This window comes from Mytilus trossulus, chromosome 9 (genome assembly GCF_036588685.1).
Source record: "Mytilus trossulus isolate FHL-02 chromosome 9, PNRI_Mtr1.1.1.hap1, whole genome shotgun sequence".
Lineage (NCBI taxonomy): Eukaryota > Metazoa > Mollusca > Bivalvia > Mytilida > Mytilidae > Mytilus > Mytilus trossulus.
Window position 1 is genome coordinate 63,705,123 of NC_086381.1, and position 72,089 is coordinate 63,777,211.

General features: G+C 32.4%; 2 protein-coding genes across 5 annotated transcripts; one reads left to right on the forward strand and one right to left on the reverse strand.

The window, feature by feature from the left end:
• Nucleotides 1-4,455: 4,455 nt before the first annotated feature.
• Nucleotides 4,456-60,153, forward strand: LOC134684121 (uncharacterized). 3 transcript variants are annotated; one of them, XM_063543403.1, is made up of 5 exons: nt 4,456-4,632; nt 53,600-53,694; nt 57,105-57,215; nt 58,253-58,397; nt 59,733-60,153. In XM_063543403.1, the coding sequence occupies exons 2-5, from the start codon at nt 53,603-53,605 to the stop codon at nt 59,769-59,771; spliced, it is 387 nt and encodes a 128-aa protein (XP_063399473.1). In that variant the 5' UTR covers nt 4,456-4,632; nt 53,600-53,602; the 3' UTR covers nt 59,772-60,153. The 3 variants fall into 3 exon arrangements, with proteins under 3 accessions (XP_063399473.1, XP_063399471.1, XP_063399472.1); XM_063543401.1 differs by lacking the exon at nt 4,456-4,632 and adding an exon at nt 4,654-4,769; XM_063543402.1 differs by lacking the exon at nt 4,456-4,632 and adding an exon at nt 47,777-47,872.
• LOC134684120 (uncharacterized) lies at nt 35,970-37,530 on the reverse strand. 2 transcript variants are annotated; one of them, XM_063543400.1, is made up of 3 exons: nt 37,062-37,530; nt 36,496-36,766; nt 35,970-36,345 (listed from the first exon to the last, which is right to left on the reverse strand). In XM_063543400.1, the coding sequence occupies exons 2-3, from the start codon at nt 36,740-36,742 to the stop codon at nt 36,110-36,112; spliced, it is 483 nt and encodes a 160-aa protein (XP_063399470.1). In that variant the 5' UTR covers nt 36,743-36,766; nt 37,062-37,530; the 3' UTR covers nt 35,970-36,109. The 2 variants fall into 2 exon arrangements, with proteins under 2 accessions (XP_063399470.1, XP_063399469.1); XM_063543399.1 differs by lacking the exon at nt 37,062-37,530 and having other exon boundaries at nt 36,496-36,954.
• Nucleotides 60,154-72,089: the final 11,936 nt, after the last annotated feature.

Below are 72,089 nucleotides of genomic sequence, written 5' to 3' on the forward strand. Positions count from 1 at the left end.
CCCCCCCCTCTGGATCCGCCACTGAAATCCTTCCTCGTATAACCCCGATAAGACTAAATAAGTAATGTGTATCTGACGTGGCATTGATCAATTCGGAACTCGGAAGTTTTCAACCCGCTTCCGAGCTTAAAAAATTAAGTACTACCAAAGAAATTTACGCTTACAGGCCCGCAACACATAACTAGTATGCCTTTTTAGTTTCAAAAAAGGTAAGGAACCTTGGCCGTTTCTGTTTAATTAAGAATTGAATGCTTATTTTTGTCACTTTAAAAGCGTTAACCGAAGTACATTGTGTTTGTATTTGCGCTTCATTCTAAAAATGTGCACACGGTCAACGCTTTTACAACCCTTTGAAGTTACAAAACGAAGCATTTAATACTTATAATTACATTTTAGAGCCATGATCGTGAAAACACGAATTTTATATTTTTTTATTCAATTCATCTGTGCACTTTAGTGTGGGACCACGTGTTATCATGAATGATAAACTTTATTGAGTGATGCAATAAATATTATTGTTTAAGGAATAATAAAGTTAGCCAATCAGAATAAAGTATTATAATGAAACATACATCTAATGTAATTATTTAACTCCCAAAGTTTATAATCAAACTACAGTAAAAAATTTGAAGCTTAGCGTTTGATTGAACTAAAGCAAGATTGTTCGTGTGTGTTTGTCGTTTGTTGTTTCTATTAGATTGATCGTTATGCAAATTTTGACCGAGTCAAGGACATAAAGTTCATACGCTTGATCCTAAAAATTTACATAAAATAGGGTGAAGACTGACAAATCGGTGCAAAGGTCAAAAACGTTTGTAATTCACATTCCTCTAATGGATTATGTTTTAATATACGACAGACAGGCACCGATCGGTCATATGTAGTAAGGGAGTGGATTTTATTTTTGATGAATTGATTTTAATTTTCTAAAAACAGATAATTTGCTTTTGTTGAAAATTGGTAAAAAGCAGTTTATTTCATTTAGGGTACAGACCATGAAATTCTTCACGATCCTTTAGATTCTGTATTGGCAAGTTGTCTGATTTTTCTATCTAAAAAAAGGATAAACAAAAACATAACATATGGAGAATGGACCAGTCTTCTTTATTTCACTATCCCATCCTCATTTAAAAACTATGGGGTGGTGTGCGTTAAAGAATCTTTCAGAAGGTAATCAAAAATTGTTCTATTGAAATAAGGTAAAATAATACATTAAAAAAATTAATTTATCGTGTCTGTATGTTGTTGGGAAAAAATAGAGTTTGTCTATGAATGAAGTCGAAAAAGATGTGTGTGCCAATAAAATAAAACTGAACATTGTATTACAAAAAATGATTATTGATTTATATGATTTAAAACATATGGACAGTTTTATCAATAACATTTTGTTCATAAACGCCGCTTGCCGGGCAATATGGGCATTTTAAAAAAATGGATGTAGTTGTTATCATATGTGTCAAATAAAACATGTTTATCAATTTTAACTTTCAGGTATTTCCCTCTTAATACCTGACAAAAACTTTCCAATTTATTATTTCGAACTAAACCATTTCATAAATACACCACGTGTATGCCATTTGTCATATAGAGAGATTGTTTGGAATAAATCTCGATCTCCAATTTGATTTTTGATACAAAAAAAAAATGCATATTATTTTCAAATTCATTATATATCTGATCTACATTGAACCCACACATATACAATGACAGTATTACATTTATATACAAACATCTATATCATTGAATGTGAAATTAATCATAGTATACATAAACAGAAAAAAATATTTGTCTAGACAACAATGAAAGCAAAATCACAAAAAGATTGAACTCTGCAGAAAAGTCGCTAATCAAAATTTAATGGCAACTCTAAAGCTCAAACACATACATCAAATGCATGGATTAAAACTGTCATATTCCTTACTTGGTACATGTACAGGCATTTTCTTATGTAGAAAATTGTGGATTGAACCTGGTTGTCTAGGTAGCTTAACATCTCACTTGCATGACAGTCGCACCAAAAACCATTATATTAAATTGACAAGATGCGTGAACATAACAAACAGAAAAGAGTCTGGCGAATATATATATATATATATAATTATGGTGCAGACTACTGCTAACAAGAGAGTTTGCTTCATTTGGTACTTCGTTGGAAAGTCTTTTCGTCCTTAGTTAATGCAATAAATTCGAAAGACATGATTGGTGTGAGCCAATGATCCGAGCGGAAGGCTGAGGTTGAAGGCCGTACTTTGACTTATCATTGTTAGAACTTTTTAAACAATGTAACTTTGATAGAGAGTTGTCTCATTGGTACTCTTACCACATCGTCTTATTTATATTGGTTATAGTTTTGCGTTGTACCCTAGCTATGACATACAGGAAAAAATAAAATATGTTACATTGTAGGTTCATACAAACTCCAAAACAGTGTTGGAAGGTGTTGTTTTATGGACACTGTTTCGAAAATCAACGTTCCATACTAGTCTGAAAAGGGACTGCTAAAAATTGTAAAATTATCTTTATTTCATAGAATAGTGCGATCCAGGAAAGGATAGCCAATTGTGTCTTGTGTCTTCAATAATTTCCTACTTGACAGCAAAACTATATAACACAGAGATGTTTAACGGATGTCTTTCGATGTTGTTATGTTACACTTTTGTTTAGGGTGAAGATTGGCACGAAAAAGTAAAAACCTGATGCATTTGCTTGCACCTGTCCTAGACCAGGAACCTGATGTTCAGTAGTTGTCGTTGTTTGTGTGGTTCATAAGTTTTTCTAATTTCTCTTTCTTTTATGAAAAATTGACCGTTGTTCTTCGTATTTGAATGGTTTTACACTAGTCATTTTTGGGGGCCCTTTGTAGCTTGTCTTTCAGTGTTAGCCGAAGCTGTTTTCCGTACTTTGACCTTAAATGGAGACCTTAAATAGATAAAGGAAGATGTGGTGTGAGTGCCGATGAGACAACCCTCCATCCAAATAACAATTTATAAAAGTAAAGGTTTACTTTTACAAATTATGACTTAGTGGAGAGTTGTTTCTTTGCACTTATACATGAATCACATCTTCTTACATGCATATCAATAAAACAAGTCCTCTATAATGTTTTCAACATTTCAGACAGTTGCCTTTATCTTTAATATAACGGATAGGCACATCTTCCTCCGCCTCATTTCAATTGTAAATTTTTGAAGTATCTCTTTAGCTTGTCACAACATTTAGAATGTACGAACACCTATGGATTGTGGGTAATTGTATGATACAATTACCCACAATCCATTATTCTTTATAATCCGAAACGACGATTTTTAGTACAACAATTACGCACAATAATATCGCATTTATTATTTTATTTGAAAGAGTTTCTTTAAATTGATTTTCTGAAAATAAGACCACCAAGTTTCCAAAAATCTATACATGTATTTTAAATAAGACTAGTAACGAAACATTCAAAACATTTATTTTTTTCCAATTTAACTGGTACATTCATCATCGAATTGCTTATTTATATTCTAAAACTTTTACCAATTGTACAATCCATCACTGTTTTACATTGACATTGCAATATAAAGTTTGACGTGGTCGCATTTTAAATCTTCTTCTAAGCGCAGCAACCGAAGTTATAGTGTAGGACGGCAATATTTGATATCGGTAGGTTTACAACTGAGGGTCTAATTGTAGGATCCTTTATTGCTGTAGTTTTTATTATTCTAGTTAATTTTTTTCTATTCTTTATTTGTTAGAACCACACTGACCTCTATTTTTTTCATTTGTCTCTTTTATTTATATTCTCCCTCTGTAATCTCCTTTTAGTAAACCCCCGTTCACGAAAAAAACCCATATGATATTTACCGCAAGTGTTGCCTTTTAAACATAAATTATAACCATTCCTGGACTTTCTATGTTCCGGTATTAAAATCTTTGTGTATACAAGAAAATATCAGCGTGGAAATAACTTTAATAAGAATGAAATTAAAGTTGTTGCTATTTTATTTAATAAATTTGAAAATTTAAAAAAAATCTTCAAGACAAATTCTCTCCGAGCGGAGCTGAGTATAAAATCCATACTGAAACTATTAAAGGCCATCTTCCACTTTATATAAAAAACAAAAGAACAACACTAACACACGGAGAGATTTAGTTGTAGTTTTCTGATAAAACAGAACACTTCCCATTTAATTAAATACGGAGATAGAAAAATCATGACATTGAAAAAGTCAGTACCAAATAAAAAAAAAATCGTGCTAGAATTTAATTCTTCTATTCGTCCCTTCCATTTACATTTCAAGAATGTCTTTCATTGTGCACACTTCATAGAGCGACACCTGCTGAGAAAAAATTACTTCGAAGTGAACAAAATGAAGAAAATATCGAATCGTATTGGATTTCAACAATAGAAAAACCCACCACGAAGACATCCAATGTAAAGCCAATGCGTCGATAGCCAAGATACTACGTACAACGGCACGCTAAAAAGTTAGATATAGTTAATCGATCTAAAGACAGGAATCGAAGACTGTGTAGAATCCGGACAAAACAAACTATGTTATGCTTTACTCCTACTGATTGTAAAAAGGTTAAATAGTCCAAGCTTATCGTTTTGATATCAGGAATTTCTCTCTTTCTGTACACCAGGTAAGTGTGTTTCATTGTAAAGCTTATATATATTGAATTAACTGGTGTCTTGTGTTAAACAAAATGTAAAGGTTGAGTATTACGTAGTTGTTCTTTTCTGTGACTGGAGATCAGTTATTTAAATGTTTGCTTTTCATGTAAGTATTTCTTAATTTTATTTTTTAATATAGTTTTATTTTCAGGTTATTTACTCTGAATCTATACTTTTATATTCAGGTGGATTTTGTTTGTTTGTATACTTTTAAAATATTCCTTAGTTATCTATTTACTTTGAAAAATATGAGTTTATCAAATTGTGTTTATAATTTCAATCTTAAAGTATGACACCTATACTTGTAAATGCCGAATACGTAATGATATCTTTATGTATGAAAGTTGCATTTGAAAATTGAAATTATTTTCATTTTTTTGTATGATTCATTGAAAATCGTCGAATTTATTTAATAGAGTAAGTGCATAAAGTTTATTTCAAATTATTATTTTAAGTTAAATATATGATCACTGTATACTAAGATTACCTACTGTTGTAATATATCATTTTCGTTACCTAAATTTGCTATCATTATCTATAAAGATTAATTGAAGTAGTAAATAAAACTGCAATGAAGATAACACAGAAATTTATAACATTCAAAAATTAAAAGTATTTTCTTTGAAGCCAAAAAGTACGACGCGTTCCCTATGTCTCTTTTTCGTCGAATATTATTGTAAAACAAAGCGCTGTGTAAAGAAAACAATAGGTATTTGATATGTTTAATCACAATAATTTCATTGATGTTCTCAAAGTGAATTGAACGAACAATAAAGTCAATCTAAGTTGTCTCATAGTTTTGAGATTATAAACCAACTAAGTCGTGACGTCATTAGATAACTTTGAAAAATACTAAGTCTTATAAATTATATATGTGCTTGTCCAAAGTTAAGAGTTGCTGTTTGTAATATATGTTTTCCGTTTATTATATTGTGAAAACTAAGGTCAGTTGTGTTTTTTATTTGAATTGTTTCACATTTTGTTAGGAGGGGTTGGTTCCTTTTCCAGATGACTTTACGGTAATGTTTATTCCCTTCTTTTTGTTAAAGCTTTTGCGGTTTTACTATTGGTACTTAAATACACTTCATTTCGTACTCATTTGGATAGTAATCTCGTTGAAAACTATACCACAACTTATGTTACAATTTAACTGTTGCCAAATCGATGCCTTCAATATATACATCTCCGGATGCAGTGTTTTCTCTCTGTGTTGAACATCCATTTCGTTTGAATTGTTTAACTTTGTCTTATGGGTGCCTTTTAAAGCCGACTATGCGGTATGGGATTTGCTCATTGTTGAAGGCCGTACGGTGACCTATAGTTGTTAATGTCTGTGTCATTTTGGTCTTCTGTGGATAGTTGTCTCATTGGCAATCATACCACATCTTCTTTTTTTATATTGGTGGCATCAAGCCATTTGTCTGCTATATATTTATAATTTTGAAAATTGAAAACTAGAATAAATTTTGCAACTTAACTAGGTGTTTTAGCACTCTTCATGTTCTTTACGTCAAGTTGCAAGTCTTCTCACCGAATAAGAAATATCATGTTGTGTTTACCTTGATTTCACAAAGACCTTCAAGTTTTATATTGAAATAAGAGAAAACAATAGGCTTTCATCATATCAAATTTTAACGATAACGCAAAATTGTATAAAATTGAAAATCTGGTTCGAAGAGTAACTGTTTCAATACAGTTTTCCTCGTTTATATTTCGTACTACATATAAATATGTATATAAACATGGACCAATTCATCACAATCTAACGGACATCGGGCTTTGTTTTTAAATTTCAATATATATAATAAGTAAAATCGTTAATTTAATTTTGCAAAATGAAAAATTATACCAATTTCTGTTAGCAATTACTATATTTGTAAGCAAGAACATAAGAAAAATAAAACAAGTTTGTCAGTTAAAAAACGAGCGAGAACATAGCTTTGAAATAGACTGTAATCTTCAAAAGCAAAAAAATAATTAAGCGATTATTTATTTTCAATCTATTATAAGACATCGTCTTGAATACACTCATCATATATATCAGGATTACATTTTTTTACGTCAGACATGAGTTTAGTCTTCAAAAGACTCATCAGCTACGCAAAGTTAAAGGACGACTAAAATAAAACCCGAAAGGTTTTGCCAAATACAGCTAAGTACAAAAATGTAGGTAGCCGACTACACCTTGGGTAAAAAATCCGAGAATTTTCAACAAATCAAAGTGTTGTAAAAAGTTAATTTATAATTATAAACATATAAATGAAATTTCATGTCAACACAGAAGCGCTGAATTTATATACATAAAGGTATTCTGTAGTATGGAACATATAAGTATTGGTCAATTGCGGCTGCGCTGTCTGTGTATCGATCTGAGCTGAGAGAAGTCGAGTGGTCGTATTGGTTTGTATACCGGAAATCCATTACCATAAAATGTTAGGTTGGGAAACTTTTAAACAATAATTTGAGACTGGGCCTAAACATATGACAATTACCGTTAAAATTGCATTAAAATATCTGTGTTTGTGTATATCTGAACACATATACTAATACCATTCATATCTTTCGGTAGTTGTAACAACGAAATATCAATGAATATAGATTAAAAGGTCAAGGCTACTAAAAGGTCAGAATGGAATACTTCCTATAGCCGATTGTAAAAGATATACCCATTGCTACTAATAACAAAGATATTTAAAAAAACACAATAATTAGTATTTCGAACACGTGCATCCAGTTAAAGGTCACTGAATAAGAGAGGTAACACTTTTAGAGTGTACTAAGTCTTAACCTTATGCATAAAAGAAGTTAACGATTGTAGACAGTACCTGGTTTGGTTTGTATAAAATCTATTTGAGCAGGGATTCAGTCAGAGTATCTTCCCGGTGATAATTAGGCTTTCGTGAAGCTATAGTTACATGCATGAAATATATGTTTCACAAGAATACTTTAGTTGAATTGGCTCACAGCAACCGCTCGTCATTCAAAAAATAAGCACCATGTCCACATTAAATGTTTCATTCGAGATGACATGTGCCTCCAAGAAAAATTGCTCATGAAAATTTAAGAAAAAGTTGATAAAAAAAGATGTTCATGGTCTAATAAGCATTGAAATGTATAACTATTAGAAATGAAAGCTTTTTTTTGTAATTTCATAAGGGTGTAAAAGAGCAAATTGTTTAGAATGAAGCACAAAAAGTTATCAAAGGTACCAGGATTATAATTTAGTACGCCAGACGCAAAAATTGTGCTTCAGTAAAGACTTTTACAACGCAATAAAATTACAACAAGAACCATAATTCAATATCAATTACTACACGTGCAAAACGTGACAATAGTAAAACCGTGCATAAGCACATATCTTGATTTAACCTGTAACGTCATAGTTGTAAAATGCAAATGTAGTTTTGTAAAAATGTTGAAAGTACGTACATTTGGAATATAAAGCGCTCCATACGAAATAACTATAAGCAAACGCTTTAAGGTAACACGATACCGAATGGCATATCTCCCGATTTCCAAACTTTTTGAGCACACGTGTTCTTTGAATCGAGTTACATCGGAATATGTAATAAAAAATGGGGGTCACCTGTTTTTCTTAATTGTTGTTATATCTTGTCGTAATTTCACATGCGGGCCTCAGTGGCCTTAGCTCTTGTGGTCTAAGCGGTGACCAATAGTTGTTAATGTCTGTGTCATTTGGTTTGTTGTGGAGAGTTGTCTCTTTGACAATCATATTCCATCTTCTTTTTTTATAAGTAATCGAACGACTGTCTCACTGACCTGTCCACACTGAGATTTTGAGTTTGAATCGTGTACATGACAGGTGCGCTCGTCTCCAATCTTAATAGACTATTTGTCTAGGATTTTCCAGCTTTATCTAAAACGAAGAACCCTATGACAATTCATAAATCGTTTAAAGCAAAAAATCTAAGATTTTTTTAGTACAACTAAGATTTATGCGAAATGACTTTTCATTAGCGGTTCTTTTTTTAGTCAAATGATTAGTAAAAGTTAAATTTATCAATTCAACAACTTAAAAATAATAGAGGAATCAGACACGTAGTACAAGGTTATTTATAGGAACTTCCTGTTTACGATTTATCAATGTGATGTCAATAGACGCTTTCGAACATTTTCTTGGTAAAACTTCATAAAGAATAATCAACTTCCTCTTAACTTTGATTTTGCACGGACATAGCTCGGAATAAGTAATTAAAAATACTAGTTTGGAAATATTTTAAAATGCAAAACAATATGTAGCCAATCTCGGTATACCTGTATGCATATTGATAAAATTGACTTGTCTGGCCCAAACTTGTTTTGAATTGAATTGATGATGGAAGTGTTTAATGGCAGTAACTGGCTCTACAACCCTCGCACTGTAGCTATTCCATTCAATTGTTTCACATTAATGCCTTTTTATAACCGAATATACGGTATGGGTTTGTCTCATTGGTAAAGGCTGTACGGTTGATTATGATTTCTTACGTCAACTTCATTTGAACTTTGTTGGATAGTTATTTCATTGACAAACTTAGTTTTATGTTGTTTAGTCAGGTTTTGAAACACCCAAATGTCTGCTCAAAATTAACATTTGCACATGTTATGATCCCCATCCATTTGTACATGCATGTCATGTTAGATGACCATAACTCTATATCTAATGTTGAACAACGGTCTTTAACAATGCAAAAGTAACATGTTTGAAAAGGTTAAATAAAATCAACTGTCTGTTTAGTTTTATATTTTGGAAATTGTATATAAAAAATGTTTGAAACTCTTTCAATTGCCGTTTTAGCAATATCTACTTGATTGAGTCAGCCATCTTTTCATTGGTGGAGGAAACCGGATTGCCAAACCTTCAATAGAGATTAGAAATCGAAGGCATCTGCTACGTAAGGGTTCTGACCCACGACCCTAGTGTTGACTGGCTAGTGATATCGTAGATTTACAACTTAGACCACGTGCAAGGGTAGGGTTTAAACGGGCAGAACTTGTGCATTGCACTAACGGAAGCCAAGCATATAATATTGCGATTTCCACCGATCGTTCAGTTTCAACTAAAACTGTACTCGCATTAGGGTTTCGACTTTTCAATCGTTTAAAATAGCAATTGATTTTCAAATGTTCACGTTTTTCACAAAGCCATGGCGATATACTGGTTTTTTTTCTTAAATGTTGTTCAAATTAGTTTCCTCTGTTATTTTGTCATTATGTCAGTCTTTTGATATTGATTTTTATGCCCCACCTACGATAGTAGAGGGGCATTATGTTTTCTGGTCTGTGCGTCCGTTCGTCCGTCTGTTCGTTCGTCCGTCCGTTCGTTCGTCCGTCTGTCCCGCTTCAGATTAAAGTTTTTGGTCGAGGTAGTTTTTGATGAAGTTGAAGTCCAATCGACTTGAAACTTAGTACACATGTTCCCTATGATATGATCTTATAAATTTTAATGCCAAATTAGAGGGTTTACCCCAATTTCACGGTCCACTGAACATAGAAAATGATAGTGCGAGTGGGGCATTCGTGTACTGGGAACACATTCTGTTTGTTGCTCCCATTGAATCTATAAATTTTGTCTATGGATTCCAGAGTCACTACTTGGTATCCAGTAGAAAAGCTATTAAACCTTTTCAAACATGAGATTATGTTGTAAACTTTATGATTTAATCAAACGCCTCAGGATTTAATTTTCGATTGCAAGATTAAAATCTTGTAAGGTTTTAACATACCCAAGATCAATTTTAATCGCTAGATTTACATCTCAGTATTTAAAAACTCTCATAACTCAAATATAATTCTCATATCTCTATAAAAATAAATCTGGGGATAATTTAATTTAAATTCAGTATCATGCAACATTTTGTAAGAGAGAATGAACGAAAAGAAGAAACAAACTTATTGGTATATAATATATATTTGAAAAAAATGCATATCAATAAAAATACAAAAAAAAACCGTAAGATTGAGTGTCGCTTGCTATACTTCCAGTGGCAAATAGTTCAGACATATTCAGGATCCCTAATGATAGACACAACATATATGAGTAATAAATAGAAGTCAAACATGCCCGTACCAAGTCACATAGTCGTACATGTCTTTGTTGTCGCCGTTGTCAACTGAATAGTAACTTTACCAACGGTCATACTGCTCTTATGAATGTACGGTCAGGTTGACATCCTGTTAGAAACTTTACGTATACACTCTGACAAGGGATTCATTAGAAATTACTCTCGGAATAATCGTCATATAAAAAACGTAAAATAACAAAATATAATATCTGGAAAAATGAATACATTAACACCATATGCAGGAGCTGCTGAAATATTGCGACAGAAAAAAGCAAATATAAAAAAATAAGGCATGGCACGATTGCCAAATGGACAACTTTCACCAGAGACCATATGACATAGAAGTTAACCACTATGATAATTTATCGTACGGCCGTCATCAATGAGCTCAGCTACAGAAGGGCCCGGAGAGACAAATATAAAACAATTCAAACGAGAAAACTAACGGCCTGGTTTACCATATTACATACAAAACAATAAGCAAAAAACAAATATAATTCTCTTCGGCAACAAACGAAACCCACTGAGTTACAGGCTCCTGACTTAAAACAAGCAGATGAAGATTGTGGCGGGGTTAAACATGTTTTGTTTGATTGAATTTCATAAGAAGTAAGCTGACATAAACTATTTTGTCATAAGACTTTGATCTTAGTCATTCCTCATTGTCGATTTCAAGATGTAAATCAAGATACGAGATAGATTGAAAGTTGAAAAGAAATTACCTTGTCAAATACAGGTGTCACCAAAGAAGTTGATCAATTTTCTCTATTTTTTATTTCACTAAAATTGTATACGATACTGGAACTATTTATAAGGTAAGAACTCAAATTTGCCAAAACTTATGTGGTTTACAGTTGGTGGCCAATATCAAGCATAAAATATTTGACTATCTCCTGTGGCATCATTTTAACAGTAAAGTAAACTTACAAAGCTTTAAAATTTGAGAATTTTTGTAATAATAAATTCAAACTGTAACCAAACTTTATGAGATCTTTGTACTTAAGGCAAATAGATATCGTTCCAAGCCTACATTGTACAGATGTATTTTAAAGGAGTAACACTACGAGTGTTGCATATGGAACAGGTTATTTTTGCTATTACGGTTAGGTTTAAGTAGCTCAGTATTTAGTTTTTTATAATGCGTTTTACATACCGTTTTCGTCTCTATGTCGTTTTTTACATACCGTTTTGGTCTCTATATCGTTTTTTTACACACTGTTTTAGTCGTTTTTCATTTTTTAGATCGCGTGGTCAGTTTGTTTTGAAAAGAAAGATATCTCAGTAGCATGGGTTCGAATCCCGGCAAGGGAGAACAAAAAATTTTTTAAAGCTTTTGCAAATATTTTTGTTCCTCCCTCGCCGGGAGTCGAACATATGCTACTGAGATATTGTGACACCAAATCGCCTGCACTGCAGCCGTCCCGCTAGACCACACGACCACCTGGACTTATATATATATATATATATATATGTACGAGTTGTATACAACTCGTCTAAACATCAACCTAACAATGTTAGATCTGTAAATTTGCTTTCGCAAATTTTTGGTTCTTCCCTCGCCGGGATTCGAACCCATGCTACTGTGATATCGTGACACCAAATCGCCTGCACTGCAGCCGTCCCGCTAGACCACACGACCACCTGGGCTCTCAATAAAAGAGCTTTCGGTGGCCATATGTTACCTTTCCACGTCAGTTTTAATCTAGCGGCGTACTACAGTACATGATATATAAGGCATGAAGATGTTATTGTTACAGATCAGCTAAATTATCTATAGTAAAGGATCCTACAAATAAATGTAAGATACAGTCACAGAAAATAATTATATTCATAAGTACGTCTGAGTCAGTGACAACCCTACAACAGATGTATCCATCGGATCGCCATCAATGATGGTGATACATGGCTGTGTACATAATGTATATACAACTCGTCTAAACATCAACCTAACAATGTTAGATCTGTAAATTTGCTTTCGCAAATTTTTGGTTCTTCCCTCGCCGGGATTCGAACCCATGCTACTGTGATATCGTGACACCAAATCGCCTGCACTGCAGCCGTCCCGCTAGACCACACGGGTGGTCGTGTGGTCTAGCGGGACGGCTGCAGTGCAGGCGATTTGGTGTCACGATATCACAGTAGCATGGGTTCGAATCCCGGCGAGGGAAGAACCAAAAATTTGCGAAAGCAAATTTACAGATCTAACATTGTTAGGTTGATGTTTAGACGAGTTGTATATACATTATGTACGAGTTGTATATATACGAGTTGTATATATATATATATATATATAAACAACTCGTCTAAACATCAACCCAACAATGTTAGATCTGTAAATTTGCTTTCGCAAATATGTATATATATATATGTAATATGTAATTGCAGTTTACACACACTATCAGAAGTTGGTGGCTTTTCAGTTTACGCTTTTTATTCACTGCAGACTATACTTATTTTTAAAATCTGTATTGCTCTCTGTAAACTTTTATGCCATCAATAAGAAAGACGTATTTATATATTTAATTAGAATAGATGTATATATACTATCGTAACTAGATACATTATACTTTAAATATTTACGTTACAAGTCACGTTGTCTAATCGCCACTTGTTTGATTGCATTGTACCGTCAATGAACTATTATTACAAACTTTATACATTTTTGTACATGCGCACATGATCAAATTAAAATCATTAGAGTTTTTCAACTTTTACAATTGTCGCTGATTTGTATTGCATCATTATTCGTATTGAAAGTTCCATCCTTTGGTTGTTAAACTTGCACCATAGCCAGACAGGGTTACGTCGTAAATGAGACTATTCTTAGTTTTCATTTAAATCGATGATTTTATTTTAAAATGATACAACCCTGTAAAAAAGTAGGATTGCTTAAAGCTATCGAAATTTAAAGCAATATCTAAAGAATGTTGACAGTTTACGACTTAAACTCTTTGGTATATTGTTAGGTCTTGCGCACTCAGCATTTTTTATAAAATTTTAGAATTGATGATTTTATTTGAAAATGATACATCCCTGTAAAAAAGCAGGATTGATTAAGGCTATCAACATGTTAATAAACAATATCTAAATCCTGTTGAGAGTTTACGACTTTATAAGGTCTTGCGCACTCAGCAACTTTTGAAATGTCAGGTAACAGAATTACAATTGTATCCGACATCAGTATACCCGTTCAGCATGATACCAGACAGAAACAACATAATCCATCACTCAGCACCATTCATTTTGTTGTGCATTTGTCACACGTTTTCTGTAATATCCCTTGTCATTGTTTAAATGTAAACGCCTCCCATATGACAATATCGTAATTTTTAATAAGTCCAAAAGTCGTTGTGTCAATTATCTATCAACAGTGTTTACAAAGTACTTGAATAATCATATCAAATGATGACATTGTTGTTCCTGTTCACTGCAAGACAGGTGAAAATTGTTGATAAAACTGTTTCAAATTTTCAAGTTTTTGCATAGTGGATGTGTTCTGACTTCCCATTAAATTTGTATTCTAGCTTTAAAAAAAAAACAATGAAAGAAAAAGCACAGCAATATATTAGCTATTTAAAAAACATTATTTATTGTATCGCACCATGCCTATAACACATATCCTCATGCGCTCTGATATTCGACTTTAGGATTTTAGAGTACACCAAGAACCAGTAATTCAGTGGTTGTCGTTTGTTGCTGTTTTACATGTTTGTTCCCTTCGTCTTATCATTTGTACATAAATTAAGCCGCTAGTTCTCTTGTTTGAATTGTTTTACATTTGTCATTTGGGGGCCTTTTCAAGCTGTCTATAAGGTTGCGGCTTTGCTCATTGTTGAAGGTCGTACGATGACATGTATTTGTTATTGTCTGTGTCAATTGGTCTTTTATGAAAAGTTGTTTCATCTTCAATCACTCCATATGTTCCTTTTTCTACTTATTTGAGACTTTGCAGTGTGTGCGGAAAGGGGGGTATCATTAGTGACGTCACAATGTAAAACTTATTTCAAGACAGTCAAGGGGAGGACATATACGTATAATGGACCAACATTTCTGTATATATATATATATATGGATATAATACTTAGTATTGGTGTTCTAAACCGGTGCTTGTCTAGCGTACACAATTATAAGCTTGATATCTTTGGTTATTTTTTTTTTATTAATTCTGCTATATGTATGTATGTATGTATGTATGTATGTACTCCGAGATTCCGCCAGTATAGACGCACCCCTTGATTGACTGCAAGGATACAGCGGATCCATGTACACTCCCTAAGGGTTAATGGAGATATGTCCTTTACAATATTAACCCACCACCAGAACAATCTCCATCCCAACACCGACCAAGGGAGCATGTAGGACACCGGGAAAACTGTTATTATGGTGGAGGAAGCCGAAGTACTCGGAGAGAACTATATTGACAATTGGATGGTTTTGTTTTAATTTACCATTATCATAATTTCAACAACTACAAAACGTATCTTGATGCTGTATATGATAACTAATGAAAAGTTATGATAATAAAAAAGATAGCAATACCTATAAACTAATAATATAACATTATGATAATGAGAAAATAATGATATTAAAGATAATGAAACTATCTAGAGTGGAATAGCATTGTGTACACTGGGCCTCGAACTCAGCACTTTTGTCATCAAAGTCAGCGCTTTGAGCGACCGAGCTAAGGAGGATCAAGGAGTGCTTCCCTATCTCAATCGCTATCGACTGGATGTACTACTAATACTAGTAATAATTTAAAAAAAAATGAAAATGTATAATGAATGACTGTTTATTAATTAGGTAACACTTATCTTTCTCTATTACATTTGATTCACAGGTTTTATGCTTTTGACGTCTGTAATAAGATATAAAAAAGGGAAATTAATTTATCTGTGTATTGTTCACTCAAGTGTTACATATCTCTTTCTTTTCCATAATTGCATTAAGAATGGGTGTTACGTAAACTAAAACTTTGACAGCTACATTTGTTTTTCGACTGTTGTCTTTATTCAGATAAATAATAGTGTTTTCGTATATAATGTTAAAGTAGTGCATTAAACAAAATCAGAAGATAAATTGGTTTTTACTAAACAATGCACTTATTATCACAAAGCGGCTTATTCGTCATTTTACGACCCTTCTACTTGTGCGTTGTATTTTTACTAATCGTATTTCAAAAGTTAATTGTTTTCTTCAGTTTCAGTTATGCCATGTTAAACGCTCATGTTTTTAAATCATACTCGAATTGGTAGGGATGTCTTTAAAAGAATTAGTATTTTTATTTTTATATTTATGATGGCCATTTTGGTACATTTAATAGTCGCCATTTTAAAACTTAGTTTAAATGTCGGTCTATAGCCAATACTGTTTGACAAATAATACTATGGCAAATTTGATGCTTTTTTCATCAAACCCACAATTTTTCACAGGTCCGAAGGACTACCATTTTTACGAAATAAAACTCTCACCCTCTAACTTAAAATATTCAAATATGGATGCATGCTAGCACAGCTGGTTCAATGTGTTTAAGGTGACTGAAGGAGATGGGCTACAATGGCCAATATTGGCCTCAATTTTCAGAAATTTTCAAATTCTACTTATTCGACCGTTTGTGTATGGCTTTTCTTTTCCTTTGGACGTATTCATTTCATGAAAAACATTTTTTTTTATTTGTAGTTATGAAGTCATTATGCCGTGTTTCGACATCACTTCACTTGTATATTTGCTGACTTTTCGAAACTTTCCACCTTACAGCCACTTCTCCATTTGAATAGAACAAACTTATAGATTCAATCTTGGCTACTAATAACATGTTCTAACATAGTAAACGGCATTTTTCGCCTTTGGCACTGTTGAGAAGGTACCTAACACTACAGGGAGATAATGATCAAAATGTATATCCATTGTATTTTTTCTTATAAATTGGTTGGTTCAATTTTTTTCAGTTTTTTTTATATTTTTGTCTAAGGGGTAAAGTAAATACTTTGCCAAAATTTTATGAAAATTAAACGAGCCAAATTGATTTTAGAGAAAATGTTGGGTATCACCTTATAAACTCGGACAACGTACACACATTGTCATCTCCGTTAACCAAGAAAACAATGATAATTTTATGTAGGGTTTTCAAAAGATGAAATTCTCCAGTCTATTAAAAAACTGAAGAATGACAAAGCTTGTGGTGAAGACGAAATTATAAACGAATACATAAAATCCACATCAAACCAGTTTTTATGCATTTATGAGAAACTTTTTAATATTATATTTGATAAAGGTCTTATTCCACATAGGTGGCTTATAGGTACAATTAAACCAATTTATAAAAACAAAGGAAACTCCAAAGATCCAAAGAATTATAGACCAATTACTATCGTTAGCTGTCTGGGAAAACTATTTACAGCAGTTTTGAATAAAAGACTTAATGATTTTTCAGAAGAGTTTACCTTAATACAAGAAAATCAAAGTGGTTTTCGGCAAAAATATTCTACTACAGATAATATTTTTACCTTGTATTCTTTTTTTGAATTATTGAAATGTAGGAAAAAGAAATTATATTGTGCCTTTATAGATTTTGAGAAGGCTTTTGACACTGTATGGCGAGATGGTTTGTTTTATAAAATGTTGTTAAATAATATAAATGGTAAGACGTATAAGGTTATATCTAATATGTACTGTGATACTAAATCTCGTATCTATAATACTAAAATTACGAGGTCCAATTTGTCAGCCGTCATCACGCACACACGACGAATCAAGGAATTCAACTTTATATATAACTAATATAGTACAAAGGTGTAGATTGAAAATTACACCACTTCAGGCCCTTTTGTTTTCCACATAATTAATATTGCCAATAATTAAGAAGTTCCGGGCCGAGTCCGATACCGATACCGATACCAATAGTATATATTCACCTGTTACCGATTACCTTATCTGTACGTTCCGCATCTGACAGGCGCACCACCAAACGGTGTATTCAGGATTAGTATACCCAGAGACATATAATTGTATTATATGTCTCTGGTATACTATATAGTATTATACGGGTCATAATCACAGGGTTGACACTACTTAATTGTCAAATTGTTTCCTATGGTAGTATTTCGATCAGTTAGACTTTCCTAAGATAGCAATACGAATACTAAAAATCTGGACTAAAAATAAGGCGTATAGGTACAGTTTTCAATTTGTTAACGAACATGACGTAAAACAGCGAATCAAAGAATTCAACTTTATTTATAACTAATATTGGACAATGCTGTTGATGAAAAAAATACTCCATTCCAGGACCTTTTGTTTTCCAAACAATTAATATTACCAATAATTTATAAGTTCCAGTTCGACGGGTTCAAACAGAAAGATTTGAAAGCAGAGACAACTGTATATCTTATAATCGGCATGACTTTATCAAATGACAATACTATAGTTTTATACTTTAATTTAGTCACGGACCCGCGATCTTACGGGTGCGTTCTAGTATCATACAATAATTGTAATTCAGAATACTTTGCTTGTGACAACGGCGTACGACAAGGAGAAAACTCATCACCTTTCCTATTTTCTTTATTTTTAAACGATTTAGAAGATTTCTTGGTTAGTAAAAATATTACAGGACTTAAAACCTTATCAGAAGACCTTGAAAGAGAATTAGAAATACATCTAAAACTTTTTATCATATTATACGCAGATGACACGGTGCTGTTGGCCGAAACAGCACAGGATCTGCAGACGCAACTCAGTGCCTTTCATGACTATTGCAAGGTTTGGAAACTGAAAGTAAATGTTGACAAAACTAAAACCCTAGTATTTGGTTTGGGACGTTTGCCAAAAAATCTCCAATTTACTTATAATGGCATAAGCATTGAGTTAGTAAAGCAGTTTAACTATTTGGGTATTGTTTTTACTAAAACAGGAAACTTTAATATGACTAAAAAATATTTATCCGATAAGGCCTTAAAAGCCATGTACGAAGTCCTGAAAATAGGAAGGATGTATCAGCTTTCTGTTAAATGTCAGCTTGACCTTTTTGACAAAATGATCAAGCCCATTCTATTGTATGGGTGCGAAATATGGGGCTTTGTATATAATGATATCCTGGAAAAGATTCATTTAAAATTTTGTAAAATTCTTTTAAACTTGAAATCCTCAACGCCAAATTATATGGTTTACGGGGAACTAGGTCGTCATCCGATCGAAATAGATATTAAAGTTCGAACAGTACTATTCTGGGCAAATTTGATATCCGGTAAACAAGCAAAGTTTTCCTTCATATTATATCAACTTTCTCGTCATATGAACGAGCACCATAATGTCCAGATAAAATGGATCCTGTTTATACAAGAAATATTTCAAGATTGTGGTTTCTCATACATATGGGAGTCACAAAATTTTGTTAATAAAGAATGGTTAAAAACTGTTATAAAGCAGAGATTGCTAGATCAATATATTCAGAACTGGAATTCCCTCATTCAAAATTCACCAAAAGGTATTAACTACAAAAATTTTAAGAAAAACTTGGAATTCGAAGAATATTTTTATATTTTGGACTTCAAAGACGCTATTGTTTTTTGTCGATTTAGAACGACTAATACTAAGCTGCCGATTGAAACAGGAAGATGGCAAAACGTGATCAGAGAAAACCGCTTTTGCAGTCTATGTAACAATCGACAAATAGGTGACGAATATCATTTTATATTTGAATGCAATTTTTTCCATCAAAAACGCAAAGAGTTTTTAACTGAATATTTTACAAAACGGCAAAATACAGTTAAATTCTCGGAACTTATGTCAAGTACAAGAAAACCAGTTCTGAAGAAGCTTTGTTCTTTTATAAAAAATATAAATACTAGTGTTTGTACTCCTGGCTTGTAACTTTTGTAACCTCTCTCGCTTGTTTTGTACATATTGTGAATATTTATTGTTGTATTTGTTATCTCTGTACCGATGTAATGCATTGGCTTTATGAGAATAAAGATATAGGCTAATTCAATACATCAATAAGTCAGCAAGAAGAAGGATGTCTTGATTTCGGTAATCTATAATTAATGTTAAGGATAAATAAATAGTATACTTAATATCATTTTGCTTATTACGGTTAATATTTCTTATATACGTCACTGTCTGTTTTACTTTATAATATATTGAATCTAATGTTACAAAAATATCCGGAAACTTACCGTTTCTGGTGAAATATTATATTTTTCTTCTTAATAAATACGCAATCATAAATTAGGGATTTTAATGTACTTTTAAAAGATCATATCCTTTCCCAAAAAATCACATTGTATTTCATCGACCTTAATACACCGACGGTTTAATAATATCAAATCACACATGAAGAAGTATATCATTTTAAAATACATTATCTATAAAAGGATGAACATCATTAGATGGCACTTCCGGTCACTTGTTTCCATGGTAGCAATGCGATATGCTTAAAATTATTTCGGATATTCATATTCTGGTTGTATACAATCATACTTACTTGTAAAAAGTTGATTAACTTTAGATGGTATTTTTTAACGCGTTGTGTATGTTTCCATAATTTTATTTTGAAGTGTTTTAATATTCAAACATTTTTACCTGGGTTGAATTTGTAAGTGTTGACACTGAACTGGCAGATTCACTATTTGACAAGTGATTTTTTTTCAGTTTATTACTGTTACAGAAGAACAATGTAAGGTGATTTTGTCATTGTTTAATAATTGAATGATTGTAATTCATCTCCTGAATCTAAACCTTCAAAGTGTTATGTTTCTATTTTTTTTATTTTTGAACTGCGTTTTGAAATATCATTAGAAATTTAATAATTTTATCGAATATCGAATGGGTCGTTATTTTATGTTCCTCGTTCTCTCAGTAAGAATGAACGAGTTTGCTTTGTCTGACGTACAATCCTATTGAAAGTTTTTTGTATCATAAACCATCAACAGCTCAACAGAAAAATTTGTAAAAAGAAGGACCACTGTTTCGGTGATTATAAAGTATAAAAAGGGCAGCTGAATGAGCAACTTAGGCAAATGATATACCCTTCATAGGATGATGCTTGAGATTAATTTGTTAACTGATTCCCTTCACAGTGTTTATAAACAAAAAGTATTTCTTTTAAGGTTAACAACAGTCCTTTTTTATTAAAGAGGTGGGCCACCCAATTACCTTAAATTTGTTTCCAACACTTGGTCAAATCTATAAAAAGGTCTTGACAATATTTTCTTAAAAAATCTGATTTTTAAAAAGTTTTTTTCTTTATTTTTTTAAGTGACATTTAAACTCAATAGTAGAAAATCACAAGCAATTGTCAATGAATTTTTAAAATATAGCTTTTTAAACAAACAGCAAATGTACATATGTCGACAGAAAACTAGCTGATTTGCCACAGTAGTAATATTTGAAGATTAGGTTATGCAATGGTATTTTTAGATGTTGCGTAAATTCAGCATGTTAATCTTAAATTTGAAGAAATAAAAAAAACGGTATCATTATTTATCTTGGAAAAAAGAAAGGTTTAATTGAAAACATCAAATAACAACTTAGATACCGTTTTAAAGATTTACAAACTGTTTCACAAAATGTTGTATAGAGCGTGTGAAATACAATCAAAATGCAATCAACATTTCCTGTGTGTGGAAAATAAAAAATTAAAGAACTGCCGCTTAGGTGAATGATAACACAAACAACAATGCCATTGATTTAATAACTTACATGTTGGAAATCATAACGTTTATGAGGTAATGCTTGTGGGTTTAAAGGATACTGTATTTTATTTTTTATTTTTTAGTTTAAACAAGACATTTCAAAGCTAGTATTGATAGTTAAAAACCTCCGTCGATTTTACAAGTATTCAGTTTAGGCAAGAAAGTTTTTTTCATACCTATCTCAATTTTGAGGGAAGGGGGGATTATTTATGCGATTATGATTTAATTGTTACTGTCGTTGATTGTTGTCATTTAAGATAACCTCATAGTTCACGTATTCTCAATACGAGAATAAACGAACCTGTATTTAAAGGTAATACCGGTAGTTCAGTGGTTGTTGTTGGTTCATGTTTGTCATGTTTGTTTTTCGTAAATATTTTTTTTTATAAATTTATGCCGTTAGTTTTCTCAATTGCGTTGATTCATATTTTTCATGTCGGGACCTTTTATAGTCGTCGACTCTATGTATAGAAATTTAACAATGTTGAAGGCCGTACTGTTGCCTATAATTGATTACTTCCCTTTCATTTCAACTTTGGTAGATACATGTAGTTGTCTCATTGGGAATCATGCCACATCTCTATATTTTTTTTTATTAATACAATAGGTAAGCCGACAGGCATGAAAAACATAAATTTGGATGCACACTGAGAAACGAGTGTATGATGAATAAGGGAAAATGTTTTGCCTTGCAATCATTAATAATGGTCAACTACGGTCGCCCTGAGATTCTACGTTCGCATTCTGATGTGTCTGTTTAATTTGTATACCACGTGCTCAACCAAACGATAAGGACCATTTAAGCTTGGGGTTTATTGCACGAGGCAAGTTTGAACCCTTTTTTTTTGGGGGGGGGGGGGATTAGACAGTAAGTAAATTGATGCTGTACCGGCAACCTTTCACGTGGTAGTCATCAGGAGGACACAAGTATAAAGGGATAATTTATTGGCCCAAGACCATAGTTCCTTTTAATTATAGTGTATTTTGCCTTAATTTTTTTTCTTTCCCTTCCTCACTCATTTCTTAGATTTTTTTTTGGTGGAAATGGAAGAAGAGAGGTGAAAGAAATTTTTGGATGTTGTATTTAAACTGATTTTGATATGGAATGAGCGATTAGGCCAAGTGCAAAAAGGTAATATTTACAGTTTTCGGAACATCTCTTGACTTGTCAATAGGGGTATGGATGTGTATTGGCTAAATTTGTAAGATGTGTGAAAGCAATCTTTCTGAACTTTGGATATATTTTTGGACTTGAACTATACATTACACACACAAAAAATTGGACAAAAAGATTCGGTGCAATTTTTTTAATGATACAAAACGTTCTAAAAAACTGATAGAGGAATTAATTGTGGTCTGTGGCCTATTGTTGACTTTTTAAACAACTTCGGTATACCCATAATACATATAGCATGATAAAATACATAGAAAGAAAAGAAAAATAGAAGAAAAAATTACGATGACATGAAAAAGAAAGCACAACTTTCTTTAAATCCTTCTAAAATACTAGTTTATGACAGTTTAACAGACATCTGACCTTTTCATTTTTCGTAATTTAGTAAGGCAATATTAGTATAAAGTACGTACGTATATATTTCTGATTTAGTTTCTATTTCTTAAGATTCTCCTGATAGTAAATTTTTTTATTTCTTTTTTTATTATTTTCAAACTTCTTTCTGTCTGTTTGAAAACTGTTTATTACAATAGAATTACTATTCCATAGATTTACCCATAATAAATTACCAATTTTAAGGTCAATGCGACATTAAAAAAAATGTTAATGGAATCTCTCGAAAGTTACTTTACATTAAGATAATGATATTACATATAAATAATTTCAAGAACTATTAAAAAATCAATGGAAAAAGCCCAACACGTAGATTAGACGTATTCCTACGTATGAACTAGCGAAAATTGTACAAGGAGTTTCGTCTGATTTTTATTTTCTCTAAAAGTTTTAATCTATCCATCTATCCTCTTCGATCCTGGCAGAGCATAAGGATGCCACAAGATTCCTCCACCCAAAGTTTTAATAGTCTCGCTAAATTTACTGAGTAAACTGGCTTCATGTGTATTCTTTAAGATTTTACAACATTATTATGCGGCTGCGTTTCTTGACAAATAACACACCCGGAAGTCTGAATTAAGGGTGGGAGAAATTTGACTATTCTTTCGTCTCTTCATTCTTTGACATCTCAGATCCCTTGTACTCTAGCTACTCTTTCCTTATTTTAATCCTCATTTTCTCTATAATGCTTTATTTTTACGGCACCCCAGTATATATATTCTATATAGTTATTGATATTTTTGATTATTTGTTTCCATTCTTTCATATTTTTTTGCATTTTTTTGTTTTATGATTCACTATTTTTTACACCTCATTCAGACCCTTATATATTGATGCCTATATTCATTACTAAAATTGCTATTTTTTTGGCAAAGAATAAAGGACAGATTGTTCTGAATTCGTTTCAAACCAGGAAATTTAAAACAAAAAAGTGTTCATTTTTTACCGCCAATTCATATACGTTTTTCAAATATTCCACGAAATGAAAGAATTTGCAAAAAATGCTCCTCTGGCTGTGTTGAGGATGAAATCCATTTTTTAACTAACTGTGAAAATTTTAAATCAGATGGAGATGCTCTCTTTGACTTTGTTTGCCAAAGAATTCCAAAATTTTCTATACTTGATAATCAGCATAAATTTATTTATTTATTAAACTGTAAAGACAATCAGGGGCCTGGTTTTCGAAAGTATCTTATGACTAGGACATGTCTTATGATGGTCTTAGGACATGTCATAGTCGTAAGATATGTTTTCGAAAGTGTCCCAAGTTACGATTCGTCATAACTTTTGTCGTAATCTTAAGATCCCTCGCGACATGACTTATGATGGTCTTATGATTGTCAACTATAATTTTTTAAGTATAATTTCATATTAATTGCAATAAAAATATTTGTTGTGTTTCTCAGTTAGCGAAATATTTAAGATTTGATTTTTTCAACTACGTGAATTAAAATTTGAATCTCCTGCGACATACAATTTGGAATTCTTTACTAACTCATGATTTGTATAATAAATATACATATTATTTTGTTCCTAGTATATTTAATAGTTCTATATTAACGTATGTGTACGGGCTTTTTGTTAAGCAGGTACTCGATGTACCAAATCTAAAAGGTATTCACAGTTAAATAACAATGCATGTATGCTAATACACGAAAGCGAAGTTCAAGATTTATTATTTATTACAAACTTATTTTAAACAAATTATCAACTCATATTTCAATTCTTGTTTGTATAAAAGATCATGTTCGTAATCATTATAATGAAAAAAATAAAATATTCGTAAATATTAGGAATGGTAATCATAATTAATATGAGCATACTTTTAAATTTCATTTAAATATTTATAACTTTTTAAAATCATTTTTTAAAATAATAGAAAATAATGTTCCCTTATGACAGTCATAAGAGCATCATAGCTATGACTCTCTTAAGACAGCCTTGATTTACATCCTATGACATATCATATGATAGTCATAAGATGATCATAAAATATGTCCTAAGATATATCTTATGACATATCTTATGATACTTTCGAAAACCAGGCCCCAGGTCCTTAATGCTGTTGGTAAATTTATTAAAGTGAATATGAGTTAGTAATTGTATTGTTACTGTATGTAAAAAATGTTTGTATCTATATATCTTTCAAATTAATATTCTTTTTCCTTATTCATGTATGCTCTGTATGCCCCTTGTGGGCCCTTAATTGGAAATAAAATATGTTTTGTTCTGATCTGTTCTATACGTATATCCTATCCAAATATCCAAATATGCGAACTTTTAGATTCTACCAATATTTTGGCCCTAAACCGCAAATTGTAGAGATATTGGAAAATTGTGAGTATGCATGTATGTTTGATTATTCACAAAATGTACACGAATAAATCGTTCACCAAATACAAAATTTTGTGAAAGAAACTATATGTATTATATGTTTCGGAGTGTGATGTTCTTTTTCGATGAACTACTACACATTTGTGTTAAGGGTTCAGTTGAATTTCGCCACCGGGTTGATTTCAGTCTTAACCCTGTAAGTGAAAAACATACATGTGCCAGTTAAATTGGCCCTGCTTCATTCGGTATGTGCCAGTCAAAGGTCTGGAGTCTGTACTTCAGTGGTTGTGGTTTGTTGCTGTGTTACCTTTTTTTTTATCCATGATTTTATACATGAATTATGCCGTTAGTTTTCTCTTTTGAATTGTTTTACATTTGTCATTTCAGGGCCATTTATAGATGTATTCTTTCTTCATTATGGAAGGCCGTACGATGACCTATCATAGTACTGGTAATTTATATGTCCGATCTTGGACTATAATACTAATGTAGTATAATAGTCCCAGGTCCGATTTGGTCTTTTGTGAAGAGTTGTCTCATTGGCAATCATGCCACATATTTTTATACCTACTACTTTTGAATAATGTTAAAAAATTAAAGAAGGTCATTCCCAAACTAAATTAAAATTACATTGTAAGTAAAGTCATGTTTTATTCTATAAATATGTTAAATATGCAATTTCTTCTCAAAATTTTAAACAAAAGCGTGCATACATGTAGCACTGGATATATTTTTTTGCTTTATGCATATGTATATAGATTGCTGTAAAATTTTTAATGTGTTTGATTTATACACTAATATTCATATTACAATACAGGATTTTGAAATGAGGGGGACACCATTAAAGGATTCAGCCAGTAACCATTTTGTTGTATTTGGAAAGTTAACCATCTCATTATTGCTTCAACATTTCGTACTTTCATCTGTTTATGATCTATAAAAGAGGTTTGTCAGTTTTTGCAATTTTTCATCTCCTACATTTCCGTTTTTAACGTTTGCGCCTATTTAGAAAACGTCATTTCCTGTTGGTAAGAACTTCCGGTTGTAAATATACGCACTCCCTATACATCTTCACGGAGCTCATGCATCTACGTATAGAAGTAAGAAATACACCATCAAAGCTTTACATTAGCCTGAGATACGTTTTATGTCTTAATTTATAACCAATTAATGGTCATACCCATTTGTATAAAGAATAAATAAGCAGTTAAACCTATTTTAGACGAAGGTTATGATCTAACAAAAACTAAGTTACTGCATTTTCAAAGCACAACTATATGGTACGTATACAGAGATGATGCATTTCATAGAAAGTGTCTGTGATACTATCATTTCAAATCCGTAACACCACATCCTATCATGGACTATATTTGAAAGTTTTCTCATTGGCAAACATACCACATCTTCTTTTGCTATATAAACAATAATTTATGTTTGGAGGTAAATTATATGATTAAATTCCAAACGAAGAAAAAATACACCACCTTTTGTATGTCTCCTTATGTGGCTTATATTTAAAGAAAACCGATACAGGAAGTATAAATTCGCCTTTGAAAATGCCTGAATAGTTTAATGAGTGATACGGTCGATAGTGTGCATGTCCTTTAAATCTCTCCGCATCAAGATTATAATGTCCGAGAAAAACATAAATTGAGAAATTTCGATGGTGAATTTAAACTGCTGATTTAACGGTAAAATACTTATTCTGTTAAAAAAAATACAACAGCATGATGTTGAAAAGGGCAGAAAACAAACTTTGAGCCAAAGCTCCGTCTGAAAAGCAGTTCCTTGAACTTTAATGGTTTACTTTTATAAATTGTTATTTGGATGGAAAGTTGTCTCATTGGAACTCATACCACATCTACCTACAATTGTTTGTACTTTTATAGTCTCGCACCCACGAGAGCAATGAACGGGGTTGGTTTTAACCTGCTAATGTAATGAGAGAAATAAAACACTTGTTGATTTCTAAGTTACATAAATATCACCAATCTTAATTTCTATAAAAACCCAACAGTTTAGAACATCAATCGATGACTTTCAAGAGGGAGTTGACAGCCTAAATATTGAACTTATATACTATTCTTGAAGCTTAGACGATTCTATTTACACAAATTATAGGTACTGGACATTACTAATGTGACGGATAATTTCTTAATTGAATTTATGACATCGTCCCTTGACAAATTAAGCCTTTCAAACAGGAAGTAGTGTAGTGGAGTAATTATTGTTTACATTCATTCATAATCAATTGTAACATTTGAGAACATTTGCGAACAATATAAATTTACCATGTAAACATTTGATTAGAGATCGAATAGCAAAACGTTTAATTCTATAATCGGTCATATTAGTATTAACTAAACATATACTACAACCGACTGTGTGAGGGCTTTATAAACAGTCAAGGTCGTTAAAAAAAACAACATTAGTAACATAGTATACTATATTTGTACTGGATACACATTTGAACTTAGTAACATAGTATACTATATTTGTACTGGATACACATTTGAACTTCCGTAATCTATTGTAAACTGTTGTGGAAGCAGCAAATACTGATTTTGAGTCCTTTTAAGGTCTTTGGTTTGACCCAACTTGCACTTTTCGCGACCACGCTACCACGCTACCACGGGGGTAGCAAAACATTTATGTGATATGGCAATGTGCAATGTAATATGAATTTAAGATTATCATTTGAATTCGACGTTTTAGAATCTAATGCATTATTGGTAATATTTTCAAAAATGTACACCAAAACGTCGTGATTGGTTGAAAATGTCCAAAAACAATGTAAATGCAACCAATGTCCAGACGATATTTTCACTTTGGGGTACGAACAATGAAATTACACATGATGCTTTAGATTCTGAAACGGCCAATTAAAACTTTTCTTAATTACATTTCAACAAGTCTTGGCTCTCCTTCCATTAATAATGAAATGTCGTAAAAGTACAAATAGCAAATGCAAAACATATACATTCTTACCGGGACCTTTTATAGCTGACTATGCGGTATGGGCTTTGCTCATTGTTGAAGGCCGTACTTTGACCTATAGTTGTTAATGTTTGTGTTTTGATCTTTTGTGGATAGTTGTCTCATTGGCAATCATACCACATCTTCTTTTTTTATAGTTCTAATTTGACATATTCGTAGATCGAATCCACCATAGCCCACACTAAAGCCGAGCAGAATACCACGAGTCTGAGTCCAAATTAATGGAATTAGCCACAGTTATATTAAAGTATTGATGAAAATATTTTCACTCTTCAGGGTTACCTTTAAGAAGTGACGATATACGTATGAATATAGCAATTGTATGAAAAATGGTAAAAAATATGAAACTATTTGTTGTAATCAAATATTCTATCATAATCACTTGGCAATTAATGCAATTAGTGTCTCTTCCATGCCGGTTTTTAACATGAAAAACTGAATATTAAATAAACAATTCTTTAAATGCTCAGGGGCCAGTAACAAGAAATTTTATTAAGAGCGAACGTAAGTATTGAATTAAGGGGAAGATAAGATAGTTCTAAGATCACTCAAAGAGTGTAAATCAAAGCTCCCTCAGGTTGTTCGTAGATCGCTCTTATTGCTTCCTTAAGTTGCATCGTAATAGTTTTCAAGTTACGAGTTCTTAATAATTTTCTGGTGTGTCCGTTTTTGGTTCCTCGCAAATGAATTAGAATCACCTTAATAAATAAATCATAGAAACGTTTTAATAACCGATTAAATGCGCTAAACAATCAACTACCTATTTAACCTAAGGAAAATAATTCTGGCCGCATACCACCTGCGCCCTCTAGCGGCCTATAGCCTATCGAGCAATCGGAGATTAGACGGAGATCAGCAGAATATAACGACTGACATTATTCGGGTTATTATTCTTCCGGCCCTTTTTTGATAAAAATAAAATTGAATTAAAAAATTTGCACCGCTTCAACGTGAAATTATTTTAACTGTTTATAGAACATTATTATTTTAATAAAAATATGCTTGTCTCAGGAAAATCCTTTTGAGGGCCCTATTATTCACCGGGCCATTTGTAGGATTTGAATCGAGTAAAAATGACGAGTCTCAAATGACGTAGGCTTATTTTTCTATCCTACCGTTCATTTCAGTCAAATCACTTCTAGAAAGGTTTTATTTCATAATAAGTTATTTGGATGGAGAGTTGTCTCATTGGCACTCATACCACATCTTCTTATAATTTTTAACTTTAAACAATATTCTTTTTCATATCTTAAAAGCATTCTTACAAAAAATAAAATCACAAATTTAAAATACTTAACTCCGAGGAAAATTCAAAACGGAAATTAAGTCCTTAACTAAATGGCAAAATCATATCAAACAGTCTTGTCAAATTCCATGATATTGATAACGATGCGTGAACAAAAAAGACACAATAGGCAAAAATCTAAAAAAAAAAAACAGGTTTACAGCAACAACACACAACCCACTAAAAACTGAAGATGATTTTAGATGATTCAGAAGGGTAAGCAAATCCTGCTCCACGTGTGGCGCCCATCGTGTTGCTCGTTATATTACAAAGCCGGTAAATAATTGGTCAACCAACTCGTGATGGCTCCCGTAAAATTTAAGAAGTGATGATTTAAACTTCACCATTTGGAACTCTTGGTTTAAAATTGAAAAAGGTCACAAATTTCTCCTTGCTTTATATTTATTAATAAACACTTCTCTCAACAAGCCCGGCAAAATTGTAATGATTTACAAAAAAGAGAAACTACCATCCTCTACATACATGATCAAGAAAACACTGATAAATAATTAAGTTCCTATTCAGATGAATTAATAATTAGAATTAAAAAGTTCTAAGTTTGACGTATTAAGTTTTTAAAGCAACTTGTTCTAATATTAACAAGTGAATGTACAGCTAAGAGTAGTCGGGACCACTCTTACAAAAAATGTCAAGTGAAGCTATTGCGAATTGTTCTTGGTACACCCCTTAGTTGCTAAGTTTGTTTTAAGAACACTTAATAACTGACAAAAAAATTAAGAATGATTTTGTGTTACCAGAATTAGTAAGAATGCTTTAAGGTAGACATAAGAATCGTTCTTAAATCAAGCACTTTTTTCAAACATTAAGGGCTGTCAATCATTCTAAGATAGGTCTGAGGTAGGGTCTTGTTACATTCTTAAATCTTAAGACGCCCTTTAGACGTTCGTAAGACATACGATTGCTTCTTGTTACCGGCCCCTGGTTGGTTGTCAAATTGTACAACACAGTTAATAATATTGGAAAAACATAGAACTTCTTTTGTCATACAAAAAACTGTCAAACATCCAAACAAGCTATCCACACTGATCTGTGTCCACACTTGTTGGAGTAATCAAAAAATCTTTAAAAAAATAAATTTTGATTAAATTTCCCCGAAATATGTGTCTTTCTCAGATTCGTCGATAATTAATGCATTACGTATAAAATATCATAGATAAAATACTAGTGTATTGAAAACGAATATCTCATATTTCAAAAGAGTGTTGATGCTTTATGATCGTTGAGTTTATTTTGATGTAAAAAAACTCTACGATATGCAAGGCTGATGCCAAGGTTATGATTAGAGAGGTTTAATGAACTTAAAAAAAAGAAGATGCAAAAAAATGATCTAGATTAAATCTGTCTAACTCATTTTCATCTTTGATGTTGTAACATTTACCTGACCCAAATTCAAAATGTATGTCAGAACGTTGTGTCTTTAAGAATGATATGAAACAACAAATTTTTTCATTGTTTATAACAAAAAAAACTGTCAGATATTTATACTAGTAATACGCTATCAATATATATCATTAATTTAAAATTTCTAGATTTAACAAATATTTACCGAAGAATATCAGGGTTTAAACTGGTCTTTTCGTCCGGATAGTTCCAATCTCCTTCTAAAGCTATAAATCATACTGTGCAAAAGATACTACTATCCTCCCCGAACACAAAACAAGACCAATACCGGGTCATGATCTGCCTACCTGCATGAAATGACGTAAGAAACATTATAAACAAAGATAATTCCAAAGCTCTGTTCAATTGGAAATAAGAACAGTATTCGTATTGAAGTTTTTCGGACTGACAGAAACACGGACGGACGGTATGTCATTTTGGTCTCTTGCGAAGACCTGTCTCATTTTTGTCGTTTGAATTATTGATTACGAAAATGTATTAATAATCGACCGATTTGCACGACGTACAGTGTGTACGAACAAATGTCAGGCGCTGAGCAATTTGTTAGAAAACAATATCGCCTTCGTATGTACATTTTTGTACTCATAAAACTTGCATTTTAACTAGTTTACTATAAAGAAATAGTCTTCGATAATTGTTAACGAACAGCGATTTCATTGTCGTTCTTCCTCCCGAAGAACAAGGAACTAGAGTAAAAACCTAAGACACGGCCTTGTGACCTATATTTATTGACAAATAGACATGAACCTACAGTAAAGATCACTTCTAACCTCTCATAAGAACTGTCAGAATAATCTGTCATAGAACTGTTCTAACCTGTCCTACAACAGTTCTAGCTAGAACAGTTCTACCCTAGAACTGTTTTAAGTAGAACTGTCAGAATCAGTTCTAGGTAAAACTGACTAAATCAGTGCTAGGTAGAACTGTCAGGATCAGTTCTAGGTAGAACTGACTAAATCAGTTCTAGGTAGAACTGTCAGGATCAGTTCTAGGGTAGAACTGTCTAAAACTGTTCTATGTAGAACTGTCCAAATCAGTTCTAACCGTAGAACTGTCAGCAGAACTGACTAAATCAGTCAGGACTGTAGAACAGTTCTAAATGACGTCACTGCAGCAAGGGCACTTTAGAATTTAGAAGAAAAAAATCTGTTCCAATTACTTTACTATATATAATAGCAGATTTTATATTTTTTACTGATCAAAAGTTACATGTACAAATATCGAAGTGGATAGAAGGTTATCCAACTCATCGGAGAAATATTTTTATAAGATTACATATGAAACCTCATTGCTTACGTTTCTTCGTTCCCCGTTTTTAGCAGTCTCTTCCTAAATATAACTCTGCATTTAATTCATGGCATTTTAATCTTAATTTACCTTGTTTGCCTTGGATTTACATTCATGATTTAAGCTTCTGTTTTGACAACTGTTCAAATGAAAATTGTACAGTGGATGAATAATGGGATATTAATGATAAAAGTGTTGTTAAACGTAAAAAACTATGTGCATTTGCATTATCTCGTAGCTAAACTTATCAATAACGATTATAAATAATTACTGGGAGTCTGGAACGTCAGAAAAATATACTCGATCTGAACATGAATGAAACATTTGCCACTGGACGTTAGGCTACAAACAAAACCAATCATTTTCCTTTTTCAAATTATTCCAAGAAGAGATCTTCTCATACATGTACTTTTCATTTTAAATAAAGTATAAGATTCAGTCATGTGAGTGTTGGATGATGCCGTTAAATAGTTTTGTTAAAAAAAAAAACCACATCAGGAACTACTGACTTAAAAAGTCACTTTTGTGACGATTCATTATTCAATAATTTAATTTTGGATGTAACGGGTCTGATTGGCTGACGTTATTTTGTTATCAGCCCATAGACAAAAGTAAGTCATGTGACCAATGTTTTTTCATGATTTGCCAAGGTTTAGATTGGAATTTAGAATTAAATTATCAGAAATTACTGTAATATTTTTTTCTGTCTATTCGAAATAACATAAAAAATGTGGTGCACGCACACTGTTAAAAAAACCCGCTACTCGCGTTATTCAGTGTGCACCAAATTTTTTATGTTATTTCTTCATAGACAGAAAAAATATTACAGTCATTCCTTAAATAATAATATTATCATGATTATCGATACAGAGAGGAAATAATGGCGCGCTAAATCGATGTGGACAAAATTTGGTGTCATCTTTATCATGCAATATCTGTTCTGACATAGAAATATTATTGGTTTACAATAAGGCCATATATACATGTATATTTACATGATAAAGTATATATGTTCAGTTTTGGTTTATACGGTCAAATAATGTCGTGATTGGTTGTTGTCTGCTCTATGGTCGGGTTGTTGTCGCTTTGACACATTCGCCATTTCCTTTCTCAATTTTATAAGTGATTTACTATGCAGCTATATAATTATCTATATATTAAGATTTACATCATGTACATAATAAAGTGTAAATATGGTCAGTTTTGGTTGATGCAGACAAATAATTTTGTTATACCAGTCAGTCTTAGGTATGAAAACTACTGATATTTGTTAATGATGCAATATTTTGATTAAAAAGAGGACATGCTGACACTCTAAATTGATGCAAAAGAAATTGGGTAGCATTGTGTTTCAATTTTTCTATCATTTGTATTATACAATCCATCCTTCCATAACAATATTACAGATTTGCTATGCGACTATAAGAGTTATTTTAAAAAATAAGCAAATACAAATGTATGGTTAGTTTTGGTTGATGCTGTCAAATAATTTTGTTACATGAGTCAGTCTGAGGTATGAAAACTACTGATGTTTATTTCTGATGCGATATTTTGAATAAAAGTAGGAAATGCTGGCACTCTCAATCGATGCAAATTTTTTTTTGTGGTCATTAATTTCCAATATTGCAGTTATTTATATACTACAGTCCCTCTTGACCTAAAACTATAACTGAAGTACTGAACAGCTAAATAGACTTGCATAAAAAAAGCAAATATGGTCAGTTTTGGTTGATACGGTCAAAAGATTTTATTACACGACTCAGTCTGAAGTATGAAAACTACTGATATTTGTTTACAATTCAATACTTTGAATAAAAAGAGGATATGCTGGCACTTTAAATTCATGCGAACAAAATTTTGAGGTCATTGTTTTCCAATATTGCTGTAACTTGTATATTACAGTCCCTCTTGACCTAAAATTATAACTGAATTACTGTGCAGCTATATAGATTTGCAGAAAGAAAGAGCAAATAAAGGCAGTTTGGATAGATGCGGTCAAAAGATTTTATTACACGACTCAGTCTGAAGTATGAAAACTACTGATATTTGTTTACGATTAAATACTTTGAATAAAAAGAGGACATGCTGGCACTATAAATTCATGCGAACAAAATTTTGAGGTCATTGTTTTCCAATGTTGCTGTAACTTGTATATTACAGTCCCTCTTGACCTCAAATTATAACTGAAATACTGTGCAGCTATATAGATTTGTAGAAAAAAAAAGAGAAAATAAGGTCAGTTTAGATTGATGTGGTCAAAAGATTTTATTACACGACTCAGTCTGAAGTATGAAAACTACTGATATTTGTTTACGATTCAATACTTTGAATAAAAAGAGGACATGCTGGCACTTTAAATTCATGCGAACAAAATTTGGAGGTCATTGTTTTCCGATATTGCTGTAACTTGTATATTACAGTCCCTCTTGACTTAAAATTATAACTGAATTACTGTGCAGCTATATAGATTTGCAGGAAGAAAGAGCAAATAAGGTCAGTTTTGTCGGCATTCCAATGGGAACAAACTGTGCCCTCTACTTGCCGACTTGTTTCTTTATTATTATGAGGCTGGCTTCATGCAGGAACTTCTTAGGAAGAAAGATAAGAAGTTATCAATATCCTTTAACTCTACTTTCCGCTATATAGATGCTGTTCTTTCACTAAACAATTCAAAATTTGGTGACTATGTGGAACGAATCTATCCCATCGAACTAGAGATAAAGGATACTACTGATACAGTTAAGTCGGCTTCATATCTTGACTTACTTCTAGAAATTGACAATGAGGGTCGGTTTAAAACAAAACTTTACGACAAAAGAGATGATTTCAGCTTTCCAATTGCGAACTTTCCATTTCTAAGTAGCAACATTTCAACAGCACCTGTATACGGGGTATATATCTCCCAATTGATACGATATTCACGTGCTTGCATTTCCTATCATGATTTTATTGATAGAGGGTTGCTGTTTACAAGGAAGCTATTAAACCAAGAGTTACAAATGGTGAAGTTGAAATCATCCCTTCTTAAATTTTACGGACGCCATCACGAGTTGGTTGACCGTTAAGCCCCAGTCACACTGTCACGTTTCGGCTATCCCGTTTTGCTACGTTTTCAAAACGTAGCGAAACGGCAATATCCGTAGTGAATCGTATCGATCCGTACTTAAAACGGCTATATACGTAGTTATGCGTAGATTGATACGTGATCGGTGCCGTTTGTATTGGTCTGCACAATACAAACGTGACTAAAAATGAAAACGTAGTACTAACGTAAAAAAGCGCAGTAAAACGTAGAAGGAACGTAGAAATGCGTATTAGAAACGTACCTGATACGTTCTAAAACGTATTTGATTATAATCACTAGGTGTTATTACGTTTAAGTACGTATCTGCCACGTTGCATTAGGTTTTAGTACGGTATATTACGCTTCATGGTACGCATTAATAGGTTTCATCACGTTATTCTAGGCATTATTACGTATCGATGCGTATTACTACGCATGATTACCTTCTTCTACGTATAATCAAACCACGTATTTCTTTCAGCTGAAATATTCAGACATAATCGGAACATTATTTATGTATTCGTACAAGATATATCGAGATAAAGTAAAACGTTTGAAATGAAACAGCTGTAAAATGAATTTCGTAGAATCAGAACATTAAGTATCATTTAGAAAAAGAAAAAAGGTACGGGAATTCAACAAAGGAAATAACAATAAAAGGTAAAAAAAAGTGAACTGAAATATTAAGTAATAGAAAACTGTATTGCACACGTTTATTCCTCCTCTGGTTTCTATTCTGGCAATATGTGGACCAAGAAGCCAATTTTTTCTTTGATCCATTTGTCTCTTTGAGTATCATCTTTTCTGCCTGAACCAGATTTATTGCCTTCTCGTGTCAGTCTTCCGAGCTGAGATATCATTGACTCAACCCATGTCCTGAGAGTCTTCCAATCTTCTACCCCTAGCTCATTAGCTTTTGCTTGCCATCGTGTATTTTTGAGAGCAGTATCTTTGTACTGATAATGAGCTGAAAGAGAAGAAAAAAATCGGTCACATTGATTTTTAAATAAAAAGACCATGCTGTAAGTTTATCTATATGTCTACTGGTGGGGTTAACATCTTTTGACATTTATTCTCCGTATTAATATTTTAAATTATAGCAAATAAATACATGTACCTTTGTTGTATAGAGGTTCGTTTTCTCTATACCAATCTGCCACCTCATCCTGCTTTTCTTGTGGTATTTCTAATAGCTTGCTTCTTTTGCGCTTCTCTTTATTGGTATTAGCTGGCTGTTCAGTATCACTATTTTGTGTTTGCTCATTTGTTTCTTGTGTATTAGTTGTTTCAGTCTCAGGCGCCACACTAACTATGCGGCCTCTGCCACGCCCACCACGACCCCTTCCTCTGCCTCTGGTCCTCATCAGAACGGTCTGGTTTGAAACACACTAAAAGATAAATCAAATACCGGTAAGAGGAAAATTGGATTTAAAACGGACAATGTGCAACGTAGAATATTTCAAAAGAGCAATTATTATAAAAGGGAAAGCATTGACAATGTTCTAACCAAAGCTTTAAATGTTTTTTCATGATTCATGTATCCACTCAACAAAAATCTTATCTGAAAGAAAAAACAATAAAATCTTTCGTTTGAGTACAAAAAAATCAAAATTTTTAGACCATAAAATGGGAACAAAATAATTTAATTACAATGACAGATGTATTAATAATTATAAAGTGTACCTCTATTAATGTCTCCAGATTTGTTTTAGTTACTCTGCTCCCTCTTTACATCTCTGTCCTTTCTAAATTTTATTGAATAATGATGCCGTTTCATGATAAGTGATCACAGCGTAGTGACACGTGATACTGCGTGCAATAAACTTGCTAAATCGTAGGAAATCGTGCAAAAGCGTACTTGAACCGATTTAGAAACGTACTAAACCCTAGTAATACGTAGTGAAACGTAGTAAACCGTAGTAAAACGTAGTTTATACGTACTGAAGCGTATTAAAACCTAGTAGAACGTACCCCTTGTAGTTATAAAAAAACCTAGCAAATCGTAACAAAACGAAACAATACGTAGAAGAACGTATCAAAACGTGGCGTAAACCTAGTTAAACGTACGGACCGTTAAAAATGACAAAAAAATGCCATGAAACGTAGCATTTCTACACGTACTAAAACCTAGCTGTCGAAACGTGACAGTGTGACTGAGGCTTTATGGAATAACCATTTCACAAATGATATCGGATATGTTCCTTACGTCGTAACTACAATCCCCTTCCCTTTCAGGAATGTGACCTACCGAATTAGACTATTTACCGGATTTGTAATTACATAGGCAACACGACGGGTGCCACATGTGGAGCAGGATCTGCTTACCCTTCCGGAGCACCTGAGATCACCCCTAGTTTTTGGAGGGGTTCGTGTTGTTTATTCTTTAGTTTTCTATGTTGTGTCATGTGTACTATTGTTTTTCTGTTTGTCTTTTTCATTTTTAGCCATGGCTTTGTCAGTTTGTTTTAGATTTATGAGTGTGACTATCCCTTTGGTATCTTCCGTCCCTTTTTTAGATGATGCGGTCAAAAGATTTTTGTATAACAGGTCCGTCCGAGGTATGAAAACTACTCGTAAACAGATATCATATTTGTTTACGATTCAATATTGTAAATAAAAAGAGGAAATGCTAGTACTATAAATTGAGTGCAAATAAAATTTTGAAATCATTAATGTTTTCCAATACAATTGGTATCCTTGCCTAAAAATAAACTGGATTCCTGCAGTGTGCAACTGCATGTATATAGATTTATATGATGAAATCAAATATGGTCAGTTTATAGTGGATCAATGGCAGATCCAGGGGGGGGGGGGTTGCACCCCCTGTTTTTGGACGATCAATTAATTGAAAGAGGGCATATAGTTGGACCCCCCCCTTTAAAAGTGCTGGATCCGCCCCTGGTGGTTTGGGCCGGAACAACGTATTACATTAAGGTCAGATAATTTTGTTATGTAAAACGTGCAATCCTGACTCCTCCCCCCCCCCCCATTATTATCGGCCTAATATATGTTCAAAATAGAAAGAAAAACAAATAATTTATGTAACACATCAACAAAAGAAAATCACTGAATAACAGGCTCCTGACTTGGAACAGTCACATACATGCAGAATATGGCGGGGTTAAACATGTTCTCTTGCCGACGAAAAATTTGAAATAAAACCGACAAAATAGCAACACTCTTTATAATATTAATTGCTATTTTGCCGCTGCCTTTATATTTAGACAAAGAGTTCTTAAAACTTATAAATCAATTCTAGCCGTAGAATTTATAAATCAATTTTAGCCGTACGGGATTTATAAATCAATTCTAGCCGTATAATTTATAAATCAATTCTAGCCGTAGCATTTGTAATCAATTCTAACCGCAGAACTGTTCTAGAAGTAGAACTGACCAAATATTTGGTCAGTTCTAGGTAGAACTGTCTAAAACTGTTCTAGGGTAGAACTGTCAGGATCAGTTCTAGGTAGAACTGTCCAAATCAGTTCTCGGTAGAACTGACCAAATCAGTTCTAGCTAGAACAGTTCTAACCTAGAACTGACTAAAAGGTGTCAGGCTGACAGTTCTACGTACTGTCCTAGAACAGTTCTCCTGACAGATTCTGACAGATTTAATGAGGGGTTAGAACTGGTCTCCACTGTAGTTCTTAATTGAAGAATTTCAAATGGCTATTAAGATGGACGCTGAACCTTTTATACTAAATGTGTAGTGTTGCTTTGCTTCCTTCTCTCTAGACATCCGTTTTATACTGATCACTCGAGTATGTTATGTGTATACTATAATAGAATGTACTTGTGACCTACATTTATGGACATACAAACAGAAACATAAAGATGAATTATAGTAATAAAACGTTGATCTTAAAGTTCAACTGTTGTATAGTCAATATGTAGTGATGCCTTGTTGCCTGGTTTCTAGACATCCGTTTTATACTGATCAATCGAATATGTTATGTGTATACTATAATAGTATGTACTTGTGACCTACATTGATGGACATACAAACAGAAACTATACTTATTGGTTGACTAATTTCAGTTGACTGTCAAGATAAATTATCGTAATAAAACGTTGGAGCTAAAGTTATATCGTAAATATGTAGTGATGCCTTGCTTCCTTGTTTCTAGACATCCGTCTTATACTATTCACTTGAGTAAGTTGTGTGTAAAGTAAGTACTTGTGACCTATATTTATGGACAAGCAGACAGAAGCTACTTCTTAGTTGACCAATTTCAAATGACAGTAAAGATAAATTATACTGCTGGTAATAAAACGTTGAACCTTAAGTTTTATAGGAAATATGTACGTAGTGATGCGTCGCTTCCTTGTTTCTAGACATCTGTCTGATTACTTGAGTAAGTTATACATATAGTAAGTACGGTGATCTTCAGTTGTTACCCTATCATGTCGTTTGGCGAAGAGTTGTCTTTTTGACAATCATGCCACATCTTCTTATTCTAATAGTGAATGAAAAACGATCTTTTATACAGAATACAGCTTCTCAACAAAAGAGCGAGGAAAAAAAAACAGAAATGCAAAATAACAGTCAACCAAAAACAAAAAGAAAGCTTAAAATTGAGCAAAACAGATGCTTAGATTCAGAGAAAACTCAAAAAACGCACACGTAAACCTTACGATAAATATTTAATTGTTTTATACTTCTATAAAATAAAATAAGCATTAGTGAAAAACTATATAAAATGTGACTTATATGTGAGAAGTTATATTATACACGCGCTTACAATCAGCATGAAATATTGTTTTTACAAAGTGGAGAGTAATAAAAGAAACAAAAAGGTACATCGCTCAAATATAAACCGTGTTAAAAATAAATTGATCTTGAAAGTTTATAGCCATAACTTATTATCTATAATAGCTACAATATCATAATTCAAAACGACATCTAAAAGTTTTGTGAGAAAAAAAATTGACAGTTCATTTTTTTGAAATGGCATTTTACAAATTAACAGCTTGATGATTGATGCGTTTGATTGGTTGATGGATACTCTATTTAATACGTCATTATGCTTATATCATTGAAAAATCTTTTCTTATATGTATACGGAATTGTTCCATGTCTAATAAATGTCAAACAGCTGATACTATTTCGTTGACGTGAAAAAAATCATCGAAAAATTCTGACAGCCACGTCTAGATTAAAAGCCTGAACTGAATGGTTCTAATGCACTGAGAGAAAAATGATAAACTCTTTGAACATAAGCCAATTAATCATTTGCTGTCCGTTTTTTTCTCTCTCGTTTTACCTATCGGAGAAGGAACAATTATATAATTTTAAGTCTTTTTGAAATATCTGGTCTAAATACATGTTTGCGTCTTGGCGATACACTACATCTGGTTCTCTCTCTCTCTCTCTCTCTCTCTCTCTCTCTCTCTCTCTCTCTCTCTCTCTCCGTGTCTTTGTCTCTGTCTGTGTGCCCGGCTCTTCTTGTCTCTATATATCTGTCTCATTGTCTTAACCTCACTCTGGTCTGTCTGTCAGTCTCTTAGGATCTGTCTGCATGTCTTATCCTATTCCTCTACGGAAACCCTGTTCTTTTAAGTAAGACATACAATATGTTTTAAAATACCATTGATACATTAAACGATAATAACGATTGCTTCCATTTCTATTGTCTAGATTTGGCCAACATGTTTATGTCTAGTATCGTGAATTCATTAACTTGATAATCGTACTTTTAAAAATATGCTCTCAGTATAAAACTATTTGTAAATTGTCGACGAAAAGCTGTCCCTTTCCAGAGACACACATGTCTCTGCATTTTCAATGTAGATTCGATTGTATGGTCCGTCAGAGATATAAATGTTTGAATGACAAAAGTCAATTCAAATTTATGCAAATTTGAAAACAATGACCTTGAACAAAATATTTAGATTCGCCCCTATTTAAATGCATATTTCTAATGTTTTCAGTACATTGTATTGCAGTTTAAAGTAGACAAAAAGAAAAATGTGATTTTTTTTTCATTCTCCTATCATCAACGATGCGCAAGTCGTTATTTCAATCTAAAAATAAACAGAAAGTGATTAGAGCTATTATGAAATATACGTTTTTGGAATCTTATTTTAAAGTAATAATTGTTCTGTATCCGTCTATTGCTATACATTAATATTACGTGAATTACAATTAATTATAATGCTTACTTTCATGTATTTGTCTTAGTTGATTTTTTCTGCCATTCTTTAATCTGACGCAAAGTTTATAACAAAATGTTGTCACATTGGAAAGTAAAAATAATGTACAATAAATTGCCGTAATTAAATAAATGAAGATCTATACATTCATTGTGTTTTTCTTTATGTTCAGTGGGAAATATTTCATGGATATCCACTGCAAAACACAATATTGAAACTTGTGTATCCGTTGTTATGTGGGAAATATTTATAAGTATGTACTATCAACGCAGAAAGAGACCTCCTTTTCAAATATGAAGATGTCAGCATTCTTACTAACACTTAAATTGAGGGCATATACACAATTATGAAAATCCAATTTTAGTGGAAAGACACGTTTTTTTTTAGATTTGAGATAAAGGTGGTGAACAAAATGGGTGTCTTGGTTTTCAAAGGGAGGGTTTTAGAAATATCAACCACATCTGAATTATCAAGTTTAAGTGGTGCATAACACTACAGGGAGATAACTCTGTAAAAATCCACTGAAAATATTTCCAAAGCTTAAATTTACGTAAATATACGCCTTTTTGATATAAACATTAATTTAACAAAACATTGTCGATGTCTTTTTAAAGTACATGTAAATAGACTATGATAGTGTATGTTGATGTGCTCGAGTTCTGATATGACTTATATATTATAGTTATTCAATATTTCCATAAATTAAATGATCTTTAACTGGGTGATCAGTAAAACTTATCGCATCGGAGTTATTCTTATTATTTCGACAATCCGACTTTATTTTTTTCAGCGTTCATTGTTTTTATTGCGGAGGGATTTATGTTCAGACACAACAACTTTTAAGTCTAATTATACACAGTTGTGTAACAAGACACACGTTATGGTGGTCCTTTGAGGGAGGATTGATTTTTATGATCTAATTAGTTACCTTTAATAAGAGGTTATTAACATTGTAAATCTTAGTCCCAAGACAATCACTTCAGCCATTTCAAAGATCACGAGTTATTTTTGAGATGATGCACGTGCACTTCATCATTTTCTAGTACTTCAAAGTACCACCTATTCCCTCTCGAGCTAATATGACGTCATAATCACTTGGTAGAGTGACTTCAGAATCAGTAGTTTATCTTACAATGTTATATAACATCAAAAACTTAACAATGCTCTTACACTTGACCGTATGCACATAAGATTAACATGTACTTTGATAGGTAAACAATTACTTAAATCGCAATTGGTGTATACATTCCAAAGTGTAGATTATTTTTAGTAGTGATAATGTATGCTAAAGAGATGCGATATCAATACACCGCGTGTGAAAATACCACCTAAGTTTTAATTATGATACCAGATCTGTATGAATCACTAGATAAAAGACACACGACGAAAAGACAGACAACGGACAATAAAACACTAAGCATAGAAAGCCAAGAAATAAGATTCCCTCCGTTCCCTGCATAAGAAAACAAACCAGGATGGTCTGCCCGACTAGTGACTATTTATCATGCATGATTCTATTTAAGTATAATTGACTTTTGATAGTATAGATCTCCTGTCATTCACACGGAACACTGACAAACGAATATCTTATTTCCCGCTCGTTTACAATACTGACAGCTATTGGATTTTAAGAATTGTTTGAAAGTTGTTAACTTTAGGGTGATAATGTCATTTAGTTGTTGTTTTAGTTTTTTTAACTGTAGAAAGTTGCTTAGTTTAGTGTAGCTTGAAGGCGTATGGTTGCCTTTAATTGCTTACATCGGCTTTATTGGGATTTTGGTGATTAGTTGTCTTATCAAATGAAATAGCAGAAAAGAATTGTAGAAAAAACCTGAATATCTATTCTTATCTTATGTTCATCCCAGAGAACAATATTGATGGCTCTTTGAACTAATATTTGTACTAAAAAAGGAAATTTCCTAAGTCTATAAAATATACTGCACCAAAAGATCCAACAAAATTAAATTCAAAACAATTATATAATTTAGTCTTTTAGAAATAATTATAACAAGGAGCAGTTACTATGTCTCTGTTTTAGTTCAATAATTGAAAATCCCCTTTGAAGAAAAAATAATTGTTTAAATATTTGTGAATGTCACACCAAATGACATTATATATACCAATTGGTTTCTCACATTTCATTTTACATGGTACTTTAACGGTTACATCTCTGTTTTGCATACAAAAAACGTCTGCCTTTAACTTTTTCTTACCGTAAAATTGCTATCTTAAATCAATATTAGCTTCAGGTTCAAAGAGACAGTTATAAAAATTTATCTACAATTATCGGAAACAATGTAATAAGCCAATTTGTAGCAATACTACTATTCAATTTAATCATGATTGTTAAAGAGCAAAGATTTTAACTGGTTTCTTAAGAAACCAGCAGAAAACGCAGAAACGCAACAAATCATGGCACCGGAAGTTGTTAATAACTTTTCAGTTTTGAATTATGTCAGATTCAGTGTTGTTAGAAAGACTGTATCTATCTGGTCACCAAATTATAGTTAAAATGAAATGTGGAAGATCATATATGTGTAATTCTCCAAATTCAACGCTGTTTAATTAGGTTTTAGTTTCCTGATTGAAAGAACCTTCAATGTCAGCCTGGAGAGCTTGGTACATGTAATCCAAAATGAATGCTTACATACATAATGTGCAGAAACAGAGTTTTTAAAGTAAACCACTAAACCATAAACCACGATACAGCTCATGTGCAAGGAGAAATAATTATATAATAGTTCTTGAAAAACTGGTCATTATCGCGATATATATCATTAACAGAAAAACCATGCCTCAGCGGTCATTATCAGACGGAAACCACGCCCCACCGGTCATTATCATGTAAAAATTTGTTAACGACCAGTTTTCTGGTCCGTTTTGTTCTGTTAATGACCGATGGAATCTATTACTGCAGAATAATGAATGTCATGTGACCCCCTTTTATCCAATAACAGAATCTTATTCTCAACCGATATGAAATAACATAAAATGTATGCTAGCAATATGTGACACTTCACCTTATGTCATGTATAGTGGTATGCAATACTGATGTTATCTTTAACAGTGATGTCTGTGTTCTGAACTCATTATTTTAGTGCCGTCTTCTCTGTTTACTTTTCTCTCCATGTACTGTTGTCCGTTTGGGCTTGCTTTCGGTATTGATATAATTCTTTGGTATGGCGTTGTTACTGCCTTTTTAGTACGATAATGTCTTTGATACCGATATTATTGAGGTATGTACCTTTTTTTTAAAACTAATTTATGTTATATAGTGTGTTTTTCAGGTTGAAATGTTTCACTTCTGTTTCGGGTTAGGATGAAGGTTGGCCCCTGTTAAAACGTTTATAAAACCCGCAGCATTGGTTTGCATCTGTCCTACTCCATGATGTTGTTGTTCTGTATATTGAAGAAGTTCTTAGGTGTTTCTCTCTTCTTTTTATGTCCCATTTATGGACCTTATGTTTTCTGATCTGTGGCTCCGTTCGTTCTTCCTTTCGTTCGTTCGTCGTACCGTTCGTTCATCCGTCCGTCTGTCCCGCTTCAGGTTAAAATTTTTGGTCGAGGTCGTTTTTATGAATAAGAAGTCCAATCAATTTGAAACTTAGTACACATGTTCCTTATGATATGATTTTTCTAATTTTAATGCCAAACTAGAGATTATCCCCCATTTTTACGATCCATTGAACATAAAAAATTATGGTGCGGATGGGGCATCCGTTTACTAGGGACACATTTTTGTTTTTATTTACACTAGACCGTTTTATTATTGTTTGAATTGTTTTGCACTAGACATTTTGGGACCTCTATAGCATGCTGTTCGGTGTTAGCCAAAACTCCGTGTTGCAGGCCTGACGTTCACCTATAATTGTTTACTTTTAACACATAGTGACTTGAATACATCTTCTTATTTCTACTAGCATACATAAGAATGAATCTAATTAAAGGTGATAGTTAAAAATATTGTTTTGTTTATTTTCATTAAAACGATATGTTTTGATGCAAACCAATGGTGGTCTATACGCAATTGTATTGTCTATTTTTAAATGTCGATTATATTATTTTAATAATGTATTTGCCACTGGACGTATAGCAATCAACAATCAATTTATGTAACTAATTCAGGAGTCCTCGATTAGAAAAACAAATCATGAACAAACAAAAAATTATTAGATCTTAATTTTCAAAGTGTTAAGACGATTTGTTCCCTGCATGTATCGAGCATTGTGTTACGATACATCTATCATGATATTAAAGTGTGAATTAGTTATAAAATTTCCGAAAAAAAATCCATCATATGTGTGAAAACATGCAGTAATATTGTATTACAAGGCATTTAATGTCTATTTTTCTTCATAAATGTCATAATTTCATCAAGTACACAAGCCTTTCCTTAATGCATCAGTCGCGATTTGTCGTCGTACGACTAGTCAATGGCGATCATAAAAAAAAACAACGAGGTTGAAGAAAATTTAAAAACAATTTTTTCTCACGAACAGTTATGTCAAATATGGCTAAGACGATCGAAATATTTGTGTAACAAAATCTTTGTTTTTGGATGATTTGAACGTTTTCAGTAAAAACAAATTGAATCAAAAACCAAATTCGGATGAAATTCAATAGAAAAGGTAAGATGTATTTTAAACAAGATACTTTTTCTTGACAACTGTTTGTCTCATCAAGTTTTTAGATGAGCTATACTAGCATATTGAACTTCTATATTCTTTTCTTATTCAAATAGCTATTAGTTCAATCAAGTCAATGAAACAAAAAGGGGACACTTTACATATATACATGTTTCAAGACCATATGATAAATGATAGCTAAAAATGTTTTCATTTATAATTTGCTGAATAATAGTTGAGATGGTGAATCTTTAAAAACTTGAGAATGGATATAGGGAAACTATCAAAGAGACAACCCGACCAAGGAGCAGATAACAGCCGATGGCTTCCAATTTGTCTTCAACGCAGTGAGAAAATCCCGACCCTGAGATTGGCATCAGCTGGCCCCTAAATAAAATTGTGTACTAGTTCAGTGAACATGGACGTCTGTATATATGACAATTCTCTAGAAAAGTAAAGGAATAGTAACAATTAAGAAATAAATCAGAAAATATAGATATACGACAAACTATTGCGAAGTACAGATTTTAAGTGAAGAAATAATTCTTTTTACCAAAGACAAAATAAGATTTTTCTTTGACCATAAGGAAACAGAAAATCATTAATGCACTAGTAACTAGACCATTCTGTCATGGACTGAAAAATGTTTACGATGTATAATTCATTTTCGTTACAAAAATCAACTTTAAGAAGTCTGAAACTTGAAAATGCCACTGTTGTCGCCTATGGGACACACATATTATTTTGCATTCCTATGCCGTCTCATGAATGCACTGTTACATATTTTAATCTGCTTCGTTTATTGAACCCATAGTACTAAATAATTGTTTCTTCCTGTTTTGTCGACTTATCCGTGTATATTTATATATATACACTTTTTTTTTTAAATTTCCTCACGATCGTTTTACTTTAATATAGGATTTGTCAACGTTTATATCTTATAACATATATTTCAATGCTTCAACTGTCAAAAAGTAGATTGATTTTAATGAAAATAATTCATTGAGGAATGTCGTACAGCACTCCTGTATCATGTTTATCAATAGAATCATTAGTTTCAATGTATTTCCACTATTTTCACACTGTTTTCCTACATCGAAATCCATAATGTAGTATTGGGAAAACACGGTGTTCTCGAGTGCCAATCTACAAGTTTTCGCTTTCTTTTAACTATGGAATATTTGTCTTAGATGGTTTTAGTGTCAATCAAATTTTACATAGAATTTCAATATCAAATCAATTTAGAATTTTTAATCCTAGTTGAAAAAGTACTTGGTTTGACAGTGACACACAGACAGATTATTATTTTTTTATCATTAATCTGTATCTTCAGAAAGCTTAATCTAAGATGATGGGTCGTACCAAAACTTTTGAAATATTCCCTTGTTAGTAATTAGAATAAATTACCAAGAACTACTCTTTAATTTGTAGAACTATATCTGCATAAATCGTCAAATGTATAGAATTTTGTAATATCGATAAAATTTCACTTCACGAATGTGAGAAGCAACAAATTGTCTTGACACGACTAAAGATCTGAAGTGCATGCCCAGTACGCCCATTTATTGTAAGGGGAATTCGGTGGGAGTTTAATCGTATTTAATGTATAAATTCACGCTTATTCTGTTCTAAATGAAACGTTTTGAATTTTCTTTATGATGGACAAAAGTACTAGATAATTGGGAAGGATAGTGCTACATTTAACATTCGTGACTGGTAATTATATTTCTATCTTCGTTTCTTCGTATTATTCGTAATGTTGGGTACAACCCAACCAAACGGGGGAACTATTCCCAAATTGAGTTACTACCCATAATTTTAGTGACTATTTGATCCACAATTTTCTACATTTGAAAATACTTTAATAAATACCAAGTCAGGAATATGACAGTTGTTGTCCATTCGTTTGATGTATTTTGTCATTTGAATTTGCCATTTGATAAGGGACTTTCCGTTTTGAATTTTCCTCGGAGTTCAGTATTTTTGTGATTTTACTTTTTGATAGGGCAGAAATAAAAGTTTTCTTTACTGAGTGTTTTCACTTAAATTGGTTTGTATTCATAATAAAAAATTGGCACAAATTTATAGAAAATGGGTTCAATTCTTCCAAAGAACCATCTTTTTTATTTTAAGTTTTCCAAAAGATAAAAAACCCCACTAACCTGCTATATTGAGTAGTTATTAGCCTATGAAAACTTCGAAAAAATCGCTATTTTCAAGGTTTCTTAATTTTGAAGAAAAAAAACTCGAAATAAAAGAAGAATGGTTCTTTTGAAAAGTTGGTTGCATTTGCTATAAGTTTGTTCCAATTTTAGTAAAAATACCTAGTCATTCAAAACTACTCAAATGAGGGATTGTTACTCATTTGTGGAAACGTTCTGTATTTGTTGGGTTGTCTCAAATTTTTTTGTTAAGAGACCAGCTGACGCACGCCTCCGGTTTGCTGTAGTTACTCGCTGCATATGGTATATTTATGCATTGTTTTACGAGGTCTTATGTTTCTTTAGTTGTATGAAGGAATATCACGAGCCCTAATGTTTATATATATATTCTATCATATGAGAGAAACTTAATGGTACACGCATACTTCTATCGAACAAAACGCAATTTCTTGTAAATAGTATTTTTTCAGAAATTAATATTTGAAAAAGAAACGTGTACAATTCAACAACATTTTTAAAATAAATCATTCTATGAAATACTAGTAAAACTGTGGTTGTTATTAATATGAATACGAATTTAATTATTTTACATTGTTTAACACGAAAAATATTTCAAATCGTATCAATGAAAAGGTGTTGTACAAATCGAGCACTGCTCCACAGCTAGAGTTTATTTTATGATACATAAATACCCAGCATGCATTGTAAATGCTTCTTAATTGCGTTTAATTTAGTAACTTTTTATGAACTTTCCCATTAATGCGTTCGTTTTTGTTTTTGTTTTACTTTTTTTTTTTGCATCAACATATATATATATATGTAGGGTTTACTTTTCTACATTGGCTAGAGGTATAGGGGGAGGGTTGAGATCTCATTAACATGTTTACCCCCCCCCCCCCCCCCGCATTTTTGCGCCTGTCCCAAGTCACGAGCCTCTGGTCTTTGTTAGTCTTGTATTATTTTAATATTAGTTTCTTGTGTACAATTTGGAAAATAGTATGGCGTTCATTATCACTGAACAAGTGTATATTTGTTTAGGGGCCAGCTGAAGGACGCCTCCGGTGCGGGAATTTCTCGTTACATTGAAGACCTGTTGGTGACCTTCTGCTGTTGTTTTTTCTATGGTCGGGTTGTTGTCTCTTTGATACCTCCCAATTTCCATTCTCAATTTTATTTGGTTTATATTAAGTATTACACCCATGGTTGTTTTAGTAAAATCAGCATAGGTTGATGAGCGTATTTTTTCATTACACTGATGAAGGATATCTGTTATATATATAGATACTTGAATTTATTTCCTTTTTTTTATTTTGGTGTTGTTTCTAAAACTTTTTCTGCGTATATTTGATTTATTTATAGGGAACAGTATCGTTTTCTTGACAATCCAACGCCCCATCCGAAGATATTAGATTTTTCAATAAACACATATAATTGAAAAACATATCATGTACATGTACAGTATATACATTCATAACTTAAGACTTATACATTAATTTCTAGTATATATTGGTCCCCGGTTTGAAAAAGGGGTTATATCTTTTTCACGTAGACTACACCATTGTAGATTTCGAAAACAAGAGCAGCCTAATGCCACCACAAGACAGCACTCGCACATGAAAAGTTGAAAGGGATTAAAATAAGATACAATAACTTGTTTTCTAATCTACTTTAAATAAAGGAGTAGGTCCGGTAAGACCCCTTTTTGGCCCCAAAATATAGCAGTTTTACAAAATTGGTCAAATGTAAACTTTTAGTTATTTATTGAACAGTAGATTGCTTCTGCTACATAAATATGGGCTTTTTTTTTACTATACAATGAACATATATTGGGTACTGGCACCTTAAAGTCATGCTAAATTACTGAATTCTTCACAATTCTAGCATTTTAGTTAAATTTTAGACGGTTTTCGGGTGAAACGAAAGTGGCCGCATTCGTGTTCATCCTTAATATTGAAATTGAAGTTGTATTTTATGATAATACATAACATATATAAAGGTTGAGGATAAACACGGATGCGGCCACTTTCATTTTTGACAAAAAACATCCGAAAAGTGACATTGTTTGGCACATTTGGTTGATTTTTCATAATTGAGCTTGAATCGGATCGTTTTTAATGACTAAATCAGTTAAAAGCTTTCACATAAAGTAATTGATTTAAATGAAATAGATACTTAAGTGTTTTAAAAGTGGTCAAAATCTTTTGTTAGATGAACCTGAAATTTGGGGCCAAAATCGGTCCTTACCGGACCTACTCCTTTGTTTAAACCAAAATAGATGAATTTTAATGGAGATTGGAGAAACCAATATCCAATCTGAAGATACCTGATAAATTAAATGTCTAGTTCACAAATCCAAATTTTACGCATCTTATAAATAAGGACAGATGAATGTTGGATTTTTAAAGTACCACCACGGATAAAACTTTACTTCTATTTTAGCGTTGAATCTTCAGGTTTAAGGTGGTACATGTACCAATCACTTTGACTTAACATTTTTGGCTTGTTTAATTTTCATATAATTTTGACAAAACATTTACATTGACACTTTGACCAACATATTAAAATTTCAAAAACCTTAACCACGCACTTCATCGAAAAAATCTTTGAATAGATGAGCAGCTTGACAAACACTAATTTTGATCATTAAGAAGCTTAATATTAAATGTTCCTTCAATTCATGTATAAAACATAAAAAAGAAAACATAAAAAAAAAAATATAGTTAATCTAAGACATACATGTACAGAATATTCGACGACTTATTGAAAGTACAAGGGATGAACAGATAGTCTGTACCGGGGATCCTTTATTACAGTATTCTTTGTTATTTTAATTTGTTTGTCGCTTTTCCATATTCTTCTTATTTTTCTCTTTTCTTTATACTTTGTTGCCTATTTTCTCCTTTTTTTGTCCTATATTTTGCACCTCTAAACATTCTTTGATATGTAAACCCTTCCAGACTCCCGTGTATACGTATGTGTAGGCTAAGACACTTGTTGGAACGACTGTAAAACGAAAGGGAAAACGCCTCAATAAGATAGAATAAAAAATGAGTTGCTTTAATCGTATAACTAGATACTTAAAGTAAGGCGTACATAAAGATCATATGCCGTCTTAAATATAAAATCAAGTTTTTTTTTTCACAAAGCGTAATGTCACTGCATTTATCTACAAATACAGATGCATTACCGAGATTAACTGAAAAAAATATGGTTGAGTGAATATTATCACACAGAGATGGATGAACATAAAAAAGACATGAAAATAATACAGTCGGAAGAAAAATGATTCCGGAAATTTACTTAATATAACACTATGGTTGTCATTCAAATGGTTATATTAATATTGTAACTCTTTCATCATTACACGTCACTTTATCGAATATTACAGTCAAGAAATGCACGGGAGATTTCCTTCTGTACAGACATTTATATCTTCGTTAAGCGTGAGAGGTTTATTGTTTTCAAGGAGAAAACGAATTCATGCACAAACGTATTTGATACATCGCTAAAAAGTAGAATATCATCGAGAAATCAAAAAAAAAAGAGAAGAAGGAAATCTTTGAAAGAAAAAATGGCAGTTACACACTTCCGGTTTATTTTCCATTGCAATAAACTAGTTCATTCAACTTTTACGATTATTGTTTTGAAGGATAAAACTACTTCATGCACAAACGTATTTGATATAGCGTTAATAAGTAGAATATCGTATCAAAAAATGCAAAAAGAAATCCGCAATCTTTGAAATTACAGCTGAAAGTCACACACTTCCGGTCTATTTTCCATTGCAATAAAATAGTATCAGCAACGCGTCAAGGAGCTCATTCAAATTTAAACAATTAAAGATGTAAACGTAATAAAATGATACTATCAATACGCATAAGTTGATTTGTGCAACTATATACCAAGAGGACAAATTTATCGAAACAAAATCAATTTAAACTGGCCGAGACCCTTTGCCAATCAATGAAGATGTTAGATATAATGTCGCCGGTTCAGAGAGTCTCTATGCATCTTAACAACCGCATTCTGATAAGTCAGTAGTGTATGAGGAATTTCTTTACAATTTGACCAAAATGTTTTTACAGAAAAATAATTAATTTGTATCTCGTATTTTTCGTTTTCTCTTTAGCTTTACTTGATGTCTAACTTGGTTTGCCACAACTTTACAAAAAAACTCACTTAACGTAAAATATTAACCACGTGTAACTAATTCTATTTAAAAATAATACATACAACAGAGAATATGCAGGCCGGAAATAGTAATTATTTTTTTGTAAATCAAATATCATTGCGATTCTTATCTTAAAAGAAAACATTAATCTTTCTCGATTTCTTATTGACAGTTTAAAAATGGTAAATTAATTGAGTTTCAAAAGATCGAGGCCGATTTACTATCGTTTTTCACCTACGCCTAAAATTGGATGCGATATCTGGTTCTTGATTTTGAAAAAAAGTAGTAATCCTTACGTTTACATGAAAATTACAATTTTTTCTGATACATTGTAGAAAGCTTGAAAGGCTTTTTACACACATCGATCAACCAATTTGAGATGTTTGCTACTAAAAAATACAGATAAGAATTATATCGTTTCGCGCCTTATTATTTTAAAATTAGCTATTAGAAACTTAACCAGGAATTAGTGGTCTCTAGATTTTATACATATAGCAATGAATCTTTTTACTTTCAAACATATGATTTTTTTTTTAAATATACGATTTTCAAAACTTTTTATATTAAATATAACCAATATATGAAAAAAAAAAATGGTTGGCGGACATTTTTTTTTACGACACAACATTAAACCAGAGGATTCCGAATGTCTAACACAAAGCGAAAAACAATATACTGCTGAACCTCTTATCTAGAAGGGGACAGTTCCGGGGGTTGGAACACCCCTTTTTGTGACGATAAATGCATTTGTATCAGGACATATGGTTTGATCCCCTCCGTTTATCATATTTTGTAACCCCAGTTTTGAAAATGGCTGGATTCGCCCCTGTAACATATGGTTTTATTTTCTTTCGTTCTTAATTTTTCTATTCTCCAAAATTCTCCTAGATTCTTACGTAGAAATTTTCAGTCCGAAAAATATAATAACTAAAAAGTATGAATCTTATTTTTATTTCTAAAATGTTGACATGACATTTGCAGTAGAGAATGCATTTTCCTTTTTATAGGGTTTACATTTTCCCATTCATATTTTGGATCTTCTATATATAGTATGCATTTTTTATTTTTAGTATGAATTTTCTATTTATAGTATGAATTTTCTATTTATAGAGTATGAATGCACCTATTGAAGGAATTTTCGTCACTGTGTCCGTATTATTATTGACAGGAATGGTCACATGTCGACCGAGACGACGATTTTGTGAGTAAGTATGAACTTAATACGATAAGTAAATTCTATTATTATTAAGACTTACTTGTCTTCATTTCGAACAGACATGTTCATTTTCGGCCGCGGCTAGAAAATTCCAACATAGCGTCAACTAGACTGGATCTTGTATTATATAGTATACATTTTTTTGCGCAAGAATGTGTATACAAAATTATGCAAATTGAGAAAACCTTCCGGAGCACCTGACAGCATCCCAGTTTTGGTTGGGTTCGTGTTGGCTTGCTTAGTCTTTAGTATTCTATGGTGTGTCTTGTGTACTACTATTTGTCTGTTTGTCTATGTTTTAGCCATGTCGTTGTCAGTTTATTTTTCGATGTAGGAGGTTGACTATCCTTGTTGTATCTTGAGTCTCTAGCTCTTTTATACTTGTATTTTATTCGATTTCGATAGTTCATGTTTCTGGCTGCTCTTATAATAAAATGAGTTGACTGATTAAATTCTAAAGAAGATATATCAGTACGTGTAGACAACATTTATTTAGTTTTGCTGTTACTTCTCACATGTCTAATACATACATAAGATCAAATGAACGAAAGACTCTCAAATCATCAGCTAATATTGTAGGTTTACCGTTTTCCTAAATGAATTAAATCTAGACTAAACAAAAGATATCTGCTGCTCAAGTAAGATTATACATTTTCATACATGGAACACATTATCACTTTTGTACAACTTTTGTTTGGATAATTAGCTAGGTAAATACTGACTACTCGAATGCTATAATTGAATAACCATTTCACAAATGATATCGGGTATGTTCCTTACGTCGTAACTACAGTCTCCTTCCCTTTCATGAATTTGACCTACCGAATTAGACTATTTACCGGATTTGTAATCACATAAGCAACACGACGGGTGCCGCATGTGGAGCAGGATCTGCTTACCCTTCCAGAGCACCTGAGATCACCCCTAGTTTTTGGTGGGGTTCGTGTTGTTTATTCTTTAGTTTTCTATTTTGTTTCATATGTACTATTGTTTTTCTGTTTTTCTGTTTGTCTTTTTCATTTTTAGCCATGGCGTTGTCAGTTTGTTTTAGATTTATGAGTTTGACTGTCCCTTTGGTATCTTTCGTCCCTCTTCTATAATTTATAAATATATTACTATTAAGAAAATCATCCAAAGAAAATATTAGAAAAAGTAACAAAATCTGCTATATTACAAAATGGTGGATCTTGTATCTGCAATCATTGTAATGTTTATTTCACTTTAGATAATAATGGTTAGTTAAAAGTTTTGAGCAGACGAGATCAAAAGTGCAACAGCTCCTTCAAAGAAAGTTTTTTGAATGTTTACTACAACGTTATATTTGTTTGTGTTTGTTTATAACCAGAAATCAGTTTCGTAAATTCAGGAGTCAAACTACGATAAATTTTATCATCGAAACAATTATATGTGAAACACCGCGTTTAAAAACCCCATTGAAAGTTCATTATCTGAACACTCGTGTGTGATTTTTGTGTCAATCGTTCTATTGTTAAAATTTACCAAGCATTTATAGTCGTTGTCTTCTTTGTCCCGGTAACGGTTAAATAAACTTAATGATAACCATTGAAAATAAACAGAAACTCTTTTCATTCCAAAAGGTTTAATCTTAAAGATCGATGCGGTTCTATTTCATGTAAATTTTGTTAAAATCAAGATTCAAAAAGGTGTATAAACTTTAATTAAAATATACAACCATTATTTTAGAAAGAAATTCGTCTGCAAAGACCCATTCCAGTTGGTGCAGCATGTTCATTGAGGTCAATAACTCATAAATTCGCAAACGACACACCAAACAACAATCAATAGATCAAGTCACTGTGTGCTTAAAACATAAAATCAACTGTGTATTTCATTGTCATATTTTAGTGAGCATTGAGCAATAGTTTGTCAGGCGTTACACGACAAATACAACACGAACTGCCAAAACAATGAAATTGATAGCACATCTGTTTGATTTTCAATCATTGAAAACTGGTCATAATAACGTGACCTTAAACATTTTTGATTTTATCATGCATACATTGACTGTTAGGATTCATATAATTTTTTCTATTAATTTTCCAATTAAGCAGAAAATCAATTACTCTGGTTATTTTAACAAATTGTTTAGACCATTTTATCCAGTATAGGTTACGACAAAATGCATATAATAACTATCAAAGTGTCAAAGTTTTGAATAAGTCGTAATTCTAGCTGGCATTAGAAATTGTACGCGTTGATATTGGTTAATCAAACAATTCTGGGAAGCAAAAATTATAAAGATAGTTGTTAAGTATATTAACAGTTAAGCTGTATCAGGGGACATTCGTCTTCTCCATGGATATCAATTTTATTCATTGATGATATTTGACGTAAAAATTGTAATGTAATATTTGTAATTTGTTTTGTAAATATCTGCAATTAATCGTCCCTGTGCAAAATCAATACAAAACCGGTTTAATGAAAATTACTCTTCATTAATCTCGTGGGTACGATGCGCTTTTCTGGATTTATGTTTAAAAAATACTCTCAAAATCAAAACAAGAGTTAAAGCAGGGAATTTTGTAAGACCTAAACAGTTGAAGACCTACATGACCAAAATGGTCAAACAAACAAAAAAACAGTAAACCATAAGCGCATACGTTTTTTTATAGCTCGGAGTAGAGGATGTTTGCAAAAAAAACTTGTGATGTTTCCGAAATTTCATTTTCCAATCAAAAAGACTTTCATGTCAAGATAAGATAGTTTTTTGATAGTTTTTTTTTCAAAAGGACACAGAAGATAAACAAAACGTGGGATACAATTTTTGGTAAATTAAAAAGAACAACCCAATCCGTCTCTACAATGACATTCAACAGAATACTATAGACACCTAAAGAACCGAAAAGTGCAAACAAAAATTGAACTGACACATGGACTGGCGAATTCGTCTATCGTTCGTATTTCCATTCTTAAAATTAAGAAATAAATCCAATTAGAAACGAAGTTTAGAATAAGGTGGAATCGGATATTTTATTTTTAAGATGACCAAGACGAAAACTATGCTCTGGAGACCAAACGCAGTTGATTTAAAGCTCGTAAACAGCTGCTGTAGGTCATGCACCGTATGACCTTTACAATCAGCAGAGTTCTTTTAGTCATTTACTTACACATGTATATTCTTTGCTTTCAGATTTTGGGTCATTTTGGGGATTTCGCATTCCCTGTGAATGGTAATCCATTCAGGCACTTCGTACAGATCATGTTTATAAAGTGTAATTTTCATTTCTATGTTTACTTACATATGTAAACAAATTACCAATAACCTCCAACGCCAAAGTTTATTTTAATTCTTGAAGGCTAATAACAGTGATCTAGTCCCTTGTGTAGGTATTTATTTGGTAACAATTGATATTTATCATATTATCTTGTATGTTTCAGAAATTTCCCGTTTGCACCACGTTGCCTAGGTGTCGCGGCAAAGAGAGATGTATCACACAGTTATCACATCGAGACAGATATTGATGACACATATGAAAAATTAAAGTCTTTGTGAGTTAAATTTAAATTTTTTTACTATTTATTTTTAAATTTGCATGTCCATGTGAGATGATGTGGATGGGTGGTTTACAGAATGGATAATAATCTATTAATACATACATGTATAAAGAATACAGACAAATGGACAAAAGAAAACCCAGAAAATTATAAGCAAAAAGTATTAAGAATTTCTCTTCTGTATTGAGTATTTGAGTAGAATAATTATGCAATTCATTCATTATTTTGAAAATTAAAATGGTGTTGATTCGATTTTGACGTTTTGATTTTTTTGTGACAAGATCTCGAACTATGATGTATACTTGATCAACACGCTGGTTTACCCAGACGCATTATTAGAACTCAACGTCTTTTGTTGGACAATTTGGTTGATTGTATAGGAAACAACTGAAGCATGACTGGAGCGGTCTCTCTCTTAAGCAGTCAGTGCCACCCCCATTTCCATTTGAACATTTCTGGATCCGCCACTCCATGTCTGCCATAATACCACTAAATATGATTTGAGCATAGAAACATGGTGACAATTCCACTTCTGGTCTAAATTTCTAGTCAGAATTTAACAAACATTCCTAAGTTCTTAGTTTCTGCTTCCGGTCTTTTCTAATAGAATTAATCAAACTTTCCCAGAATCTAAGACCTACATATTGACTTCCTGTTTCTATCCGAAATAGTTTAAGGCTTAAAAGTTTGCATCAGTTGTTCTATGACTTCTTAATTTCTCCCGCGAACAATGTTTATTTTGACTATATTACATGTATTACAAGCCGTGATGTTTAGTGGTTTTCGTGTATTTACATGTATGTGTTTCAAAAGTTTTCCCCGTTTCTCGTTTTTCGAATATATTAGAAAATTGGTTTTCCGTTTGAATGGTTTAATCTAATACTTGTATTTTTGGGGGCCCTTAATTGCTTTCTGATCGGTGTTGAAGACCGTACCTTAATCTATAATGGTTTACTTTTATAAATTGTGTCTTGAATGGAGAGTTGTCTCATTGACACTGGTACCACATCTTCTTTTTTTATAAAAAACAGACTAGATAAATACCACAAGGATGATACCACAGACTACTGGGACAACAAACCAGACGAAACAAATACAGAGCAATATGTTCCTGCCTACAAAGTACTCTCACATTTAATGCGACGACGACGAAACTTGGATCTGTCGGATACAACGGTAAAATAAAATACAAGCAGTTTAAAAACACCATTGAAAATTCGTCGATCGTCAGAAGATTAATGAGACGACGACAAAGATTGGATCTGTCGGATACAACGGTTTAATAAAATACAAGAAGTTTAAATACACCATTGAAAATGTGTCGTTCGTCTAAAGATTAATGAGACGACGACACACATTAGATCTGTTAGCTACAGAGTAGTTGCCAATAACAATAAATAAAATAAAAATATAGTCACCATTCTGTCACCACATCGACTTTATAGTTTAGAGATTAATATTGATTTCATTCAAATATCTTCAAAAATATACTTATTAAAAGAGGGACGAAAGACACCAAAGGGACAGTCAAATACGTTCTATGTATTTACGCGTTTCAGATATTAGAACATCTACTCACTGTGTTGATATTTGAACTTATTAAAAAAAATAGAACAAGTAACAAAAAAACAATCAATAAAATATGACACATTAAAAGAAAACACAACACGGAACCACCTCATCACACTTAACTTATGCACAGCTTCGTATTTTTTTCCAGGGAGGTCGCTATCCATGTTAATTATTTTTAAAATAAATTATGACGGGATTGCTTAGCGCTCACATTCAATCCGTTGAAATGCAAGAGATTGATAAATACCTATCATAGTGTCTACTTATCTTGAAATATACAGCAATTATCTACTAAAGATAAGATATCCTCCTGGTTAATTTTGAATTTGTCAATTTCAGCAACATTTGTTTAAACCTCAGTTAGAGTATATAACATTTAATATTTATTGGTCTCCGTTCCTGCTATATTACAAAAACTTGTTTTTTTATTTGAGAATTGAATTGCTACTTTTTGTATTTTACTTGGGTACATTTAGTACATTACTTTAACCTAAAGCATATTTTTGTTATACAGAAAATGTGCTTACGGTCAGCTCTATAACTACCATACAAAGCGGGAAAAGCGCGTTCAATTCTAATTCCAACATTCCGATGTTTAAAAAAATCGTGGAAAGAATTTGACGTTATGTTTGTCTCATTTTATAGGGGTAACTTTTAATCACCACGTACACGGTACATGTATCTTTTAATTTAAAATGATGAAATATCCATATTTAATCCACATATCATATTACTTTGATTTATCTGAGCACCAACAACAATAAAAAGAATAACAACATGGAAAAACTGTTTAACAAACTAAAAAAAAACAATCAAAGACAAAACTAAAGAAAAGAAAAGATAACCAGAATCAAAAAGAAATAGGTCGTAGATATATTTGTCTTTTCCTTTTTGAATGAATCATTATTTTCAAACATTTTATGCAATACTCTTTTACAGGTGATAGACCCGGATATATGGGTAGATTACGACGAATGAGGAGCAGACCGTGTATCAAGCAGAGTTACTTCCCATCTCTGTTTTTGTTTTATTTCTAAAGTGTGGATTATACCTCATATAAGTCATCTAAACAATAGATTCATTTATTTATTTTTAATTTGTTTAAAAAGTCTTTGTAAAACGTGTTTCAGAGTGTCACGTGTTTAAGACCTCGATTAATTACACATCATATGACACACCACTTACAGGAGAACGTTCTGATGGGGTGTGTTGCTGTAGTGCACAACTTGTTTCAAGCCTCTGTTTCGTTTAGTTTTTATTTTGTTACAGTATAGATCTGAGAGAGTATTAATGTGATATCAATTTGTGTTTTAACATAAAATAGGATTAAATCATTTAATGAATCAATACTATCATTTTTTTGTGGTATCTTCAAGATGTAATAAATTTTAAATTTCGAAAGTTTTGCGTATTTTATTCATGTCATTGTTTTAGTACCACCAGAGACATATAATCTCTAATAAAACACTGAATAAAACTAATATCAGGACTTTCTGCAATCACACAATACTGCATATATAAATATGAAAAGCAATAGAGATCAATTCACCGCGTTATAATCTAACTCATTCTGGGTAATACTGAAAACAGAAAGCACAAACACGTTGTGATTGGCTTACAACGTTCTAAACGGTGGAACTTCATCCCCTTTCATTTGAAAATACGGAGAAGGAATTTGCCAATGATTCCTCAGATTCAGACAAAGAATAGTAGAAGGGTGAAAGATATCAGAGGGACAAAACTCGTGAATTGAAAATAAACTGACAGCTAAAATATAAAAAGACAAACAAGCAAATAATAGTACACAAGACACAACATAGAACACTAAAGACTAAGCAACACGAACCCCACCTAAACCCGGGGGAGACCTGAACTGCAGAGTCATACAATGAGTGCTTAGCCTAGTACAAACGTATATACACATATTTTACCGATCACCGTTTGGCCTTTCCTGTCCGGTCTTTTGCGCATTCAAAAATATTTGACAACTCGGCGTTTTCAGTGCAGAAATTTCCTGTTAGTCTAATAAATAATGTATGTAAGAATGTCTGAACGCATGGCATTATAAAATCTCTTAGAGTTAAATATTGGTGTATAATACGATGCTAGTCTATATAGATTGAGCACTGGTTATCGCTTCCACGTTTACCCTTGCTCCAACACAATCAAATAAATAAAGATCCGTTCTACTCTTAAAGAACTCTGACAAATTTTGGCAATAAAATGCTAATTGATGCTTTGAAATAAAACAATAATTAGATAATTTTGAAGGTTTTCCGATAATCTTAAATTTATATGAATAGCAATATGTAACCAAAAACCCCATGCACATGTTTACAGATTTTAAATAACTTTCATAAATAAGAAAGTGATACCCAGTTGTGTCTACATCTCTGAAATAAAGATTTATTCAGATTTTTTTCGACAGCCATGTTGTCTGGATGTGGCTTTCATTGACTGCTCCCTGTAACCATATATTTACAATCAGTGTATAAAAAAGAGAACTTTGAAATAGCAACAATGACGGTATTTTTGTTAAAACAAGTATTTCAAACATCATTGGGGGTTCATCTTCTATTTCCACATCACAGTAAACAGCATTATTAACCAAACAGCATTATTATTAACCAACTTGTTCTATTAAAAAGAAGTTGAGAGGATCTATTGTTACCATAATAACTTCAACTTCGTACTTTATTTGGCCTTTTTATTTTTTTTGGATTCGAGCGTCACTGATGAGTCTTTTGTTGACGAAACGCGCGTCTGGCGTATATACTAAATTTATTCCTGGTATCTATGATGAGTTTATTTATCTTCAAATCATCGTTTTTCCCCCTAATTATGCAAACAGGTTTTGGTAAACAAAGGTAGCAAAGTTTGTATCAACTGCATCCCTGCATATATTACAAACTTATGGTACCAACATAATTAAGTCATGTTTGGATGTTTGAATCGTGGACACATGCACTTGTTACTATCCATGGGCAGGTCGACTTACCATATACATGTATAAGTAGAAGAAGTTGGCTAACGAATTTTTTTAAGTCACGACAGTCTCCGCTTCGGACGCTTTTTGTACCCTTTTATTCAAAGCAAAAAATTCCTATCTTATACGAATTGATTTATTAGATATTTTCCCTTAACATCAAACATTATATGGATAGTCGACCTGCATACTTCATCTATGAACATTTCAACTACAAACAGTAGCATGCCATTGGGTGAACAGCCTTGTATGACTTTTATTTGCATATTTAAGCATTTACCTTAAAAAAAAATCCTTCTTATTTAAAAGTCGTGTTTCAAATAAAAAGGCCAAAAAAATAAAAAGAATAAAAAATACAATTCGAAACTCGAAGAATTTCAAACAGCAAGAACAAAAAAAGAAACAGTTATAGAATGACAAACAATAATCCATTATACACTTACCAGGAATAATGGAAAAAAAACACCACAGAAAACTGTTGCGAACTGTAGAAGGATATTTACTTTGTTTTTACGCTTAACCAATACGAAACTGTATATATATATATATATCAATGTCTATGATAAAGAAAGAAAATCACAATGCATTGATTCTGTTTAAGTAAAGTTTGGTTTTCAAACAGCCTTATTTTCAATCGTGATCCATAAATGTCGTTTTTATGTCTGAAGATTCACAGACCGGTTCAATACGATTAAATCTTGAAACTTTCAAAAAAGGAGAGCTGCGGAGATTAAGGCTGTCATCAATCTGCTTCTTTTATCTGTACCAATATATGTTGTACAAAAAAGCTTAGGGACAGAGTAGCAGTTTGAAAGGTCTATGTACGTATTAGGAACAATTTCCTATTCTGGAGCATCTCCAATCAGCCTGTGTGGTAAGAACTGTTTCATTTTCTGGCATACCTCCATTCATCCCTAGTTTATAGCTATTTAGCACATTATGTTTACCTATATGTTAAGTTATGTTGTTTTTTTAGACAATATACAGAGAATCAGGATAAGAGTACATATATCCGCCAGTGATGACACACAGTAGTGTCTCGTTATCATTTTTACAAAGTCTTGCATGTATGTTACATGTTTAAAATCCTCTGTGGTCCCATAACAGCTCGATGTTGTGATAACATCCGAGTCTGTGACTTTAAAATTGGAATTTTATCACTGTAAAAGTTGTCGCATTCGACATGTAGGAGTAAAAGCAAATATATATGGGCTCAAAATCCGAATAGCTAATCTGGGTAGCAATCTTTCTTGTATAAGTGAGATGTAGATAGCGAAAGCTATCGAGGTCTGCCGATTGTGTCTTAGTTTTATTCGGCACACCTCAGCAGATCTATCATATAAAATAGAACACATTTTAAAGTAAAGTAGAAAGTAGAGTCTCTTACATGATCAATGATGATGCTCGAGGAAAACATATTTGAATATTCAAAATTAAGTGAATACGATACAGTAGCATGGGCAGGCATTGTTTTCGCTGGAAATCATTGACAAGCATTTTTATCAACAACAATACGAATTTAAACAGTAAGATTTGAAGTTCATAAGTACAATGTATATTGAGAGCAATATATTTCACATGCCAGAGATGTGCTCAAAGGCGGATCCAGGGGGAGCCCCTCCCTTTCGTGGGAAAATTTGATTGATTGTATAGGGAATCACTGGACCATGACTAGAGGGGTCCCCCGTTTAGGTGAGTCATCGCACCCCTCTAGGAACAGTTCTGGATCCGCCACTGGTGCTTCTGTGCAGCAAGCCAAACATTCTGAGTCATCAGGAGCTTCAAATTAGACAAAATTACATCTGCATAATCATAATGTTCTCTTTAGTTTTTGATATCACATTACATAAAACGAGGGTTATAAAACACCATGTTAGTTGCCTAACAAGTTCGAGAACTTCGTCTTCGTATTATCTATCGAAATATGTGTGTTTTATCCTTATAGAACTGGCTCGGACTATATTCTATAGTATAATAGTCCTAGGATCTGGGTAGTTTCTGTTTCAATATATTCACATTTTAATTTTATAACTCGACATTTTTCTGTTATCCATGATAATTTAAAAAAGAAGATGTGGTATGAGTGCCAATGGGACAACTATCCACAAAAGACCAAAATGACAGAAACATTAACAACTATAGGTCACTGTACGGCCTTCAACAATGAGCAAAGCCCATACCGCATAGTCAACTATAAAAGGCCCCAATAAGACAATATAAAACAATTCAAACGAAAAATAAGTCTATACAGTTATTACAGTCTACGACTTGAAATCACTACATGCTTCACAAAAATAAGCAAAGTAATTGCGAGATATCATAACAGAATGATCATTTAACTTTGATTCTGAAAAAAAACCTCAAACATTTTTCGTACCACGAAAGATCAAAATTAATCATTTTAAAAACATAACATTAAATGTTAAAACTCTCAATAAGATTTTTTTCACTTCTGTTTAAACAAAATTGATTTCGCCAATGTTGAAAGAAAAATAAAATTATGAGAAAAAACATACCCTTCCCCCTTCAAAGTTAAAAAGTCATTTCCTAAGAATGTTTAAAATAGAAAGCTGAAATTAAAATATATGTTTAAAACTTAATTGATATTAAAATTACCCTTTAACTAAATGTTCTATTAATTAAGAATAACAAATAAAAAGTACAGAAAAGTACGTCGTCTAGCCCTGTCTTAATGGCATCGTAACTATAAACTAAATTAATGTGATTTTTATTACAATTGTCCATCTATAAATGTATCCTTACTATGACATGCAGAAGAATTTGATAATGGATGGGCATAATAATTTAAAATTTAGGTTTGTAACCAAAAAGCTATTACTAGATTTATGAAATGGAAATTAAAATAATAAAACAAAAGATGATTTATTTTTATCGTGTACAAATATACACTGGTTGTAGTGGGTTGTATTCGTCTAAGAATATGAAGTAATATATATTATATATGAGGCTCTTGACTGGGTTCCTTAATTGATTTATTTTTCAATTATTCTCTCTTTTGTGTGTGCCAATTACTCCCTATATTTCTTTGCACCCCATCATTCTCTATTCTTTATTTTTTTTGCAGCCATATATTTTTCACGTTTTCCAATTATTCTCTATATTCTGTAACCCCATTCAGAGCGAGACCCTCACATATATATATAATCGAAAGGAGATTTTTGGTATACATCAATGCGACAACAGCCAAAACACAAGCAAAATGACTTCTATAATGGGCAGTCTTGGTTTTTTTTTTACATAAAAAAATATATTGTTTAAACAGTCAATATTTGAAGAATTTCAAAACACATTTCGAGTATATCGTTCTTTATTCTATACCTGTTTATAATACCCTATTTATCTATTCTTTAAATTTGTTAACATGAATCTCTTTTCTTTAATGTTTCTTTGGTTGTTTTTTAACATATTAAATATCTTTTCTTTAATTTTTAACATAAATCTCTGTTCTTTATATTCAACCCCCCTTCCCCACTATTATCTATTCTTTTCTACTCTCTGAATTTCCTTTATTCTGCTTTTTTGCCCGCTATTCTATATACTCTTTTTTTTAAGCGCAATCAAGACCCTGATGGAATTCAGAAACTATCATTTTTCTGTAATTATGAAATGGAATTATCAACACTGAAATTCTTGAAATGTAGACCTCGGAAACATATAAAATCTATCGTAATTGTTGCAGTTACTTATGGTCATCGATGAATTCGAATAAAAAACTTTAAATTTTTCAAAAAGCAACAAAGTATCGATCATGATGGCGGTTAATGAGAGGCGTGACCAAATTGTTTTCACAGTTTCTTCGAATAGATGTTCCGTCATTGTCATTGAAAAAAAAGAAAAGTATTATTTTTAGCACAATACCCCGTTTACATGATGGTCTTGATGGGGTTCTCAGAATAGAGAAAAAAGACTGAAAGGGCCAGAAAAATAAAGATTAGAGAAAACTGCATAACAAATTATGAATAGAAAAGAAAAAGGGAGCAACTATATAACCTCAAAGATGGGGTTATTATGGTATTTTAGTCAACATCTCTATTTGTCATCAGTCTGACCACAATATTTTTCCATCAAATTGGGAATAAAATTTTTTTTTTTTGAAAAAAAGTACACCCCTCCATGAAATGAAATTGCCGTTCCCTAACTGAACGCTAAATATTTAGATTGGGAAACTATGGGCCGAATATATTATAAAAAATGAGAATAATTGGTTTTAATTTAAGAATACAGAAATAAAGTAGGGTAAGCGATCATCAAGTTGAACATCAACATACACCCATGATACATTTGTACATGACATTGATATAACCCCAAACATATGGACATGCAGTTTTGACGATTTTCATTACAAATAGATATAAGAATAATGACTAAATATACTTATCAAAGGTACCAGGATGTAATACGACAGACGCTCGTTTCGTCTAGTACATATATAAGACCCATCAGTGAAGTTCATATCAAAATAAATATATAGTTATAAACCCATAAGTACAAAGTTGAAGAGCATTGAGCATCAAATCCAAAAAAAATCAAAAAGTTATATTCACTTCAAATTCAAAACATGTGTGTTTCTCTGCATGTCAGAATTAAAATTCCAGACGCTGATTTTAAGTGTAACACACAATAAGATTTGAAACATTTCTAAAACTATTGCAAGATAACGGCATAGTGTGAAATTTTTTTTCAAATGTGAGTTACCTTTCTTTAACCATGTGCTTGTCAAAACACAACAAATTTAATAAAATTTTACATTGCAAAGAATATCTTGAATTAGGTACATATATCAAGAATGCATGTAGGCATTAAAAAGGCCTTCAAGTGAACACTTTTTCATTTTCCTGAGAGGAGAAGGGAAGGTGGAGGAGGGGCATCGAAGTCCCAAACATAAGACCAAAACGATCAAGACCCCTCAATTTCCTAAAGTCTCCTTCCGGTTACAAGTATATGCAGATGGCAGTTAGGTCCGCTGCTGTATGCCCTGAGGTAATCGGTGCCCTCAGGTAATCGTGGCAATAGTGCCCATATGCGTAGTAATAACATGATCTAAAAATAGAATAAACTAAAAATACATCATTGTACTTTCTATTTCGACTGACAGTATATGTGCGAAAAATAGGAGAAAACAGGAACACATACAATTTTTTACAATAAGTTACGATAAATAATTCACGAAAAAAATCCAAATATTTGCTTTATTTGTTATCAGTGCAACGTGAACAGATTTTTATTAAGTGAAACGTAAATGACTTAAAATAATTAAAAAGAAAACACTTTTTGAATGGCAATTTAAACTTTTATAATAATAGTTGTCAAAAACTGGTTTCATAGAGACTTATGTAAATAAATGTATATATAATTATTTAAACTAACTATTAAAGAATAAAAGTTATCCACACATGCATAAGGCAGCTATGTTTCTGATCTAATTTTGTATTCTATAAACGGCATCTATATATTTACATTACAAATCTACAACTCTCAGTCTATGACTACACGTGCTGATCTTATCTATATTCATGCATAATATTCATTAGCTATGTATGAGTATCAAAATCGTATCATACGCGATGATGACCAGCCAGTACACACTGTAAGGATTTTATTCGCCAGTATTAAAAAAGAGAAACATTGCAGTACGAACAGTAATCTATTTTTTTTTCATTTGACATTACTTTGAAAGTAGCGTAGTTACAAGCACAGGTTATATAGTATATAACTGCTTTTTTAAAATGTTAATTGTCTTAATCAATTTTATTTGAGAGATGTTGGATATTTTCAAGGGAAAACCTCACATCTCCAGTGGACTTTTGTACATGGTCAGATAACCTGAGGTCATCTCTAAATTACTGTGTATTTCCTGTATCTCAGATCATATCTATGATTGCTCACATGGTGATGTTACCTCAGGTCACCTCTGTATGATTGAACATTGTGAGGTTACCTAATATTACCTCTGTATTGCTGTACATGGTGAGGTTACTCTGTATTACTGCACATACTCGTATTACCACACTTTGTATAAACTTCACAAAACACTATTTTTTTAGTTTTCCTCAGGGCACTTCTGCATTTCTATACATGGCCAGGTGCACATGTTAACTAGTGTCATTTCTTAACTACTGTATATAAATATGTAACCTCAGAATATCTCTGTATGTTATAATATGGTGAGGTTACCTAAGGTCACAACTTCATGGTCATTGTACCAGCTGCATGTTACCACAGATAAACTTTGCAAAACGCTAATTTTCTACAAACCTCAGGTTACCACAATTGAATGTTCATAACTCCCTTCGTCAGCTTAGTCAGTCCAGATTACATCTATGTTCTTTTTTTTCACGGACAGTTTACCTCAGGTCATCTGTAAATTACTGTACATGACCAGGTTACCTCAGGTCATCTGTAAATTACTGTACATGACAAGGTTACCTCAGGTCATATGTAAATTACTATCCATGACCAGGTTACCTCAGGGAACCACTGTACTACTGTGCATGGTAGGGTTACCTCAGGGAACCATGGTACTACTATGCATGATCGGGTTACTTCAAGGAACCATTGTTCTACTGTGCATGGTCTGGTTACCTCAGGGATCCATTGTACTACTGTGCATGGTCATGTTACCGAGGGAACCATTGCACTACTGTGCATGGTCAGGTTACCTCAGGGAACCACTGTACTACTGTGTATGGTCAGGTTACCTCAGGGAACCATTGTACTACTGTGCATTGTCATGATACCTCAGGGAACCTTTGTACTACTGTGCATGGTCAGGTTTCCCCAGGGAACCATTGTACTATTGACATGGTCAGGTTACTTCAGGGAACCATTGTACTACTGTACATTGCCAGGTTACCTCAGGGAACCATTGCACTACTGTGCATGGTGAGGTTACATCAGGGAACCATTGTACAACTGTGCATGGTAAGTTTATCTCAGGGAATCATTGTACTACTGTGCATGGTCAGGTTACCTCAGGGAACCATTGTACAACTGTGCATGGTCAGGTTTCCTCAGGGAACCATTGTACTACTGTGCATGGTAAGTAATTAGGGAATCATTGCACTACCGTGCATGGTCAGGTTACTTCAAAGAACCATTGCACTACTGTGCATCATCAGGTTACTTCAGGGAACCATTGAACTACTGTACATGGTCATGTTACCTCAGGGAACCATTGTACTACAGTGCATGGTCAGTTTATCTCAGGGAACCATTGTACTACTGTGCATGGTCAGGTTACCGATGTAACCATTGTGCTTCTGTGCATGGTCAGGTTACCTCAGGGAACCATTGTACAACTGTGCATTGTCAGGTTTCCCCAGGGAACCATTGCACTACTGTACATGATCATGTTACCTCAGGGAACCACTGTACTACTGTGCATGGCCAGGTTACCTCAGGGAACCATTGTAATACTGTGCATTGTCATGTTACCTCAGTTGACCATTGTACTACTGTGCATGGTCAGGTTTCCTAAGGGAATCATTGTACTACTGTACATGGTCAGGTTACTGCAGGGAACCATTGTACTTCTGTGCATTGCGAGGTTACCTCAGGGAACCATTGTACAACTGTGCATGGTAAGTTTATCTCAGGGAACCATTGTACTACTGTGCATGGTCAGGTTACCTCAGGGAACCATTGTACAACTGTGCATTGTCAGGTTTCCTCAGGGAACCATTGCACTACTGTACATGGTCATGTTACCTCAGGGAACCACTGTACTACTGTGCATGGCCAGGTTACCTCAGGGAACCATTGTAATACTGTGCATTGTCATGTTACCTCAGGGAACCATTGTACTACTATGCATGTCAGGTTTCCCTAGGGAACCATTGTACTACTGTACATGGTCAGATTACTTCAGGGAACCATTGTACTTCTGTGCATGGTCAAGTTTCCTCAGGGAACCATTGTACTCTTGTGCATGGTCAAGTTACCTCAGTGAACCACTGTACAACTGTGCATGGTCAGGTTATTCATAAAGATAGACAAGAATGAGATTTACAGATGATTCAGTAGACTGAATTTTTTTCTGAACTAATTTTTTTCTGTTTGTTTATAGGTTTATGGTAAATGGAAACATAAATATAAACTTTTAAAAAAATCTTGCATCTTCTAAGGATATCATTCCAGGAAAGTGGAAGGATATCATGTTTACTTGAAGTGGTGAGGTCTAGTAAAAATAGCAAACAGAAAGTAGAAAAAAAATGAGTTGACTTCAGGATTGCGTAACGTTTTATTATTCGTTGCAAGACCCCCTTTTTTCAATTAAATCACAATTTCACTTTGGTACATCCATGATATGAACATGAATTTTTTTTCTAAGATCAGCTGTTTTGCATGTAAGCCTATGGAGCAGTCAATAACAAGACTGCAACCTTATGTTAATTTGATTTGAATCGATTATATTTGTTGTTATTTTTTGGGTTACCTGAGGTAATCCTGTTATGAAAGAATACTTCGTAGATACTTTGCTGGTATATGCATTTATGCTGTAATTACACAATTTCTTAATTTAAAATGAAGTACTTCATAGATTTGTATTGTTTATGTGATTATATGTAAATGTTACACAAGTTCACGTGAGTTAAATGGGTTGTATTTGGTGTTATAATTGGGGTTATCTGAGGTAACCCTGTCATGAATGAATACTTCGTAGATACTTTGTTAGTCTTTACATTAATTGTAATAAACCAACTTATTCATTTTGAATGTAGGACTTCCTTGAAGTAATATTGTTTATGGGATATATATGTGAAGGTGATCTCAAATAACTTCAGTTAAGTGGGTTATATTTGCAATTATATTTGGGGTTGCCTCAGGTACCCCTGTTATGAAAGAATGCTTATTAGAAAGTTTGCTAGTGTAAACATTTATGTTGTAATTACACAATTTCTTAATTTGAAATGTAGTACTTCATAGATTTGTATTGTTTATGCGATTATATGTAAATGTTACACAAGTTCACGTGAGTTAAATGGGTTGTATTTGGTGTTATAATTGGGGTTACCTGAGGTAACCCTGTCATGAATGAATACTTCGTAGATACTTTGCTAGTCTTTACATTAATTGTAATAAACCAACTTATTCATTTTGAATGTAGGACTTCATTGAAGTTATATTGTTTATGGGATATATATGTGAAGGTGATCTCAAATAACTTCAGTTAAGTGGGTTATATTTGCAATTATATTTGGGGTTACCTCAGTTACCCCTGTTATGAAAGAATGCTTATAAGATAGTTTGCTAGTGTAAACATTTATGTTGTAATCAAACAATTTCTTTAGTTTCATGTAGGACTTCACAGATGTAAATTGCCTACGCGATATTTAGAAAATGCGATCTGTCTTAACTCGATTTAAATGGATTAAACTTGTAGCTATTTTATGGGTTACCTGAGGTAACCCTGTCATGACAGAATACTTAGTAGATACTTTGCTAGGATATGTATTTATGGTGTAATAAACCAACTTCTTCATTTTCAATGTAGGAATTCATTGAAGTTATATTGTTTATGTGATGTAAATTTAAAGGTTATCTAAATTAACTTGAGTTAAATTGGTTATAATTGCTGTTATTGCTTGGGTTACCTCAGGTAACCCTGTTATCAAAAAAATATTAGTATATACTATGCTAGTGTATACATTTGTATTTAAATCACACAATTTCTTAATTTAAAAATGTAGGACTTCATAGATTTGTATTTTTTATTTGATGTTATTGTTATGGTTACCCGAGGTTATCCTGTCATGAAAAAATACTTTGTATATAGTTTTCCAGAATATACATTTAAGTTGTAATAAACGATTTACTTTTTTATAAATTTGAACATTATAGATGTGTATTGTTTATATGATATCTAGGAAAGGCAACTTGAGTTAACTTTATTTGAATTGATTATATTTACTATTATTTTTGGAGTTACCTGAGGTAACCCTTTCATGAAAGAATACTTCGTAGATACTTTGCTGGTATATGCATTGATGTTGTAATTACACAATTTCTTAATTTAAAATGCAGGACTTCATAGATTTGTATTGTTTATGCGATGTATAGATATATGTTACCTGAGTAAACTTGAGTTAGAAGGGTTGTATTTGTTGTTATTATTAGGTTACCTGAGGTAACCCTGTCTCTCAGGTAACCCTGTAATGAATGAATTCTTCGTAGATACTTTGCTAGTGTTTACATTAATTGTAATAAACAAACTTCTTTATTTCAAATGTAGGACTTCATGAAAGTTGTATTGCTTATGTGATGTACATGTAGAGGTGAACTCAGTTAAC

Excerpts from the sequence above, each read along its gene's own strand:
- LOC134684121 (XM_063543401.1), top strand. Across the intron at positions 57,216-58,252 it reads TATGAAAAATTAAAGTCTTT|ACTAGATAAATACCACAAGG; the intron begins GTGAGTTAAATT and ends TATAAAAAACAG. Across the intron at positions 58,398-59,732 it reads TGGATCTGTCGGATACAACG|GTGATAGACCCGGATATATG; the intron begins GTAAAATAAAAT and ends ACTCTTTTACAG.
- LOC134684120 (XM_063543400.1), bottom strand. The coding sequence starts at position 36,742 with ATGAGGACCAGAGGCAGAGGAAGGGGTCGTGGTGGGCGTGGCAGAGGC. Across the intron at positions 36,346-36,495 it reads CGAACCTCTATACAACAAAG|CTCATTATCAGTACAAAGAT; the intron begins GTACATGTATTT and ends CTTCTCTTTCAG.